This window comes from Hetaerina americana, unplaced genomic scaffold, assembly GCF_022747635.1.
Source record: "Hetaerina americana unplaced genomic scaffold, ioHetAmer1.1.p SCAF_2, whole genome shotgun sequence".
NCBI classification, from domain to species: Eukaryota; Metazoa; Arthropoda; class Insecta; order Odonata; family Calopterygidae; genus Hetaerina; species Hetaerina americana.
The window spans coordinates 66,708,559-66,780,647 of NW_027286763.1; the positions used below are offsets into that span (position 1 = coordinate 66,708,559).

At 38.3% G+C, this 72,089-nt stretch overlaps 2 protein-coding genes across 2 annotated transcripts; one reads left to right on the top strand and one right to left on the bottom strand.

Annotated features, from left to right (window-relative positions):
• The first annotated feature begins 14,401 nt into the window (after positions 1 to 14,401).
• On the top strand, positions 14,402 to 18,231 carry LOC139688127 (uncharacterized). Its single transcript, XM_071585555.1, has 2 exons — positions 14,402 to 14,479; positions 16,858 to 18,231. Exons 1-2 carry the CDS (start codon positions 14,402 to 14,404, stop codon positions 18,229 to 18,231), a joined length of 1,452 nt encoding a protein of 483 aa, XP_071441656.1.
• Positions 18,232 to 22,734: 4,503 nt separating this feature from the next.
• Positions 22,735 to 37,778, bottom strand: LOC139688129 (uncharacterized). The gene is made up of 4 exons (XM_071585556.1): positions 37,737 to 37,778; positions 33,860 to 34,280; positions 33,155 to 33,277; positions 22,735 to 23,627 (listed from the first exon to the last, which is right to left on the bottom strand). The coding sequence occupies exons 1-4, from the start codon at positions 37,776 to 37,778 to the stop codon at positions 22,735 to 22,737; spliced, it is 1,479 nt and encodes a 492-aa protein (XP_071441657.1).
• Between the last annotated feature and the right edge of the window lie 34,311 nt (positions 37,779 to 72,089).

Here is a 72,089-nt window from a genome sequence, read left to right on the forward strand (position 1 = left end):
AATATGTAGTTGAAATTTTATATGACTACTAAATTAAAGAGATTTTTTTGAACATCTGTATGATATTGCTTTCTTAGTGGAAATGCGTGGATATTAGCGACAGCACAATTGGTATGCAAGGCAAGAATACGGAGCTGAATTGCAGTTTGTAATGGTTCATTTCCAAGAAGATTATGACGAATTATTATGCTCCAATAAGGCAAAACGTTACTTCGGCTGCCACTCACGCCGTAAATACGTTAGAATGAACACGATAAAAATTCATATTTGTGCATCTTTATTTTTTGTTTCTAGTCTCCGTGTGCTACGAGGACCAATATAGTTGAAGTGATCTAAAGAGGTCCGTTAAGGAAAGTGGCCTCCAGTCTCTCATTATATTTGCCAAAAATGATCTGGGAGAAGGATATCCCAGACAATTTCTCTCCGTTAACGCAAGGTAACGCTTGAGAAGATTTTGGAACTTCAGAATGCTGACGTGTAAGAAAAGATTCAGGTGAAGAAGTCTGCTTTCCTCTTAAAGGAACAAAGCTTGCCGTTTAATAAGTTTCCTAACAAGTTCGGCAGGGTTGATTGTATGAATTCATTTTGAATTTGCACGTGCCAAATGTAATGGATGCTTATTCTGGATGATCACTGCATTTAAGGAGTATCTATTTGATTTTTGAAGTATACCATTCCAATCAATTTATTAAAATTGGATAGGATCGATGGTAATGATTAATGGTTTAACGCAGTGAATCGAGCCTCATAAATATTTTTTTCCCCACAAATCATAGTTAATAATTAAAATTTCTTGGAAAGGATTTAGATTTCTTTTGAATGCCTTAGAAAAATAATGTTGTATGGAACCAACGAGAAACCAACAAATTATGTCCGTCACGTTATAGTTTGACGCTTAATTATTGTATGGTGTTGTTCACATTGTTTGATATCTTTTAAATTCTCTAACTTCGCCAAATGTTGGTGAGGAACTATTCTCTGTCTCTTATGTCTTTGATAGATGTTAATGTTGTAGCGCAGTGCCATACTGCATGTTGAGTAAAACGATGCATATAGGAAAAAAATTGAATTTGTATGAGAAAAAAATTAAAAAATCGAGGTAAAGGTTGAAAGACGTGACCTGAGGAAGCTTGTGGAAATGAAGAGGTTTGAAGGTACAAGAATCAAATTAAGAGCCTATAATAACCAATTGTACGATTTATAAATAATAAAGATATGCCTGTGTTAAAAAGAAGTGACCATTTAGAGGTATGTGAATGGGCAATTATGGCAACATATGCGAGCTGAAAATAAAAGCTGTTGATTGGTGTAATAAAGTGTCAAACAAGTTTGAAAGAGTGTTGAACTGGATTTTTTAAAAATTAGATAAGGCTCAGGTTAGCGGATTCGATTTGATTTCCACCATGTTTCAGATTTTGATGGTACCGAATTTTTCAAAGTTAACAGTTCCTTTACTAATTTTCAAAAGTTGTGCCCGGTGATTTCAGCCACGAGTGGAAAAAGAGGTTATGCGTAAAGTCTTTCCGTCAAGGAAACCTATTTTAGTCTCAGATGATGCAATTTGAGAACATTATAGAATCTAATAAATTAGGAGACGAAAAAGAGGGTGAAAAAAGCAAAACAGGTTAAGCTATGATTTAAGTGCAGCGTCATATGCGTTATTTTTCCTTCAGGTGAATCAGAGCGGCAATTGCCTCGAAAATAAATGGAGAAAAAAATCGTATTTGATAATTTGCCAAAGGAAATGTGCAATCGTCACCGAGTAATTTCTCCCGAGAGATTTTTTTTAAACCACGTCGGATGCGGAACCAGATGTTATTTTTCTCAGGCGAGAGAAAGTATGGAAGAGCCGGAGTTAACTCTTCCCCTTGGTCCTACGACGAATATTTGGAAATGAATGGACGGAAACTTGTCACCCTAACTCACACTTTCGAATCCGCCATGTGAAATACTGATCGTCAGTTTTCTTTTGACACTAATTTGGATGAATAAGAACTTTAAAAGAATATCCGTGCTTAGGAATACTCGTGTCAAATGTCAAACGTTGGGTATGATAAAATATTTCGATCAGTATAGCCAACCAAGATGTTATGTTTTTCAACGGAGCATAATGAATGCCTGAGCACGTTATAATGCGCCACAAGCCATTGTGTGGATAATTTGAATTTGTGAAATAATCCTACGAAAGGTCGGTATTTTAAATCGCTTTCGCCATCACTTAAAATTTAAGTACCACACTTTTTTTTAATCTCAAAGGCCAGCTGTTATTATATGAATATAATATTTGATTGAAATATAGCGGCAGGCAAACTTTCAAAAAAGTAAATGAAGTAAAAATATCAGGAATGATCGTGCTAAAATTTCATGTGCAAACGTAAAATTACTTTTTAATTATCATAATATAATTTAAGTAGATCAATTTTCCGAGGAAATAAGCGTGTCAACTAAATTAAGAATGCGCGGCTCAAGTTGTGGATGTACGCTTGTCACCATTTAAATTGATAAGTCATGCGTTTATAGCACGTTTGTGGTTATGTTGTAACGATTAGGGATATTACTGCCACTTAAGAATGTTGCTATTATCTATCACTTAGAATACAAAATTTGCCTAAAATTCGTGTTCCTAAGTGCGATGTAGTTTAGCTATGATTAATTAAAATGTTATGCAATAATTTTAGTATCTGAATCTACTTCCCGGAGGCACTCTTCCAACGGTTTCCTGGATCGCATCTCACTGAACTCGTTCTCGTTTTAATTGGTCATACAAGCTCTGCACGAGATCTCGGAAGCCACGAATTTCCTAACCAACTGCCATCTTTTCTCATTTCACGGCACCTTATCGAACAAAAGCTTCCTGGCCAAACCTGGCACGTCAAACCTAATTGGAAGTGAGTCTGCTTTTCGAGGAAGGTATTAATTCTTTCCCTCCCCATTCCGACCCTAATTCCCCTCCCATTCACTCCTCGCTGAACATGCGGTGTCCAACTGTTCGGACAAAAGGACTCGGGACAAATCAAGATGGGACCTGTTTTTAAAATTCCCTCCCGTTTTCGCGCCCGTAACTCTTGTCCGTCGTGTCGTGCTGCCGGGAGATAAGCGGCGGTTGGCGCTCTATTGGCGGTATAAATTCCCTCGTCACGCCCGCGCGACCCCTCGTCATTTCGCATTATCCCTTGTTATTTCCGCCTGGGCGACACCGACACTGCTCTCTCCTCTTTGTATCTCTCTACCCCCTCTCCGTTGCCCACCCACTCACCCACGTCTGCTGCTTTGATTTCTCCCACAAATCGTCTATTCGCCCGACCCGGGGTTGTGGTTCATCGGATGGGAGGGGATTCTCTGCCGGGCCACCTCCCCGTGCTACTTTCACCTTCGCCCAAATGTATCACCTTTGTCACGCCTCTTCCCATCCTACTTTTCACGAAACTCTTTTGTTTCTCCCAAGTGCCAATTATGAACGCGCGTCGCACAACGAGGAGATATCCGCGCGTTATGCTCTCTTCATTTTTGCCACATATTTATTGAGGTGTCGGCTTTATTGCGGCCGGGGAGACTTCCTACGACCAAAAAAAAATTCACGTCGGTTTTTATGGGTTGTAAAGGTTTTGTTATTTTTTCGCATCCATAGCTTTCCTATCGTTTGGTTCATTTTACCTTTGGCTGAAATGAAACTTTCGCTGCATCATTTTATATTTTTCATTTGAAAATACAAGCAAAAACTCTAAGTGGCTCTATGATGGGGTTGTATGTGAATGTACGTGTACGATAAAAATATTATAAAATAATTTCTTCTTTGTGGCTTATTGTGTAGTGTATTTTTATGGATGGAATACCTTAACACGATTGTGTGTGAACATGACCGTCATACTCTGACTGGTAGGGAGGTTACTGTCGCTCAATATAATATTTGAGGGTCTATTATTTGCCTGCTAAATCGGTTCAGTTACGTGAAAACAATGAAATCCTCACACATTTCTTAGGTCTCTACCGTGAAGCTAATGCTTATTTTCACTAAATTTAAGGTGCAATATGGATTTTGTTGTAGTTTAATCCAATTTCTATGATTATCTGCAATTCTTCTGTGTAAATATGTAGTCAATCGGCTATGAAATTGCGACATTTAATCGCTAGGCTCTTGGAGTCAAGCGATTAGATGCCACAATGCACCTTTCGCGGCATTGTTGGTTATCCTTTTTGTTATTTTCCCCTCATTTTGATCATCTCAGATGCCTATTTTTAATTGTTATCTACCTTGAAAAAATAATCGTAATTATTGTGACTGAATTTCTGACGTTACCCATAGGCAGAGGATTTTTGTGCAATTAAAATTCTAGTTTTCTAATTTTATCAATGGCCTCCGGATTTTACCACTTTGAAATCAAAATACAGCCTATATTTGTTCCGGTAGTACATTTTCACACAGTGTATAAGTTTTAGAGCTCCTTTTTGTAATATTTTCGTAATTGGAATTATCTGAATTCACCATTTCTCATCACTGCCAATAATTTATTTTCAGTTATTATGAGTGCGCTTATTCATGGGTTTGTGATCATACGAGTCACATCTCGTTTTAGACACCGCTTTAATTTGGATCGCTAGAAATGAAAATTGCAGAGAATAACCCCGTTAAAGATCTCCATCATTCTTATTGTAATCGAGTGATGATAGGGTATTTTCCCAGAAGGCTACAATTATAGGAAATCAGTGTTAAATACATTTTTTTAAATGTATTCGTTCCCAAGCTGAATTTGAATAGCTCTCTCCTCTCCTTAATCCGAAACTTTCACAAAATTTCGAAATCGGGTGGTCCGGAAATTCATGATCTGGAATTCCACGCTCTTGGACCAGGTTTGTATCCCGAAGTGGGCAGGTTAAGAACCGCGTTACGTTGCCCTCTTAACGCCTCGTTCCCTTTAGGCTAGCCGTGTAAATCATGTCCGTTCATCTCGCTCGGGCCGCCCGCTGATGAGGAAGATCACCCACCCTTCACGGTGCCCTCTCCCCCACCGCAGCTCTCTTTCCTCCCCTGCATCCTAAAGCTATCAAAAGTTATTCGAGTTGGGAAACGACAAAACGGAACATTTAAGCCATAAAGGTGGCTATAAACCGTTCACTACCGATCGCTGGGAGAGTCGACATGCGAGACCATCAGTTGCACTTCTTCAGAGTGAGCTATAAATAAAATTTTAGCACTTAGAAGACTGATGAAAAGAATCTTGCCATTGCCTCTATATGTAACATGCCATGATGGTGCTCCACATGAGTACTCCAGAGTGAAGCTACATGTATAAGTAAGAATGAAGGAAAATGTGCGGCATTGAGGAATGGAATACAAAAAGTGGTAGAATAATGTAGTATTGCATGTACCTAAAAAGTGTATCCATAGTTTTTCCGACCGAGTTTTCGACTAAAGAGCTATTTTCAGCATTTGAGAATATTAGCAGTAGGGGAAAGAGTACTTACTCAGTCCGGACGATTCTCCAATGTTTAACATACTTAATACTAAGTATTTAATGTTTAAAAAAAAGGAGCCGAGTATTTTCAATGAGCATTGCTATTTTCATGGCCGGCATACCCTTCCGAGGAGTTGGTTCAGCAGTTATTGTTATATAAAAAAACCAAAGAAATCTTACTCTATATATGTATATATATATATATGTATATATTTATATATATAATTATATACATGTACAAAAACCATAAGCACAGTAATCAACACAGTTCCGTTTAGTAGGTGATGATAGAGTTCACCCAGTACTAAGTCCAACTGCGTGTGAAATTCTCACATGAGGGTACGCGCCCAGTTCCTTTTCCTGTGCCGGTATTGATTTCCCAGGAAGATCTGGTACCCGAAAAACCACATAGCTTGGGTGGAGCTGTAGGTAGCCAGGGAGGCTTGCCTGGGAATCAAACCCATATGTATGTAAATATATATATATATATATATATATATATATATATATATATATACATATATATATTTTTTAACGTAATCTACCGGTTAAGGTAGGTTTTTGGATGGACACAACTACCAAACAAACATTTTATTACTCCTAACAAAACACAAAATCCACCATCCTACTCTATATCAGGTCCCTCTTCATCTCTGAGAACTTTCTTCCTCCCTTCATCCCGTCCAACATCCCTGTCCTGTTTCTTCCCTTTCCTCTTTTGCCCAACATTCTCCCCTCTATCACAGTCTTCAACATCCCACTGCCGGTCAACACCCCCTTCATCCACTTTTCCTGCCTCCATAGGATTGCTCCCAACAAACCCCTCTCTTCGCCCACCATACCAAGTACTTCCTCATTTGTTTTCTTCTCTGTCCATTTCACCTTCTCCATTCTTCTCCACACCCACATTTCAAAAGCCTCCAATCTACGTCTATCCTCCTGCTTCAATGACCACGTTTCCGCTCCGTACATAGCTACGCTCCATATCAAAGTTTTTACGAGTCTTTTCTTAACATCCTTACTCAAAGTCCCTGTCATCAACTCCCTCCTCCTTGTGGAAGCCTCTTTGCCTAGCGCAATTCTTCTCCTTACGTCCCTACTACTTTGACCGTGTTGGTCCAAAACACTACCGAGATACGTAAACTGTTCTACCTGCTCTAGTTTTTGCCCTCCTACTCAAATGTTTAGCTTAGCCTTTTTCTTTCTAGAAATCGCATAACCTTTGTTTTATTAATATTGATTCTCATCCCATACCTGTCGAACTGAATTCCCAATTCACTCAGCATTGCTTGCAACCCCTTGGCTGACTGACAAACTAAAGCTTGGCCATCAGCAAACCTAACTGTTTTTATGAATTCCCCGCCCACTTTCATTCCTACCTCCAGTTCTTCCAATGCCTCTTTAATCATTTCCTCTGCATACAGGTTGAACAGCAACGGTGACAATGGGCAACCCTGCCTTACACCCCTTCCTAACACTGCCCATCCGGACTCCCCGTTTCCCACCCACACCTGAGCACTCTGAGACATCTACAGGTTGCGGATTAGCCTCCTTTCCCTCCAATCTATTCCTATTTTCTGCAATATACTCATTAGTTTTTCCCAATTCACTCTATCAAACGCTTTTTCGATATCTACGAAACAGGCAAATACCTACTGGTTGTGTTCTATATTCCTCTCGATTAATAATCTCATTACTGCAATGGCATTACGCGTACCTCCCCCTTCCTAAACCCAAACTGGTCATCCCCTAAGTAATCATTTTCCCTACTCTCTATACTTATTTTTATGATCCTGAGGACAACTTTGGCTGCGTGGGATAACAGACTTATCGTTCTGTAGTCCTCACATGATGTAGCCTTTACCTTTTTCGGAATAGGAACTAATACTGATCTCACAAAGTCTTCCGGCCAGATTCCCTCCTCATAAATACTACGTATCAGCCCATATAGCCTCTTCCTCCAACATTTTCCTAAACATTTCAATAGTTCCGCGGGAATGTTATCCATCCCCACGGCCATATTTAGTTTCATCTCCCTTAATGCCCTTTCTATCTCATCGTCTAGTATGCCTGGACCTAAGCTGTCTTCCTCTACGTCATATTCTTTTTCAAAGTCTAACTTTGTTGGTCTAAGTTCTTTACTATACAGTTCTTCTATGTTGTTGTGGTGTACAACATCATACAGTTCCTGTATGATGTTGTATGAATTCTAACCCACTGTCCTTTCCTTTCCTTGTGTATTGTCTATTTCTCCTTTGGTGGGTGAAACAGCCCCCTGACGCCATCTCTTGGCTGAAAGAATCGGGGCGCTTGGCGACATATTAGACCCACGGATCTCAGGGTAAATTGACTATCCTCGATAGCTCAAGTGGTTAAGAGCATCCGCCCGGCAAGTGGAAAGATCCGGTGTTCGAGTCCCGGTTGAGGAAATATTTTTACTCTTGTGATCCGTTCGATTCCGCCTTCCCCACCTCTATTGTGTTCGTCCTTTATATGTGTTCCTATCCCCTTTCCCTTATATCTGTTTCTGTATATATGAGTATATATATATATATGTATATATATATATATATATATATATATATATATATATATATATATATATGTATATAACACTTACGAAAAATATGAATAATAATGTATTTGAAGTTGGCACTAGTGGATGAACACAAAAACACAGATAAACACAAAGAAGAGAAGGAAGTCACTATGTTTAGATTTTTCGGTGGTCCACGCCACCTTTCTCAAGAAAGAGAAGGACTGAGTTCCGTCCTTATCTTTCTTGAGAAAGGTGCAGTGGACCGCCACGAACAAATATTCATTCACATGGAAATAGATATAAGGAAAAAGGACAGGAACGCATATAAAAAACAAATACGAAAGAGGTGTGGAAAGCGGAATCGAGCAGATGACATCAAGTGGCTACAGCATCGGTTGTTCAAATCCCAGTCAAGGAAATATTTTTGCACTTGTTATCTGCTCGAATCCGCCTTCCCCTTTTCTCTTATGTTTTTCCTTTACATGCATCTATTTCCATTTGAATGAAAATGTGGGTATATATATTTAAATAAATAAATAAATATAATCTATGTATATATATACATATATATACACACACACACACACACACACACACACACACACACACACACACACATATATATATATATATATATATATATATATATATATATATATATATATATATATATATATATATATATATATATATATATATAGATGGTTTCGTCGACGTAACACGGAAGTGCCGAATAATAAATTGGACAGCAACAAAAAAACAATATAGGAACACATAAAAAGAACACTCACACGTTATTTCTTGATAATTTCGACAGAATTCTGCTCCGTCTTCATCGCAAGATAGAGAAGTAATTATATATATATATTTATATATAATTATAAATTATATATTATAATATATATATATATATATATTTTATATTATAATATATATATATATATATATATATATATTTTATATTATAATATATATATATATATATATATATACATATATATATAGGGAAACGAACTGGCCCCCCTACACTGATGTGTGAATTTCACACGCCGTCTGGCTTAGTACTGGGTGATCTATACCATCACCTACTAAACCGACCTTCGGGTTGATTATTGTGTTTATAGTTTTTTATATATTTATATAGATATACACGTGTATGCTACACGTATATATGCTGTAAGGGACGATATATGCATGTGTAAGTTATTTGATATATATGTTGTAGTATGTAACTTATATATTTTTATATCATAAATTATGATTACATTTTATTAAAAAAAAAGAAACGAGGAAATACTATTACTAGTATATGGTATTAATCACTAATAAATTGGAGTTTGAAAAATGAATATTTCGGAAAGAGAAAATAGTCATTATATACTTGCTCTCAAAGACGAAAGTAAATGTTGAAAGAGAATTTTTCGACAGCCATAATTAGACTGCAATGTCTCTTAGGCAGGTCATTTATATTGTCAACCTATGATACCTTTTCTTTTACCAGCCGTCAACCATTTATCAGGACCAAATACCTTTGGGTCATGAATTGTACTGATTTATGGACAGAATGAAGGTACGGTTAAATCAAATTTGATTAGAAAATATTAAAAAAACGTTGGCTATAAGTACCCGTCGTTGTAAGATTGTTTGTATGTGTATGGCATCATTCTACTCAATGGAAAATAGTGAATTTTTGAGAAAGTATGATGCGGTACCTATTGTACGTATAGGATACTATTCAGCTCGATCCGAAATCTTCTTACGCCAATTCGATCACCAAGTCCCTTGTACGCCCTTGCAGCCCCTCGCGTGATAAGCCGCTTGACTGCACCACACGGCAGTCATTGGAGGTCATCCGCAATGGCGACCTGCCGAACGGGGCAAAGGAGATGTGGCGGAACGGCCGGCGACCGTACTAAAGGTTACACATCACCCAGGGAAGTGATCGTAATCTCACTCGGAATGAGGGAAGGCACTAGGTACTTTCTATCCGCCAATTTCCAATCTACATTTTCAAATCTATTACCCCCAGTCATATTTCTTAGGCTCGGACGAGAGTGAGATGGATACGTGGGGCCCTGAGCGATCGGGCGGTGGTGGGGAAAGTGGCGATTTCCGCGGGCAATGTGGCCAGATGGGTCCGAACTCGGTTTGGACTGGGAACGAAGGAGAAGGGTTAGAGGAGAGTGGAAAGAGGGGTTGGAAAGAAGCGGCATGAAAGTATGCAGGTATTCAGTCCTACACTGTTAAGGTAGGCTCACATTGAATCCAAGAACATAACCTAGGAATTATATTTTATAATAGCAGAGGGAAGCATGTATATGGATTTCGTGAGAAATGGCTGCACGCTGTGACCGATATATCTTAAACAAAGTAAAACTTGCTAATCCTTTTAGATGAGTACTTTAGTTACCCAACCTTGAAGGAGAGTTTGACACTAATTTAACCAGTCTGAGGAACGATATTACATAGGTAAAGTAGTTTTAGACTTCTGAATGCTCAACTTAATGAAAGAGGGTTGGCTTTCTGATTTAAGGAGCTTAGTAAGCACCCGGCATCGTCGTTAAGGGTAGAGACCTTTCGAGTTAAGTGTAATTACAATCCCCGTGAAATGGATTTTAATGTATAGCTAATTACATCGTAGTATTTTTTCCCATGGGTGAATAGAAAAATTATATACGAATCAACGTGACCGGACAGCCCAAAACTCGAGGGCTTAACTCATGCTACTTGAAATCCGAGTGTGGTGGAAGGAGGAGACGAGAAGGATGGCTATACGCAAAAGAGGGTCGGCCGTAAGCGGGTGAAGGACCCGGGCCAAGTCGCGCATGAATGACGAAGTGGGTGAGATGGTCGAGGGGCGTGGTTATCGAATGGTAACGGAAAGCGGGGAACATTTTCGTGCGCGTAAAAGCGAGGGGTGTAATTGAAAGCGCGGCGATGACAGCGCGAACCTTGGTTTGCCCCTACACGGAAATTGAATTAGCCATGTCATGAAGAAGAGATTCCGTGGTGTCAACTGCGGAGGCTTAGGCTGCGGATTATGGGTGTTTTTTGCTCCAAAAAACTATGTTGTCCTCAGAAACATTATTCTTAATTAAATCAAGGTTGTAAAGATGTAATTCAAATTTAAGGAGCAGCGTCATATTTCGTTTGAATCATGTGTTTTTGCAGCTGCCTTCACGGAATCTTAATTTGGTTATTTTTGGATGTCACAGCTGCCACTGAGACTTAAGAAATTTAATATGACCCATATGATGACGAGCAAAAATTAGTAACGGTAACCTCATTCCTCCTTAGCATCAATGGGATAACTTGCCAGTCAAACATTGAATGGTTAAAATCTAAGATCTTGAGCTCTACGGCCTGGTAAATAAATAAAATTAAAATTAAAACACCCATAGCCGTAATATATTTATGATCTGCTTTTCACAAGATTTACGAAGATATTCTTTGGTGGTATCGTAAAGAGACGGATATAGGAGTGTTTATTTTATTAATTAAATGGTTTACATTAAACCTTAGAAAACGATAAGGTCACAAAAATCAATTGTTTTTGTGGTCATTTACGGGAAATCTAAAATTAAAAACATCCCTCCGTATTAAAAACTTTTTTATTTTGATGAATGTTTAATTAATTTAGTAAGCTGAATTAATGTTGAGCCTTTTGGAAAGAAAGCATCGTAGTTTCCTCTCCCATCATGTTTGATTCCACGTTTTTTCTCATGCCGGTATCCAATTAACGTCATGTGTGAGGAGGATGTGGCATAGTGCTTTGGAAATACATAGTTTGAGGAGGTTTAAAAAAATGAGAGTGGATACTATTTGACTATATATTTGTCTCGTATAAATGATAGAATTGTAAAAAAAACAACAGTGGAAACCCCAATATCTTTTAAGATGGAAGTTTTAATTTTTTAACTTTTAATGTGAGATAAAATCTTTAGAAGGCGAAATAAATTTATGCCGCATTGCAGACGAGGGATGGCCGCAAGCAAAACTGAAAGAAAGTCGTAAACTCAGATGAAAGGTCGCCTATCGTCTAAATCTTCGACTTGGGCTTGATTTTTAATGCCTTTCCAACCAAACCTGAAGAACTTTGCAGTTGGTGCTTGAAACATGAATGCCTAATGTCTGCTGAACTCAGTGGTATATTTTATTTAACACCATAAAATATGAATGTAAACTTTAAATTGTGGCATTTTCATCCATCGCGACATTATTTTTGAAAATATAGTCGTATCCAAAGTGGGTAACATGGAGATCATGTGAACGTTTAGCAATGGCGTTTCGGAGAGTAAATGATGATTATAACCTTAGAGTACTAGTTGGGATTATATTCGTTGAATACTTAAGTGTGGGCGATGGAACCGGTCCTCCAATCCGAAGTTTTCCCTCCATCTAATCGAATGTAAGATCCCTTGTGGGATCGACTTTTCGTCTTCCCGTCCCGTCCGCGGCTATCAACCTTACGGGATGAGTGCATCCATCCTTCGTGTGCCGTCGAGGGGGTATAGAGTCCCGTTTACTCCGTCGCGCGTAATAGAGAGATGCACTCCGACGGCCTAGAAAACTACGGAAGTCATCACCCCACACATAAAAAAGAGTAAATTTACGATGATGTGGACCCTTTACCTGAAAGATTCACCCGAGGGTGCGTTTCTCGTGGGAAGCGCTAATTAATATCGTTCTTTGAAAGGGAGTTCGGGGCGCGCGTCGAGAAGGCGGAGGAGAAGGTGGAAGATGACCTTTGGAAAAAATATCAGACGGTGAATCGAGAAAAGGGTGAGTTCTCCCACGTGTATCCAGCGGGGTGCGCCCGTTAACATACGTCTTTGTTATCGGCTAGGGGGCGGGACCGGAAGTCATCGATGGAAAGTGTGCGAAGGAATGTGTTTTGTGATTGGGTTGACTGGAGTGAGTAGTGACCTCTGGTCTGTAAAGAAGTTTGTTCTGGAAACAAGGAAGCAAGAATGAAAACATTGCATGCTTTCTTTGATATTATTTGAGTCGGAGACAAGAAATCCTTTGAAAGTGAAGTCTCCATAATCTTTCGAAATATATTGGCGGAGAGGATAATTCATGAACAGCAGGGTATAGAAGAAAAGAAGAGACGTTGAGGAGAACATTGTGCAGAAATTAATAGATGGATTGGAAGGAGACACCTTGAGAAATAATTATTCCTAAGGAATATAACTGAAAGAAATCAAATACAAGCTGAGATGGATAAGCGGTGGACTGATAATGAGAGTAAATTAATTTTAGAGATGGTTGAGGCCGAAACTTTTCTGAAATTCATTTTTAACGCACAGGAAAAGGATCAAACACTTTGCTTTGCCTTTCTGTGGAGACGCAGTCTTTGATTCTTTCTACGTGCGTTAGAGTAAATCAACCTATAGCACCGTAGATTAGGGCGCCTAAATGGCGGACAAAAATATCAGCATTGGTTTTGTTTATTATTATTATGGAAAATAAAATTTTGTAGTAACTAAATTATGAAAAACTCTTTCTTGCACAATAAATATCCCTCGGAGTAGCTTCTTGCAGCAGCTAACCCTTCTTGCACCTTAATATAAATGTGATATGCTTGTCGAACTACTAATTATGCACCTGTACTCAGCGCCGTACAAGGGGAGACATTTTTTAATGCTTGTTTTAATTTTTATTTTAACTTTCCTTGCTAGTAGCAGTTATGGGAAAGCAAAGTAAATATCGCGGTAAATAGAGTTTAAGGTGGAGAAACATATGTGAATCGTAATATCCAAACTGCAGACACTACAGAAAAAGAGATAAGTTTTATTGAGTACGAAATGCGTACACGATACTTACCAACTGAGTCTCATAATGCAGATACCGAATTGACAAAATTGTCATTCCACTATACCCCTTATATATTTGTTAACCATTCCAATCGGTTAGTTTGAAGGTTAGCGCAGGAGAAAAAATACTCGTCTCGTAAAATGAGTCATCCCATCTTCCAATGAGGGATTCTCAGGGTGTAAATAAATTATAACGGAATTGGGAAGAATTTAGGAAAGCTTATCACCTGACCATCTAGCTGTAGGGAAGAATGCTCAAAGAAGATAGGGATACGATAGCCAGTCTTCGAACGGGAAAACTGAAAGTACGGTGTACGATGAGGTACACAGCCATGGAGTTTTGTTGTGTGTTAAAGGGAAGTGCCAGATGGGTGTGTACGACAAGCGAAGACGGCTAAGAGGATGGGCGTCACACGTGAAGATATCTCTCCCTCTCTCTCTTATTCCCGGGGCGGGATAGTTGGTCGGAAGCAAGTGGACATGACGGGGTGTCGGAGGAGGAGTACAAACCTCCCGCACCAATTTTTTTCCTTCCGTCTTCCCTTCACCATCTCACCACCGCCCACTTTTCTTCCGTCCGGGAGGGGACAAAAATGGCAAAGGGCAACCCACCGGCCAGCCTCCAGCCTGGACGGAAAGAAAGCGAATGCCGTTCCCACAACATCACCCCGGTATTATTTATTTGACTTTTTTTCCGCTCATCCATCCACGATGCTTTAACTTTACCGGTAATGGAGCTAGCACACTCCCCATCCACCTACCTTCGGCTGGATGAAATAAAACTCAGCCGCCGTCCATGTCCATGGGTGAGAAAAAATAAAAAGAACACAACTTCGCGGCAGCGAAGTGGAAATATCGAGGAGAAACTTTCTTTGGTGCGTTGGATGTACGGAGCTCAATTGTTTCATGGATGACATTTAGGGGGAGAAAGGGTAATGAAATATTGGCTCAACGATTTGTTTGCCCTCGAGTGACTTGGGCGATATTAATATTTGTCGCGAAAATAGCTGTCCCAAGGGGCTACGATTTCTACTTGAAGAGCAATTTAACAGGTGGGCTGATTATTAAAAGAGCACATGATAACACCTATATAATATTGTCAATATGAAGAGATAATTATCCATTTTGATATTTTTGTCCGAGTATTAATGGCGTAATTTGAAAAAAAAGAAATCTGGTATCTTTTTATATTTTGGGCCGTAGAATCTCAAAATATTAGATGGAAGGATACATAGATATTCGTCTTTATTTTGGGGGGCGAAATTGAAAATATGGATTATCTTCTACCGCCCAATACCTCGTCACACATTTACAATGTTAAACTTAAAGATAAATTACACAATTTGTACATAAACAGCAATAAAATTAATGCATATAATATCCTTGGATTAACATACAGCAACATTTTAGGGATACATTAGTTGCCTAGTTAATTAATAACGGTTAGGATAGAAAACAAGTGATAATATTTCCTTTATGTGATGAGGACACTTAACAAGTACTATGCAATAACGCATCATAAAACATGAATACTCCCAAAGCATTATTTTACTTGATTAAGTCACTCTTTTATGCCTTCATTGAATAGAACAAGTTGCATTTTTTTATATCCAAAGAAATTACTAAAAAGGAAAAAATAAACATTTGATTAATATAGTGTTGCGATTTAAGTGTAAAATCAAACTTAAAATTCATTTAATTATGACTCTTAGATGTCTCAAATAACAATTATGTGCTACAATTGAAATGCTAGAAACGATTCTACTCAAAAATTAAACTTCATTTAATCATTGCATATTACACATAGGGATCAAATGATTAGCCTTAGCTTAGCCAAAAACTCAGCCAAAATATTACTTAAACACAACAGTAATAACTTACTAATTTGGTCTTTATAGAATCATTAGATGCTAATATTATTTTTGAGTTGAATTTGCTTAAATATTATGCGAAAGGTGAACGGAAAGGATGATGTGATTTCCGCATCCCCCAAAACTGATTAAATATGAAATATAAACCATTTCTTAAGTAAAACAAGTTTGTTACAAAACGGCACCGACGACTGAATAAAATTCCGATATTAAAATGATTGATACCAACATGCACTAATTACGGAGATATAGTTTAACCTTTCGAACGAGTTATGATGACCCTAAACGCAAAATGTGGTCATTTAAGATACGGAATAGAAAGTTACAACTGAGCAAAAATGAAATGACTACAGCTCAAGTCAATTTCAAGTTTCACTAAGATGTGCCGAAGATTCTTGTGGGCGGGGTCAGAGAGAAGGTTGGGTTACGGATAACGGCCGAACTTCCGAAGATGTTACCCCGCTCCTCCGGATACTGAGTGGGGTGAGAAGTGGAAGGGTAGCCACAAGGAAAGTGCAAGCGAGATACTTCTCGGGGCATTATTCCTTCGAAAGGGTTTTCGGATCATATAAAAGGAGAAGGCATCGTCCTCCAAAATCACACTCACTCCTCGAGCCTTCGAACAGTGTACACCTCCTCCGGATCAAGCAAGGATACGATGAAGGCCTTCGTAAGTACTACCTACGGCTCTCCTCCCTTTGAAAATTTTAGAACCCATTAGTTACATTGAAGAGGGCATTAGAACTCTCACGGCCCATTATCAGTGGTGCCAACGAATAGTCCATTGACTAAAAACATGAGTCTTGTAAACTTTTCAAGTAATTGAAAGCAACATTTCCATTTAAAATGAAAAGGAGAGGTAATTGGGCGAAGGTAAAATTTTCATCCGGAAGTTGATGTCCGGTGAACGAGATAAACGTTCTCCGTAAATGTCTTTGAAACCTGTAGGATACATCAATATTGATTCGCTCGCTCCAAAGGACTACTAAATCTCTCTCTCTCTCTCTCTCCAAAATTCAAGAGCTCAATATCGTTCACCTTTCGAGTGTGACTCGTCTTCATAATAGCCTTCCCGATGGACGACTTGTCCTCTGAATAGAATGGCATATTGGCTCGGCGCCGATTTCGGGTCGGGGCGCAATTGCGGAAACTAATACGCACCGTCATTTCGTCCACAGATTTTAGTTGTCCTCTTGGCGGCAGTGGCCGTGGCGAAGGATGTCGCAAACGAGCAGTCGCAGAGGAAGGACAAGAGAGGCATCATTGGAAGCGGAGGGATCGGTGGCCTGGGTGGGATCGGCGGGGACATCGGGGGCATTGGCATAGGACACGGCGGAGGTGGACTGCTCAACGGGATCGGGGGTGGTTACGGCGGCGGCAGTTACGGTGGAGGCTATGGATACGGTGTGGGAAGTGGCATCGGGGGCGGGATCGGGAATGGCATCGGAATCGGGGGTGGTGGTTTCGGTATCGGCGGCGGGAAAGGATTCGGGAGTGGCATTGGAATCGGGGGTGGTGGATTCGGTATCGGCGGCGGGAAAGGATTCGGGAGTGGCATTGGAATCGGGGGTGGTGGAATCGGGAGTGGAATCGGAATCGGGAGTGGAATCGGAAATGGCTTTGGAATCGGAAGCGGCATCGGCGGTGGTGCGTTCGGAGGTGGGTTCGGAGGTGGATTTGGCGGAGGAGCCGCTGCACCCGCCGTCCAAACGGTGACCGTCAGCCGTCCCGTCCCAGTTCCTCACCCTGTCCCAGTCCCAGTTAGCCGACCCGTCCCCGTTCCCGTTCCTCAGCCGTACGCCGTCTCCGTGCCTAGGCCCTACCCCGTGTCCGTCCCGCATCCAGTCCCCGTTCAAGTCGATAGACCCGTCCCAGTTGCTGTTCCCAGGCCTTACCCGGTTTCCGTTCCGCACCCAGTTCCGGTGGCCGTCCCCAGGCCGTATCCCGTCTCCGTTCCCCACCCCGTCCCCGTCTCAGTTCCTAGGCCAGTGCCCGTCCCCGTCCCTCAGCCAGTACCCGTGCCCACACCCGTCCTCGTCAACGGTGGCGTATCAGGTGGAATTTCTTCCGGAGGGTTCGGAGGCTCATCCTTGATTGGCGCTGGAAGCATCGGTTCCATCGGATACGGAGGAGGATTCGCCTCTGGAGGTGGACTCGGGTATGGAAGCGGAATCGGTTACGGAGGCGGAGCCGGTTATGGCAGCGGAATCGGTTATGGCAGCGGAATCGGTTATGGAAGCGGAATCGGTTATGGAAGCGGAATCGGTTATGGAAGCGGAATCGGTTATGGAAGCGGAAGTGGTTATGGAAGCGGAAGCGGTTATGGAGGCGGAATCGGTTATGGAAGCGGAGTCAGTTATGGAAGCGGAAGCAGCTTCGGAAGCGGAATCGGGATTGGAGGCGGATATGGGGGCAAACTCGGAGCGGGCAGCATCGGAGCTGGATCCATAGGAGGAGGCGCCATTGGAGGATCTTTCGCGGGCGGTGCCATCAAGGACTACGGAGTCGGCGGAATCTCTGGCTCTTACAAGCAAGGCGGTGGCAAGTGGTAACCAGTACTCGCCAACAAGCCCTGCAAACCTGCCCTACCGTCGTCTTTCTGGTTCATCAGTATTTACAAGACTGCACTGATGCGATCGTTTTAGCACTTTTGTTCACATACAGCTTTCCTAACAAGTGCCGTGCCAAAATGTCGCTCACCACAAACCATTGTATACATTTTTTAGAAATTAAATAAAAATATAAAACCTATTATCACTTTTCTTATACATTTCCTTAAATGAATCCTTTGCCTGCCTTCCTCCATCCAAATAATATTGGACTCGAACCCTTTTTCTCCTATAATAGGATATTTTCGTTCCCTACTCATAACGTATCCTGATACAATTCATGGTATTGTGTGGTTTTCGAGCATCTATAACCACACATCAGCTAAATACTCACTAAAGCCTACGAACTTTTCCTCACCAAAATCAAAATCGAAGATTCCCTCGATTGGATTCATTTGGGAGATAAGAAAAATTAACCATGCATACCCTACTGGTAAAACTATATATTCCGTGCTCTCAAAAATGGAGGTTTTTATTCGGATTCTTCTTTTTGTAAAGTACTACGAATCAGTGGATGATTCTGAAAACAATTCTTTCTGATTATAGACGTACCGTCACCATACAAAGTAAACGCGGATATTATACGTAGATACGCTATAATTACTTAAATAATACACGTAATATTAAGTTTATATTTCTTAGATGCTAATTCATTACAACCCATGTCTAGGAAAGGGGTGTAACTTTGAAATCATTTAGCAACCGCTCCGTGGTTTTCATAACTTTTAATGAAGTAGGATTTCTATTCGTCGCTCTGCAATGACAAAATCGATCAATTCCCTTAGCATACACAACATATATGAGTTTTCTGTAAAATTAGCATCCTAAAAAATTCGCTGGCGGTTAATCAAAAACAAAGTTTGGGAAATTTCGCCTTGAAAGCTTAAAAAATGAAATAATACTATTTTTGAATGGGAAATATGGCATGTAGTGCTACTCCAAAAATAGGATCTTAAGTATGTTCAAAATATGCGATGTCAAGGATGCAACTAAAATCATATTCGTTAAAATTATTTTGCATTGAAATGAAATATATTCATGGCGAACGAATTTGTAAAGTAAAATTATCGTTGATATATGTATCAAATCCCAGAAGTCCGCTTGCATTGATGCGGAACTTATATCCTGGGCATGAAGTGTAATTTGAATTAATTACCGAGAGAGCCCAGGTTTAAATCCTGGAGGCCAGAAATTCACTGGCATCCCGATCCCTAATTGGCGTGTTTTTTTGAGAGCACTTTGAGTGAGTATGACGTCCGTCGGTTGGGACGTTAAACTGCGGACCCCTTGGGACCTTTCGAAACGAGTAGGCTAATAACGACGCCGGGTTTTTTTTCACAAATATTAATTTCCCCTTCATCCGTAATGGCGGAAATAACCTTAGCTGTTGCCTGCCTCCCATAATAACTCCTACTTACTACTTGAACTAATGACCTCGAAGATAGATGTTTAGTACATATAAAAGAATTTAAACGCTTGCGTGCATTCATTGTTGAAAAAACCGTGAGATGCTGAGGATTGAAAACACTGATTTTATCATTATGCATTATGGATCATGTCTTTCGCTTATTCTTCGTTATAATTAACAATAGAGATACCTATGGACTGGCAAATATCAACTAAAACGTCTATTCACCATGTCTTCGCTGAAATTGCGGTGGAAAATTAATTATTAATCGACTTGAAAATTATTTGAAAAAATGGGAAATATCGCTAAACACATTTTTGCCAAATAAAATTTTTTATTAGCTTGTATATATGTTTTTGGGGTGGTTATGCTTGCAACTCCGAAATTATACCATTTGGCCTGTTTATATTTAGTTGGTAGGGGTAGATATTTCTTTCGTTACTGGCAGGAAATTTACGGTATCAAAACACAGTAACAGCAATTCCATTTAAGACTGGCAGAATTTTCAATGAATTGGACATCAGAGGATATGAATATGATTGCTTGTATTATATTTGAATGAAATTATCAAATTATTGCTTGGTTTCACCATTTCCAATTTTCATAAAATTTCTCTCAATCTTTTTCCTGCCTTAAAGTATCTTTCACTCCAACTCTGAAAAAATAACTCTAAAAAAATATGAATCCCAATTTTTCCCTGCAAACTACTGAAACTTTTGCTCAAGAATTGGAGGAAATGTGACTGCGCGTCGATGTCAACTGCCACTGTGACGAAAGAATTGACCAACCTTCAAATAATGTAATTAATTATATGCTGCATGAGTAACTCGTTTCCTGAGCACGTCTACAATTCCTTCACTTTGAATTAGGGGCAACTGAATATTTGACGCTCTCCACAGGCATATATAATAGCTGAGTAACTGGTCCACAAGGTGAGACTGAAGAAAAATGATTGAAATATATGGCAAAATTTTCGGATACGATACGAAACTTAGCCGACTTGTAACTGTAACTCAATCAGCAGCTGACAGCATTCGGCCTTTTGCCTAATGCCGGTGTGCTGATATTATTTTATTCCAATTAAAGTATGGTAAATTTATACAAAATCATTTTTTGCATAATTTTGCTTCGTTAAAAACCGGTGTCGGTAGTTATCAGACTCTTTCTTATAAAATTTTGGTAGACAATTGTATAGTTGGGTAAAGCTGTAATTCATCAGTTAAATATCACATTTTGGCATAATAACGAGTTTTTTAGTAACTTGTTTCTCGGTAATTTACCTTGATAAGTTTTCTTCTTGTTATGCTATTTTATTTGAAAAATACAAAACCATTTGAGATTGATGGGATTCCTTACTTCAACCTACCGTGTTTCCTCTTTCGATATAACTTGCCTGTGAATCAACCAATCCTTGTTCATTCTACTTACAACTCCGTTTGGTAGCCGCTACTCTTAGATTTTAACAAAACCTAAACCTCTCCAATTTACATTGTTTTTATGAAAACACAATGCCATTTTTCCAATGATTTTGTAAAAACAATTCTATTTAAAATCTAATAAGACGCTAAAAAATTATAATATACGCTGTATACATTTTACATAATAAAATATCGATAATTAGGTTTTAATCGCAATATATTCATTGCTAGAAGACGGCAACAATTCATCTGCAATACTTTCGGGGTTATATAAATTAAGCGATGTTTTTCACATAATGCCTTTCTTTTTCCATGCAAGATAACCGAAAAGGACGATATTACATTTGCAACTGAATAATAAAGGTGAATTTCCCATTCAGCTTCAGTTTAAAAAATCACGGCTTTATTCTATCAGTGCCAAGTTGGCTAGGTTTCGTATACTGTCAATTCAAAGTTGTGAAAGCCACGGAGCAGTAGCTAAATGATTTCAAAGTTACACCCCTTTCCTAGACATGGGTTATTTATACATATATTTCATTTCAATGCAAAATAATTTTAACGAATATGATTTTAGTTGCATCCTTGACATCGCATATTTTGAACATACTTAAGATCCTATTTTTGGAGTAGCACTACATGCCATATTTCCCATTCAAAAATAGTATTATTTCATTTTTTAAGCTTTCAAGGCGAAATTTCCCAAACTTTGTTTTTGATTAACCGCCAGCGAATTTTTTAGGATGCTAATTTTACAGAAAACTCATATATGTTGTGTATGCTAAGGGAATTGATCGATTTTGTCATTGCAGAGCGACGAATAGAAATCCTACTTCATTAAAAGTTATGAAAACCACGGAGCGGTTGCTAAATGATTTCAAAGTTACACCCCTTTCCTAGACATGGGTTGTAATGAATTAGCATCTAAGAAATATAAACTTAATATTACGTGTATTATTTAAGTAATTATAGCGTATCTACGTATAATATCCGCGTTTACTTTGTATGGTGACGGTACGTCTATAATCAGAAAGAATTGTTTTCAGAATCATCCACTGATTCGTAGTACTTTACAAAAAGAAGAATCCGAATAAAAACCTCCATTTTTGAGAGCACGGAATATATAGTTTTACCAGTAGGGTATGCATGGTTAATTTTTCTTATCTCCCAAATGAATCCAATCGAGGGAATCTTCGATTTTGATTTTGGTGAGGAAAAGTTCGTAGGCTTTAGTGAGTATTTAGCTGATGTGTGGTTATAGATGCTCGAAAACCACACAATACCATGAATTGTATCAGGATACGTTATGAGTAGGGAACGAAAATATCCTATTATAGGAGAAAAAGGGTTCGAGTCCAATATTATTTGGATGGAGGAAGGCAGGCAAAGGATTCATTTAAGGAAATGTATAAGAAAAGTGATAATAGGTTTTATATTTTTATTTAATTTCTAAAAAATGTATACAATGGTTTGTGGTGAGCGACATTTTGGCACGGCACTTGTTAGGAAAGCTGTATGTGAACAAAAGTGCTAAAACGATCGCATCAGTGCAGTCTTGTAAATACTGATGAACCAGAAAGACGACGGTAGGGCAGGTTTGCAGGGCTTGTTGGCGAGTACTGGTTACCACTTGCCACCGCCTTGCTTGTAAGAGCCAGAGATTCCGCCGACTCCGTAGTCCTTGATGGCACCGCCCGCGAAAGATCCTCCAATGGCGCCTCCTCCTATGGATCCAGCTCCGATGCTGCCCGCTCCGAGTTTGCCCCCATATCCGCCTCCAATCCCGATTCCGCTTCCGAAGCTGCTTCCGCTTCCATAACTGACTCCGCTTCCATAACCGATTCCGCCTCCATAACCGCTTCCGCTTCCATAACCACTTCCGCTTCCATAACCGATTCCGCTTCCATAACCGATTCCGCTTCCATAACCGATTCCGCTTCCATAACCGATTCCGCTGCCATAACCGATTCCGCTGCCATAACCGGCTCCGCCTCCGTAACCGATTCCGCTTCCATACCCGAGTCCACCTCCAGAGGCGAATCCTCCTCCGTATCCGATGGAACCGATGCTTCCAGCGCCAATCAAGGATGAGCCTCCGAACCCTCCGGAAGAAATTCCACCTGATACGCCACCGTTGACGAGGACGGGTGTGGGCACGGGTACTGGCTGAGGGACGGGGACGGGCACTGGCCTAGGAACTGAGACGGGGACGGGGTGGGGAACGGAGACGGGATACGGCCTGGGGACGGCCACCGGAACTGGGTGCGGAACGGAAACCGGGTAAGGCCTGGGAACAGCAACTGGGACGGGTCTATCGACTTGAACGGGGACTGGATGCGGGACGGACACGGGGTAGGGCCTAGGCACGGAGACGGCGTACGGCTGAGGAACGGGAACGGGGACGGGTCGGCTAACTGGGACTGGGACAGGGTGAGGAACTGGGACGGGACGGCTGACGGTCACCGTTTGGACGGCGGGTGCAGCGGCTCCTCCGCCAAATCCACCTCCGAACCCACCTCCGAACGCACCACCGCCGATGCCGCTTCCGATTCCAAAGCCATTTCCGATTCCACTCCCGATTCCGATTCCACTCCCGATTCCACCACCCCCGATTCCAATGCCACTCCCGAATCCTTTCCCGCCGCCGATACCGAATCCACCACCCCCGATTCCAATGCCACTCCCGAATCCTTTCCCGCCGCCGATACCGAAACCACCACCCCCGATTCCGATGCCATTCCCGATCCCGCCCCCGATGCCACTTCCCACACCGTATCCATAGCCTCCACCGTAACTGCCGCCGCCGTAACCACCCCCGATCCCGTTGAGCAGTCCACCTCCGCCGTGTCCTATGCCAATGCCCCCGATGTCCCCGCCGATCCCACCCAGGCCACCGATCCCTCCGCTTCCAATGATGCCTCTCTTGTCCTTCCTCTGCGACTGCTCGTTTGCGACATCCTTCGCCACGGCCACTGCCGCCAAGAGGACAACTAAAATCTGTGGACGAAATGACGGTGCGTATTAGTTTCCGCAATTGCGCCCCGACCCGAAATCGGCGCCGAGCCAATATGCCATTCTATTCAGAGGACAAGTCGTCCATCGGGAAGGCTATTATGAAGACGAGTCACACTCGAAAGGTGAACGATATTGAGCTCTTGAATTTTGGAGAGAGAGAGAGAGAGAGATTTAGTAGTCCTTTGGAGCGAGCGAATCAATATTGATGTATCCTACAGGTTTCAAAGACATTTACGGAGAACGTTTATCTCGTTCACCGGACATCAACTTCCGGATGAAAATTTTACCTTCGCCCAATTACCTCTCCTTTTCATTTTAAATGGAAATGTTGCTTTCAATTACTTGAAAAGTTTACAAGACTCATGTTTTTAGTCAATGGACTATTCGTTGGCACCACTGATAATGGGCCGTGAGAGTTCTAATGCCCTCTTCAATGTAACTAATGGGTTCTAAAATTTTCAAAGGGAGGAGAGCCGTAGGTAGTACTTACGAAGGCCTTCATCGTATCCTTGCTTGATCCGGAGGAGGTGTACACTGTTCGAAGGCTCGAGGAGTGAGTGTGATTTTGGAGGACGATGCCTTCTCCTTTTATATGATCCGAAAACCCTTTCGAAGGAATATTGCTCCGAGGAGTATCTCGCTTGCACTTTCTTTTCGTTAACCTTTCCACTTCTCATCCCACTCATTTTTTGAAGGAGCGGGGTAACATCTTCGGAAGTTCACTTTCTTCCCCTATCCGTAACTCGTTCCTCTCTTTGTCCCGCCCTATAAGTTTCAGCTCTACATTTTGAAAGTCGTGCTTACTTTTTATTACACTATTTTTTATTAATTTTTGGTAGGTCGATTTAATTTTTTGATCTGTTTCTTCCATTTGCAGATTTGTAGCAAGATAATTTTTTTATGCCGTAGTCCGTGTCGTGTAAGTTTTTTTTTCGATTCATTTCGCATTTAGGTGCCATGGCCGTAATCCTTTTAGTTATTTTTCGTATAAATATGTTTTACATGTATATATAAATATATATATGTATATATATATAATGTATAAGAAGTTAGCATCAATTACCAAAAACAAAAACACAGAAACACAAATAAAGAACAGGAACTCACTAGGTATCGAATTCTCCAGGAAGAGCAGGCTGAACTTAATCTGACAGAACCTGTTTTGTCCTGTTCTTCCTTGAGAAAAGTGGCATGGACCACCGAAAATTTGAAACCTAGTGATTTTCTTTTCTTTTTTAGTGTGTTTCTTTGTTTTTGTCTTTTTCCGCTTGATAACTTCATTTACATTGATATTAACGTTGGTGAGACTTGCACAAAAGTGTTTATATATAGATAAATATATGTATTATGAGTTAACATATGTAAAAATTAAATGCCATAAGATGACGAAAAATTCCCTAGAATGGTGTTTGATTTTCCATAGTAAAATAACATGAGATTATTAAAAATACCTATTATTTCAATATTTATTATCAAAATCATACCGAAACCCATCCAGCAACGTACATAAATATGGGTGTATAGAGTTGCATATTATAATTTTTGCGTAAATGGTTTTTTTTCGGATAGTGGGAATGGATACTTTTTCTGTGACTATTCCGTGTGCTTTGGTTGGCGTTTCATTGTTAAATAAAAGAAACTAAGCTGAAATGTTGGTCTTGTAGAATTAGCCAGAAATATGGAGATGTGCATAAAAAGCTATACATGGCTTTGAATAATGAAATAAACGTTTTTAAGTTGTTCGATTTGATTGTATAAAATGGCTTGACCCATTTTTACTCAATATTTGTAGTTATACTTCAATCATTTGTATATGGATCGATTAGTTGAATTGTCTCTTTGTTGTGCTGGAAGGAGCTATTTTTGCACTACTGTTGTGAGAGAATTTTGTTTGTATTTATCCAACCGAGATACGAGGTGCAGAAACATGTCTTATAACTGACTGTGTCGTTCAACTGTATGTGGTGCAGAATCATTCATTTTTACTGACGTTGTCCATATTTCCCCTTTCCAATCTCAATTGCAAAGAATTTTTTTGTTTACATTGAAGAAAATTTATTCTCATAGCGGTTATATTTGGCTTACTTGCCGTGGCTGTTTGGTATGTTAAAGGCGGATATCAATAGTTATATATTATTTTGGCAACTAGAAGAAATTGTAAAATCAACGGACCACATTTCCCAGGAGAGACTGTCCTCTTTTTTGAAATGTGTGCAAGGTTCGCATGGGAGGAAATTTACATCCCAGTTTGTTGGATTTATCAGTTTTTTCGTTAATATTTATTCCAAATATCTTGTGCTGTATCCGTCGTGATGCAACGTCTGTATAAAAAGTATCGGGAAAAATTTCGAAAAAGTAGTTTTACTTCAGATTGCTTTAATTCCTCAAAATTCTTCAAAGTACATCCCTTGAGCGTCAACAAACTTTCGCCTGCGGCTTTTTCATGAAGGCTTCCTGGTAAGCAGATTCTAGAAGATCCATGGTGGTGTTATTTGAGGGAGGATTTCACTTTTGGGAATAGGAAATAGTCTGCTAGTGCCCAGTCGGGCTCTAAGGAGGTTGGAAAATCGTGGTGATGTCATTGCAGGTCTTCGCAGGTAGATAATCAACTCTTCGTCGTCCGTCAAGACTTTCGAGACGAGTTGAGCGCAGATATTTCGCAATGCCAAATTTTCAGTGATAATGGTGCGCACTATCATTCTATCAATGCCAATACGATCTGCTATGATGCGAGTTATTAACTGACGGTATGAATTCAGCACTTCACGCACAAGTTGCATGTTGTAGTCGATTCTTGACGCCGATGGTCGTCCAGCGCGGGGCTCGTCCTCCACACCCTCTCGACCATCTTTAAAGAGCTTGTGTCACTTAAAAACGGCAGATTGTAACAAGCTTTCATCCATGAACACTTGGCAAATATTGCCGAACGTCTCCGTACCCGATTTTTCCACTCCCACACAAAATTTGATAGCGTACCGCTTTTCAATCGTTCGCTGCAGTTTGCGATTGCACAAGTCACTCGACAGGGGTTCACTGAAAAAAACGATCTAGGCTGAGCTAACGCTCGAGAGCGATTGGCACTTGGCGCGTGTCGATAGTCGGACCCCTCGCCACCGATCCTGCTCACTGCGACATACAGTCACATAGGGAAAAAAATATTTCTGATACTCTTTGTCCGTACCATGTACATATCATATAGTCAAATTATTCATTAAACTTTGATATTTAGTTTCGGTATGTCCTGCTAGTTGTGAATTGTCCAAACTTACTCCTCATTTCAGGTATAATCATCAGGAAAAGTCATCGTTTCAAATGGTGGGAGTTATGATTGAAAAATTAAAAAAGCAGCTTATATTTTCCAATGTACTGAAGTAAAACTTTCATATAATGGAGATAAATTTGGTGACGCACCTCCAGCTAAGTATAATTAAGCTATCAATCTTTTACAAGGTCTGTCCCAAAGGTAGTGGGATTTATTTTTTCCCGGATAGATGGACGGTCGGCGGTTTTTCCAGCCTGGATAGGGAGGGGAAAGTCTCAGGAAAGGCTGGATACCGGTGGTAGTTGGCTCCCAGCCTTTGCGGATTGCGGATCGTTTGCGAAACCTCTCCAAAGTGACCTCGTCACGCTCCGTCGCGAATCGGTTATTAGAACAGCCCTACGCTATCAAATTTTGTTTGAATCCGGGCAAAAAGACACTTGACATACTCAAGGGTCCTTATGTTAATAATGTAATGGGTAGATCATGTGTTTTTCAGTGGCACAAGTTTTTTCGGGAGGGTAGAGAAAGTGTTGAAGACGCTCTATGTTCACAACGCCCTTCGACCTCAAAAAGAGAATTAAATCTTGAATTTGTGAAGGCATTGTTGAACAGGGATCGTAGATTAAGTGCTCGCATTCTTTCTGATGTACTTGGCATCCCTAAAAGTGATTTGGTACTTGTGACCGAAAAAATGGGCTTGAGAAAGGTGAGTGCGAAGTTGGTACTGCGAGTGCTCTCGGACGAAAAAAAGGAGACTCGTACTCGAATCTGTTAAGAGCTTCTCGAGCTTTTTAGTGAGGGACCAATTTTTTTAAATTATGCCCCACTTGAATTTTTTCTCTTCCTCCGCCTCAAATCAGTGCTGGAAGGACGTCACCGTGTCTCGGTGGAAGCGTTACAACATATCGTGACGATGAAGCTAGCAGTATTCCAGGCACCTTCTTCCTGAAGTCGTACGAGGCGACAAAAACCAAATGACAGTGGTGTATGGACGCACAAGGCTGCTGCTTCGAAGAATTTTGAGTGAATATATCAATCCTGGCAAAGCATTTTTTTAACCGACTCAGTCCTACTACTTTTGGGGCAGACCTTGTAAACTATAAACAATTACATGACTAAAAATAGTAACCAGTATAGATTGTAAAAAGTCTTTCACTTTTTATTTTTAGGGAATTTTCTGAATGTCTTTGCAAATATTGATCAAGTAGTTCATTTGAAGCCCATAGGCGGGAATTATAAAAGAATGTTGTGACCATTTTTACCTCCAGCGACTTTGTAAATTGAAACGGCTTTGTAAACTCCTCCGTCGTAGTGGAGAAATTCAAGAAATGTTTGTAATATTTCAAAAATGTTTGTTTTGTGACGTTGTGTAGTTATGTTGAAATTACATGGCTTATCCTTGGGTGTCTATGAGTCAATGGGATATAATACTCACAGTTCGTGCAGCAGAGCTTACAGAAAAGTCTTTTCGTCGCTCAGTTTTCAAATTCCTTTCCTAAAATAAGCAAACTCAAAACACTTGTCTTGGTTTGCTATTTTCTTTAATTACTCACATTAAAAACGACTTCGATGTGTAGTCAATAAATATATTTTTGGCCAACAAGCTGTGAAGAATTCGAATAACCCAAAGTAATAACTCTTCCAGTTTTCCTCGATTCTAGATAATTTTAAAAGTAAGCTAAATAATGCATTCTGACCTCACGCCTAGGCTTGAAAGCTAAAAGTTTAGCATAATTAAGCTTGGGCCCACTTTCGCGAGAGAAACTGTTCGGGTATAAGATTCTGAGTGCATAGGATTGAATTACTCAATTATTGGAAAGTTCTCTTTCAAAGAAATTGTCATGTAAATGTATGTGCAGCTCCTGTCCTGTGACGTAGAACGGTCGTTATTTGTTATGAGACATTAATTACTGACCTCCCAACAACCCTAATGAAAAAGAATTTCAGATTTCCCTTTTGACGAACTGTAATGTCAACAGAGGTATAACTGAACTGATAAAGAGTGACGGGATGACAGTGTAGCTTCTTGGTGAAAACGAATGTATATCATTGTATTTATTTCCAAGAGTTATAATCCCATTATTATCTTTCTGGAACTTACTTGTAAATAAAATAAGCTTCGAAATATCTTTGAGTTGTCATAAATAATCACATATTGGATTTCAAACGTACACACTGATTTTCAAGTGCTCCCAAAAATCTTATTCTTTAGCTTGTGAAAGCAACTATTAAAAATAGGAATAGAGAAAGTGATAAAATCAAATTTCTTTTTTGCTAAAGTAAATTATTTTTTTGAGACTGTTGCTACTTTTTAGCGACATTTTTTTGATATATTTTTGTTATTATTTTAGGAAAAAACAGGAGACTTTTTTTGTTCTTTCAAGTCATCTCAGTCTCATGGAGTTTCATTTTGGAAAGTTTTCGCGGAAAAAATATCTCCACACAAAAGACCCTTAACCTTATTTTGATTTATGAGATAACATTAATGACAAAATCAAAAGGTATAATATTCAAAATTTATAAAACACGTTACTTCTTTGAATGCGATCAAGTCCAAATATGAACTACTTTAGGGTGTAAAAAAATAATGGATATACGAGGGTCATCCGGAAAGTAGTACCCGTTCGTGCCGCATGAAGTGCTGACGACGCGAGTAGCCGCTGGACGAGGTCAGATAGCTTCAGTGGCTTGTCTGCCTTCTCTGAGCCAAGTTGCGTGACGCTAGCATTGCCTGTGTTGTTTCTGTGATTGTTTACAATGTTTAAAAAAATTGAGAACGCCGCCAGTTGTGAAGTGAGGGCAGTGATTAAATTCCTCAATGCAAGAAACGTTCGCCCATGTGATATTCATCGCCAATTAAAGGAGGTGTATGGAGACAATGTAATGGACGAGTCGTCTGTTCGGCGGTGGTGTCGCAACTTCAACATGGGGAGGGGGAACACACACGACGATGAGCGTTCGGGGAGACCGTCTGTCATTACAGACCAACTGGTGAGCTCAGTTGACGAATTCGTGAGGAACGATCGGCGCGTCACAATTGATGACATCTGTGAGCATTTTCCCAATGTTTCTCGAACAATTGTTCATGAAATTGTTAAACACCATCTGCATTATGCAAAAATTTGTGCAAGATGGGTCCCTCGCGTATCTCAATGAGCTGGCGGCGAAGGACTATGCAGCAGGAATACAGAAACTTGTCACACGTTATGACAAATGCCTTAATTTGCTTGGAGATTATGTTGAGAAGTAGTTTAAAGTATCCTCTTTCAGATAAAATTTTTTATGTTTGTTAATATTTACTTTTGTGTCTTTATTTCACGAACGGGTACTACTTTCCGGATGACCCTCGTAGTATATGCAATAGTAAGTGATAGCCTCATAATTTACTTGCCTATTGTGTCTGATAAAAATTAAGTGCTCTTTTTCTGAGTAAGAGATTACAATATTTTGGTTTAAATATTAGTTGGAGGAGAGAAATGGATTTTACGAGAAATACAAAGAATGGTCGGGCAAGTGAATGCATCAAATACCAAGAGACAATGGATTGCTGAAAGCGTTAATAATGGAAGAAAAATTGGAAGGCGAAGCAAAGGGAGGGAAAGACATTTAGGATGTACTTAAGGGAGGTAGTAAGTATGCAGAGCTACAGAATTTGTCACTGTTGTACATTTGTATGTATAAAGGGGCCTTAGGGCTTTTTGTGAAAGTTAGAGGGGGATTACAACTATAGTAGTGTGCAGTGTCAGAGCCCGTCAAAAACCTATCGCAAGCAGATAGACTACTGTTAGTAATAGCAGTCACGGTGTGCTAAATGACTTAAGCGGAGGGATGGCGACTTCGCACGGAATATTGTATCCAACGATGGCGTCACCGCACGCTAGATTATGCCTATCCCAAATTCGTATTTTAAATATCGATTGCCTTTAAACTGTGTTTTAAATTGAACACAATTATTATCATTCAGTTTTGGTACTATTGGCAAATGAAAGGGGAATGTATGAAACAATAAAGAGGTCTAATGAACTGAATAATATCAAATAAACATTATCGACCTATACTCCTCAGAATTAAGGATTTTATTTGTAAAAATCATGCAAACTTTTCTCAGACAATCTGGCCCACATCAAATACATTTTTGCCACTAAATCGGTTACAAAACGCTAAATTTAATATAACCAATCTCTTATTAAATAAAGTATAAGTTAAGAGAGCATCATGTCCAAAAAGGCTAATAGTAATAACCACATCAATTATTTAATAATTTAGCATGGACCAAAGAAGTCTATAGATAGAAAAATATTGAACAGTTTAAGTCCCTGTATAGCTGTTGTTTTAATACGTTCAACAAATCTTGTACACTATTTTTTGATTTGATTTTGTGGAAAGTGTTATCTTTGGATATTACGAGTATGTTGTATACTTCCGTAATTGGAAAGATCTTACTTACCGTAGCACATACTCAATGTTTTTTCTGTGTAAAAATAGAATTCAATTCAATTCCTAATTGCTAAAGGAGTTGATACACATATTTTGACATGCAGCTTCCTCTGTTACAATCTGATAGATTTGAATAACACCGTGCTAGAAGACATAATCAAAACACAATCCCAGCAGAATAACAGATAACACTGTGTAGCATATAAGTAAATAACTTACGTGTAGGTTTGTAAGAAAATGTGAATGGGCAGAAATGTTGAAATGAGTTCTCATTACAGCATTGCAATTATATTCATATTATTAATAACGAAATTGGCGTGATGACAAGCTGGTGCCCAGAATACGATGACCTAGTAAAAAACTCGAAAAGTCGGCAGCAATGGAGACGCTAACCCGGTGGAATACCTGAGAGGATTTCACTCAACAGTCGATTATCATTCTAAAGGAGCTTCGCGAATGAAAAGCACAACTCATACATCCAAAAACGTTTCAAATTAGTCGTAAATCTTCTTCAGAACTATATTTTCAACACATTCACATCCAAAAAATATTAAGGTCACTAAATGGAAACGATAAATGCGTGATACATTAAAAAGTACGAAAAACTGCAACTGCGATATCATTTTAGTACATAATATGGAAATGTGTGTATCGATCCATTACCTCATATTTTATACTTTGCTAAAAGTATAAAATTGGTTGAAGTTTATGTATTATATTGATTAAGTGTAATTCATTGTATGTGGCTGGAATTATGAGGTATGTAAAGCTCTAAAGAAGATTTACAATTTGTGTTTTATATTGCCCAAATCCATCAAAAACTAACTCATAGTTGGCAGAATTAAAGTAGTATTCACGTACTCTAACCCAAGTAAGTGCTGTTCTTGAAAATGTGGTGGACATCAACTGGTAGACATTTTCTTAATGCGTAAGATGAACTTAGTAGGTAGTGGAGCTTACCTTTCTTTGCTTTTTTATTTGAAAAACTAAAGTTGATTCTAATTATTATTAATCATTAGTCGGAGGGGATAGCGATAGATGAAAAACAATTTAATTGTTTGTACATTTTTATTGAATAAAAAGTTGACATTGGATTTGCGCTTAGGACATATGACCACACAAATTCTATGTATTCTATAAACCTTCAAGAAAACAGAACAAGTATTTTTAGGCCATGATTATAATAACGTCTTTGTTATAACGACTATCATAAAAACAACGGGATGAATATTTTTTTCAATTCTGATCACCACTTTCCACTGCCGTACTTATAGGCACCGGTAATTCCTCCCACGTTGTGATCCTTGATAATGGCCCCTGTCGTCCCACCAATAGCCCCGCCGTACCCGCTACCGTATCCGCCACCGTATCCGCCGCCGAATCCACTGCCGAATCCTCCGCCGTATCCGCCTCCATATCCACCGCCGTATCCGTAACTTCCAGCGTACCCAGCTGAGCCCAGGCTGCCGCCACCAATGAGGGATGATCCACCGATAAGGCCATTAGTTCCTCCAATGCCACCCAAACCAAAACCACCAATCGACCCAGATGAGATTCCGAAGGAGGAACCAGAAGCGTAACCAGAGGAAATTCCACCGGAAACTCCGGAGATGCCACCGTTAACAACGACGGGAGTAGGGACTGGAACTGGGTGAGGGACTGGGACTGCGACGGGCCTTGGGACGGAAACGGGAACTGGATGAGGGACGGAAACGGGGTAAGGTCTTGGGACCGACACTGGGACTGGGTGTGGAACGGAAACCGGGTAAGGCCTGGGAACGGAAACGGGGACAGGTCTATCGACTTGAACGGGGACTGGGTGCGGGACGGACACGGGGTAGGGCCTAGGCACGGACACAGCGTATGGTTGAGGAACAGGTACGGGCACAGGCCGGTTGACCGTAACGGGCACAGGAATAGGTTGTGGTACAGGAACGGGGCGGTTTACAGTTACCGTCTGTACCGATGGAGCGACTGCCGCAGCGCCACCTACGAATCCACCGTTGTACAGTCCGCCGCCGACGCCGATACCGCTTCCAACTCCAATACCGCTTCCGACTCCGATACCGCTTCCGAGTGAATAACCACTTCCGATACCGAATCCATTTCCAACTCCGAAACCGCTTCCGACTCCAATACCGCTGCCGAGTCCATAACCGCTTCCGAGTCCATAACCGCTTCCGAGTCCATAACCGCCTCCGATGCTTCCCAGTTGAAGCCCGCTGCCCAATCCATAGCCTCCCGCGTAACCTCCACCGTACCCGTATGATCCTCCGTACGATCCTCCCAAGCCACCGTGTCCGATGCCAATACCGCCGGCAACACCACCTATGCTACCTATTCCATTAATTCCCCCTATACCTCCGGATCCAATGATTCCTCTCTTTTCCTTCTTTTGCGATTCGTTCGCGACATCCTTCGCGACAACCACCGCCGCCAGGAAGGCTAAAAAGATCTGCAAAGAAGAAAATCAAATATTTTATTTGCTGGGCTCTCTTATTTGATATTCCATGGTTCAACAAAAATTGAACGTAAAAAAGTCAATGGACTGCATTGTCATAATTTCAGTACCGCGTAAATAGGAGCAAAGAGGGGAAAAGAATAATAACCTATGATGATCGCTGGAGTGATGACACACCAAAACATTATATACATATATATATATATATATATATATATATGTATATATATATATATATATATAATATTTTTTTATGTGTGTGTGTATACTCGTATATGACAGATAATGTGAGGAAAGACAAGGTATACAGAAGAGCAGAAGAAGATAGGACCATATGGAGAACTCTACGGCAAAGAAGAAATAGATGGAATGGGCACATATTGAGACACAATGGATTAAATACGAATATCTATAGAAGGAAAGATTCCACGAGGAAGACCAAGAGATATGTACATAGGACAGACAAATGAAGAAGGACGTAAAACAGAGAAGGTATCAGGGATTGAGGGAATTGACATTGAATAGAGTAGATTGGAGGGCTGCAGTAAACCACTCCTAGGGGTGGTTTACTGCTGCCCACTCCTTGAAATACTGATTAATTAATATATATATATATATATATATATATATAAATTATATATATATATATATATATATATATATATATATATATATAAAATTCCAAAAAAGTTTACAATTAAGATTTTATATATGAAAATATTGTTGGTAGTAGATTCTTAATCAAATCTCTAAATTTCAGGAACATGGAGTAACCAAAGAACCATAAAGGTTTTCCCTGTGCAGGGGTGGAAAAATGAAATTGAGCAGCACTTTCCACCCATCATGAAGTCTCTGAAATAGATATCGTAGACTTAAGTGACGTAATTGTTAGGTACTCACAAAGGCTTTCATCGTATCCTTGCTTGTACAGGAGTAGATGTGAACTGGTCGTTGACTGAAGGAGTGAGTGTGATGTTGTGGGAAGATACTCCTCCCTTTTATATCGGTCGAAAACCCCTAGCAAGGCAGTATTGTCATATAGAGAATCTTAATTCCACTTTCCACATCGTCCTGGGCCATCCCCCTGCCCCTCACAGGTTCCGTGGGGTTGAGGCAGAAGGGGGGGGGGCAAACACATCTTCGCAAATTCTCTTTCGACCACACGGCGGCCTGCCTCGCCCGTGATCTTAGCCCCCGCCCATCCTACGCTACAAAGTTCCCGTCATAAGTTTTACTCCCCAAGAGAAAGAGAGAGTCTGGTAAATGCCTCTTGAATGTGTAACATTGGATGTGCCCTCGTTGGTATCCTTTCTCTCTGGTGCGTCACCGTTTTACGTGGCCCCATGAACGCTCTTGAATGTGGCTGGTTAGAAAAAATGTTATCAATTTTAGTGCAAGCACAGATAAACATGAGTTTTATTTTATTTACACTGAGATGCTAGGGAAACATCTCTTCTTTCACTTTTAATCTTTTTCACTTTCCATTTTACATAAGATAATATATCTTAGAAGAAAATACTTCGTCATGAGCTGCGTATAATGACTGCCACTTTTATAATTAATAGTTAAACTTGAGATATATCTTGTGAGAGACTATGTCGACATTAAAATACCACAGAAACGTGCTTTATTACTATGAAAAATATATTTTGAACCTCTACTGGATGTTTGACATCGACTTTATTACAGCATGATAATTGCCGGGGATCGGATGGTACGGTGGCTAACGTACTGACTTCCCACCGAGAGGGCCCGGGCTCCAATCCTGGAGGTGACAGATATGTTTCTGTGTTATCTTGATCCCTACTTGAGGTGCTCTGTGGAGAGCACTTTGAGTGAGTACGACGTCCGTCGGATGGGACGTTTAACTGCGGACCCCTTAGAGAGCCTTTCGATAAGAGTAGGCTAATGCCGGCGCCGGGTTTCTCTCCAATATTACTTTCCCATCCATCTATAATGGAGCAAATGGCCTTAGACGTCGGTCGTCTCCCCTAAAACTACGACTACTATAGTTGCCTGATCTTTTCTCGGTTCGGTGCCACTTAAGAAATTTACCTCTTCTTACTTGTCTTCGATATGTATATATTAATGATAGAATGCATTATTATATAACAATGGTTCAGTAGTGTTCGTTTAATATAAAACAAGGAATAAATACACGATATTCGTGAACTACTGGTCGTAAGGAATACAATGAAGTGAGAATATGAAGCTAAAGACTCGTATACTTGTTGCACGGAATCAAGTTTCTCTTGCCTAATGAACAATCAGATGAAAATTTCCGTCGTACTGGAAATAGATATTCTTGGAAAAAATGCTTTCCATTATTGGCAGATATTGTTTAAATACTCTGAAACTATAATAAAACTTAACATGTTTTAGAAATGCTAACTTTAATGGTTTTAAAACGGTGAGAAACATTTATACAAATTTTCATTACAATAACACTTTCAACTCTGTTGAGGTAAAAGAGTAAAGTTTTATTCAATCAAGTTTCATGTATATGAGTAAATATACTTATCAAGGTAATGACCTCTTAATACCTAGATAGAGCATAACATTTCGATGTTGTAGAAAATTTCTATAGTTTAATTCTTATTTTGACTGTTTAGAAATATAATTCTGTGCATCATTAATTCAGATTAATATTATAAAAATCTTTTTGACTCCATTACTAATTTTGAGCTCATGTTTTTAGAAGTGTTCAGTTTTGTTAGAGGATTAAACAAAAGTCATTGCGGAGGTATGAATTAAATCATTTAAAATTAATTACTCTAATGATTGAAACTTGCCAGGCATTAGTTCTATACCGATGCTGCTAAACCCTTGTGGTTCATTGCTAGCTGTTATGTTTTCGATTTCTTTCGACTAAATTAATTGCAAGATAAATTAATGTATCAAGAATGATTTCAGATCCGACCCATGTAAGTATTTAAGGTTGATAAATGGGAAAGTAAAATCTGTGCCAGGTAAACTGACTGAAAAAACTGGTGGAACGGATTTTTAAGGACTAATTTAGAGATTTGCCTCTCTTGGCATTTAAGGACACTTAACGAATTCAAGTGTATTCCTTGATATGAATTGACGATTTCCATTAATACGCTTCTAGGGAGGGGATGAGGTAGAGTGAAGCGGGAAGGCGGGCTAGGTTCCGTTTCTCGTTTTCCATTCCCCTCGGCCAGAGACGCCCTTTGGTCCGTCCGACCTCTACGAGAGGCTCGACCCCTCGCTCTCCCTTTCATTTCTTGTTCCCGTTGAGCAGAGCATCTCTTTAAGCACTCCATTCACTAACCCTTCCCTCCCTTCCCCGATATCATCCACTGTTCCGAGAGTCGCGAGAGAGCCATCTAACTCCACCTCTTCCACCAATTGGGTACTTGAGTAAAGTTTTTATTCGAGTCCCATCTCATCGTCATTCTTCAATGAGGATGTACTAAGTGTCATTCTTACTTTTCGTTCTACTTTGGTGAAGGCGTCATCCGAGCTCACCATTCCGGAAATCCCTCCTGCTAACCTCGATTTACCCGCATTTTTATGACCCTCTGCTCTTTAGCAAAGAAAGAGAAGGCGTATGTATTTTTAAGTGTGGTATATCTAGGATGGTTTTATTGCAGAGTTTTAGTAGATTCCATTGATTGAAGTTCCCCGAATGATGTAGGAACCGAATTTCTCCACATTTGCTTAAAGGTTCCTATCAGTAAGTCTTGACATTTAAAAGAGGAAAACTACGTAATTTAGTGATATTTGAGCTTTTAAGTGTATGTGCATCAGGAAATGCAAGGAAACACGTCATAATTTCTGCCGCCAAGTTCTATAACTGATGGAAGAATGTAAAAACATCAAGAGGCGAAGTTAATATTATCCAACGATGATTTTGCTGAGAGTAAAAATTATGGATTTTTGCTTGAAATTTTCCATTTTCTTTAAGTTCACAATTTTTTAAACCACTTATTTGGGTTTTAGGGATTTTTGAAATCATTCATTTATGGGATATTTCATTTTAATACAGGTTTTTCAATTGTTTCTCATGATATTTGAATTATGTTACTGGTTTGCTTTCACAATCATTTCACCATTTTTTATTATTTTGTAGCAATTAGCTTACTCATAATTATTGATTATTGATAGAAATTTTATTAGGTGGAAATCAATTCTTGTCATTCTGCCATTTACTTCGTTATTTCAAAAATGTGAGCAGGGTTGTTATTTATGTGTTTGTTTGATTACTACTAACTACTGAGTTTAACTACTAATTCAGTTCAAGTTTGAATAATAAAGTATGGGAAGCAGAATAGGTGAAAAAATATAATAATAATAATGATATTTAATTCTTGCATTAGTCTGATAACATAGAACGCACCATTAGTAGACCATGGCACGAAAAAGGAAATAAAAACAAAGGAATCACAGCATATACAGAAACACAAAAGACTATCTTTTTACACATTGTCATCAAAAACTCATTACCATTGTAATTTATCTTCATTTTTACCAGTTTACAGAATTTTATTTAAAATTTAGTGGGGATTCAATTTATTTGATTTTTGGACGTATATTGTAAATTTGGGAAGCAGAATTATTAGGGGCTGACATTTAACAGGTCAGATATAGGTCATATAGATAAATATTATCGCTGCCGCGGGCCACGTAGTTATAGAGAGTAGAATTTATCGGCAGCAGAGAAGAATTTTTTATTGCGAAAACAGGTAGATAAAAGAAGAGGAAATCCGGAGATCCTATGGATACCCTAAAAATGACTTTAACAGACTTTTTTTTAAATAAAAATACTTCAGATCCACCCTTGAATTCCGCTAGAAAGATAAAGAAGAAAATTATGTGAGGTAAAGTGGAAATGTTTTATGGACCTCTGAAAAAACCTACCAAAAACGTTGATACAAATACCTAATAATGCTATGGAGGAATTAAAATCAGATATGAAGTTTCGGTTACATTTGTACTGGCGTCCAACTCTCCGTCAAATTATATCCAATTTTATTTTATTTCGTGTTAGTTACTGTTATTAGGTGAATTTCACTGCAAAATAGACTGAATAAAACAATGAAAGAAGAAAACTCTTCCGGAGAAAAACGTTGATAATAAAATGAGTTTGAAAGTCAAAGTTTACCTGAAATGGACTTGCTTAGAAGAGAACGGAATGGAGAGGATCAAGAGGATCGGTTTTCTAACTATTAATATTTTTTGTTTACGTATCGTTTCTCTTATTGCATCACTTTCATACTCTTTCGTTCAATATTTCCTATGTTGCTTTAAGAATTTAGCAAAATTGCTTTCCGGTCATTTTCCACTGAAGAGGTTTTTATCACTATCTAAAAGTGTGTTTAAATGATGGGTGCATCTTGCATATTATGCAGTATCCGTTAGAAATAACGCTATCGCAAGCACTGCAGTAGCATCGATGTGACGAGAAAAAGTTATAATGGATAACGCACATTGTAACACTATACATTATACACCATGTGCTTCTTGCAAGTTGGGTGGGATTTTCACTGCGCAGTTCACAACGTATTCACGGTGTCTTTGAGTAGGCTAGTTGCGTTGGTGACGAATCTAAGGAATCCTTGGAGAAAATTAAACAGTAGTGAAAGTTGTAATGACGAAAGATGGGAGATATCGGAATCTCATTGCTTGGGGCTTCAAAGTGCGTTGATCTTATATTCACTTTCAATATTCGGTATATGGTCTTAATATTTTTGCTTCAGGCATCCTTGAGAAATGTATTTCTTTAGTTTTCACTGCTGTCTCTATCGCTGTATTATTGAAGTATTCCTCGAACGATTTATTCTGGGAAGCTCAACTTCTCCAGTCTGTCCACAATTATTTTCTAAATGGATTCTCTTTCGTACCCACACTCTGCCTTAGCCAAAATACGACCTCCCCGTTCATCTCGATTCCTTATCGTATTAGGCCCCACATTTTGTCTTCCATTATATCACACAATTATGGTTTTTTCGGATGTGAATATTCCTACTGCTTCGTGCATAATAATCTCATCCCCTTTTTAAAATCATACAAAATATACTGCCACCTTAAAACTTCCATAGAACTGAGACTTCCATAAAACAGAGACTTCCATAGAACAGATATCCAGGTATATTTAACAATGACATATTGTAGCTTAAAGTATATCAGTTGCTGTATTTGATGGCCAGTTTCATTTAGAGGAAATGTTTCCTGCTTCAAATACCGATGGTTTTCCAAGTAAGCAAATTATTTCACAAACTTACCGGATTTTCCTTATGAGAAACTTTCTAGTCTATCATTATCTAATTTATTCGCCTACTATTTTACTTTTTCTTTTTTCCTTGAGTCATTCCCTCTTTTCGTAATGATGGTAATGATTTAATAAATTTTCGATGCTAATAGAAAGGAAAGTTTTTCATAATTTAAATATCATAATTTAAATTGAGTGCAAATTGGAGATATGTTCCAATTATGTTGCAATTACAGCAGCAATTGTGAATTATTAAAGGAAATAATATTGCTGTTTTGATGAAAAAAATAATTTTTACAAACTGCTTTGTTTCAATTTATTGCAGAAAATTTCAGAAATTCATCACAATCAGTCTAATAATAAATATAAATTTCGGTTAATGGATCAATGATAACTTTAGGTTGTGCAATTTTCTAAATTTTCGGTCAAGATTTATTTTCGTGACTCCGCTTTTAATTTGATGACCAGTTTTGGATATTAATGAAAAAGGTTCAATTCCAACTTATCCATAGTTCTGTATATTAATAGTATCTATATCTCTGTATCTATAGCATTCTATAAGTTAAAAATATGAGCAATAAAAGATTCTACAAATCATTGGTATTTTTAAATGACAAGATATTATTTCCTATAGCTTCCAGTTGTCCCTTGAAGATAAAAAAATCCGTAGTATATATGCAGCAGATATCAAGAACGAAGTAAGCGATGACTGCCGGAGGTGCCATTAGTCGTTAGGGGTGATTATTTTGCAATTGAAGAGCGAGACACGACAACCTGCCTTTTCCGACCTGTGAAATTTAATTGATGGTATTGATAACTTTGGCTTTGCCAGCACCTACTGGATCCCTATGTTCTCTATATAGCCCGGACTATTGTCGCAAAAAATTATTTTTTTCTGCAATGCTGAGCTCTTAGGCTACTTAATATGTGATTCGGCGATTAATGCAAACGTTGGGAATTCCTGGAATACGTCCAGACTTCTGAAATTTTTTTACCCGATTATTGATCTTTTTGAATGTTTCATTATCTTGGATTACAGTTGACGTCTATTTTTCAAATAACCCATTCCTTGCATTGCAGAATCGGAGAAACTATGCTGCCTTGCAGGAGAAGTTCTTATCATACCTTAATTTATGATCGTTTGAGGTTAAACCGCTAGGTGCATCATTAGAAGGTTCTCTTTCCTCGTCCGTCATGTAGTGCAGCGAACTCCTTGCACTAATGAAATTAACCCTTTCTCAGCAATCAAGTCTTTTTCTTCCATGCTTGAAAAAATTAGCCTTTTCTCGCCGGTATTCAATCCCTGGTCAAGTTTTTGGCATCGTAACGCATATTTCTTACCTATTTTCTAAGCGAATCTACACTACGTATGCGGCAACGCTGAATCATTCACCGATCTCACAAGTTTCGCATCTTCGTCCACTCTCTCTCTCTCTCACTCTCCCTCTTCTTTCTCCTCCCTTGAGGGATTCAGCGCCTCAAAAATTTCCCTGGCTCACCCCGACAAATTACAGGCTCCAAATCTGTAAAAAAAATTTTTTCCATCCTCCCCACCCCACTCGTAATGTGTATAATTCATTTCCTCCCCCGTCTCCCTCTCTTTCCCTCCCGTCCATCCTTCCCACCCTCCAAAGCGTCATTAGTTCCCCTTTTCTCCTCATCCTCATCCCTTAGACTTCATTCTTTCCCCCTCCTACCTCCCCTGCTTGTTTCACCAAAAACGTGTCCTGTATCGCTTCCATGGACTCACCCACTGCTCTCTCTCTCCATTTCACCCTCAGCCGCCACCGGGTTGGTCGGATCTCGTCTTATTCGTCGTCGCCTCGCGGTTGGTCTATGGTTAAAGGTCAATCGGTGAAAACGGAACAGCCTTCCTCGACGCCGCCCAGCGCCCCTCCTTCCCCCGCCGTCCCTACCCCGCCCACACAACTCGCGGCCTGCGTATAAAAACGGATGATTTTTGTGTGCTTAGGTTTTCAGACGTCGACTCATCTCTCGTTAGTTCTCTCCCTGTTAGCACGACAGCTTCCGATGGTACGGAATGAGTCGGCGGCTCTGGCTATCCATTCGAACTGTCGGAGCCCAAGAACTAGAGTATGGCTAACGAGATATAAAGGTAGCATTATTTAAATTGAGAATAAAACGCGTTCTCAAGGAGCATAAAATGAAATGTTTGAGGCCGTAAGGAATGTCGCTTTGCCTCAAGGCATGCTAAATGGTGTTCCTTGAGATCCGATTACGGTTATTATTTTTATAATCGTTTTCTTATCCGCAATTCTCTTCAGAAATGAACATGCATTGACCAGATAGATACCTAAATACGGTACCTCGTATACCCTTAGAAGTTTTTTAATTGCGTACATTCTCATGTAAGGGTCAAAAAAGATATGAACGATCCAGGAGCATGTTGATTTATACATATTTCTGAAAATCATTTAATTTCTCTGCTGCGTCTTCTAGGTGATAAAAGGCATTAAATAACATATCTTGGTTTATTATTCTTTGTAACTCTTGAAATCCTATTATACCTGAGCAATGGCAATATAACTGTAAGTTATTGATTGTTTATAATAACACCCAAATGTTACATTAGCTTGTTCCTGAGCAGTCCTAATTGAACGAAACTCGCCTGATATCATTTCGTAGTAGAGTGAAAAATACAGTAAGCAATGTCCTATTATATTTATTAAAACGAAGTGTTCAAAAATAGAAATTATTGATAGAAATGTTTCTCCTGGCTCGGTTTTATTTTGAGCTTCAAATTAGGTTAACGTTCATTGAAATAAAAACCCTCTTTTAGCAAAGTTACATACATTTCAGGGTATTCTCTTCCTAAATGTCCTTTTACTTTGGATTAGTGACAATTAAGAAACTTAAAAATGTTTAAGTTAATTGATTTTCCTTCTGGTAGGCCCCTTTTTCTTACGCCTTAATTGTTATAGTCTTCATCAATAGGGGAAATGATCGGAGAGCACATGATACTATCATTAGGAAGCTTTGTAGCAATAAGGTAACGATCTAAATGACTCACGTTAGATAACAGTCATCATTGTACTCTTTCACTCCCCCTAACAACTCCCTTTTCGTCTCAAAGATTTCCTTCATACCAACATCTTCCGATGTTCGTGATTTTATTCGTGTGCTTCTCGAACGAATATCCATGGCTTCATTGACCAAATTTTCAAAGTGGTAAGTATTCGTTAATATCATGATTGAAAATAAATTTCCATGATGAAATGTACAAGACTATTAGTAAATCATGTAGTTACTTGATCAATTTAGCTTTAAATTTTATACACATTGGTATGCGCTAAATCCACCCATATTCACGTGGCAATTTAAGTGATTTTGAGTTGAGAAGTCTCTGTAATGTTAACTTCTCTGGGAAGTACGACATATTTAAACCATTTAAATTACAATTTAAATGGTGTAATTACATCTTAAAACATCAAAATAAAAATTTCCTCATGCCATTTAATTAGCCCTGGGTGCGTCTCATTGGCAGTTGTGCTTGGAGAGAGGAAACGGCCAGAAGTGTTAGAGAAATTTATAATGAGTTTTTAATGTAGAGTCTTGGTAAATTTCTTTTTTCTTAAAAGCCACTAAGTTGTGTATTCCCTCATCTGCTCTCTTCAAAATGAAAATTTTAGAGATCCATTAATGGTTATTAATGTGTGATTGAATAAATTAAAAACACATACGAATACTTCTTATGGTAATTTATTATTTTTGTAGGTTGTGTTGTTTTATTACTAGGGATATACATTGATAACAAATTCATGACTTTGTCATAGTTATTTAACCATGCATTTTAGGCTACAGAGCGTTTTAACTCACGATTAAAAAGCATTGCCTAGATATTTTCAAGTCTGCCGTTTTGAGAGCGAAAGATGTTTATATTCGGCCTGCAGATTTAGATGATTGAAAACATCCTGCAAATGGAAAAGCACTCCGTTATCGAATGGATACTAGGCTTGACTGTTGGCTAGAGTGAAGAATATTAGCATCTCTCAATTACTTAAAGAATCTCCCTAGAATTGAGCGTATAGCGTCTAGTTTTTCGCCCAGAAAATATTTTAATTATCACCTCATTAGAAAATTTTCATAGTAGTATGACCTAGTCTCTCATCACTCAATGGGCCGTCAATCCGAGGATTTATTTGTACTCGTAGTAGCTCTCCGATGCAACGTAATGCTGACTGCTAATCTTTTACTTTCGTCGTACTTTTTTCCATTGACCTATGCTTAAACCTGCAACTCATATTTATTCAATCTTCCCGTATATTCTTCCTTCATTCACGGTTTTTGGCAAATTGACGGCATGTGCCGGATTCTTTGTCTTCCATAGGCTTTCTTCACCCACTCTTTGGAGTTATTTTTCATCTGTTACTATTAATCTAAAATTTATTTTCATTATTATTCGATTGCACTGCATTTTCATTGCTTTTAATCTCATTTTCTCGATATCGAAAGTCGATCTCACCGTGACCGCCAAAGTCAAAGTCGATGGAACTCTGCTTCCTTGTATCGCTACGTAAATTATTAATCTTTTTAACCAATTTCTGACGTAAAGATGCATTTATCCACATGCAAAATGAAATCAAAATTATGTCAAATCAAGTATAGCTGGACAAAAACTTACTTACTCCACTACTAGACGTTCCCTTGTTACTTAATAAGCACTTCTATTGAAAATCTATTTTAATGCTTTCTGGTTTTCAATGATCAAACGACCGAGCTTAACTTGAAGTTCATTAACTCCAAAATACTCAACTAATCGCCCATGCGTTCGCTAAATTTACAGCCTCCGGAAAGTTTAACAGTTTTCTCCGTTTGTTAAAGCATTGTGCTGACTAAAAGCTTCTTTGCGTCGATAATAATTATTTTGGATGCTTCTTTCGGCTATTTTCAACCGAGGAGGACCATTCCAATCAATTGAAATCATTCTTTAGAAAATAAATTGTCGGATGATCAGTAGAAGAGATCTTGGTACTTGCATGTTCTCGTTTGTTGGCAACTTGAGGAAATTTATCGACAACTTACCCAACCACTTGACTTTGTTCTATTTGCTCATAATTAAAAAATATCAATCAAAAACTTTTTACTCTAATTTATTAACCTTTTAATTGCATATTCATCTATGTCCTTATTATTGATTTAATTTTTCTGTGCCACGGTTATGACGTTATAATATCGACATCCATCTTACCTTGTGAATTTTTAATTTATTTTTCTTAAGAATTTGGTGTTATTTCCATTTATAAAATATGAATATTAGTTAAAACTTTCTTTTGAATGTTTGTTTTTTTGCCTCTCTGTTTCCCATTTCAATTTTGTATGGCTGTATTTGTTTTTTTTGGCTCGAAAAAACGTGTTCTGTACCACAATTATATTTTTTCTTTTTCTAATTTTTCTGCTGCTCCTTTTGGCTTTTCCCTTCATCCGCATGAATGTTATCTCCATGTAGCATTATAATAATTACAATGCTATCTCGTCCACATGTGTGGCTTTTAAAAGAGCGTAACTCTTGAGCTAATATAGTAATTGGCATAGTTTAGGCAATTGGGTATAAATTTTATGGGGTCTTATCCTAAACAGAAGTCTTAAGGTGAAATCGAGTTAAACTAGTTATAGTGTTTTAGCATTCGTATCAGTTTTTTCTTGTGGAATTTTTTCTTTGCCAGTGTTTATCTGTATCTGCATCTTCAATCACTTTTGATCTTCCTGCCTAAATTACAAAACTCGACGTTTGTTCCATTATGTCTTTTCCGGTCTGATTTAAAATTTGGCTACCTTAATTTGACTGCAGACCTCCACAGTGATTTTATTCCTATTTATCTTGAGTTTGAACATTACACTGCCCTCCTCTATCATCGTTATTAGGTTTTCACTAGATATATACATATACGGCCCGTAAATAATTGGATGCTTCTTTTTTCTCAGTATATTTGCCTGCCACCTTTAACTTATATTTTCTTTGATCTCATCAATTGTCTTCTGACGTACACGCCAAATACGGGGGTTTAAAGCGAGCCATTCTGCCTCGCTATTTGCATTAATTAATCTCCTTTCCCCTTTCACCACATCTAATCATTTCCGCTTGTTCTATACGTAGAACGCGTTCCAGTATTCTGCTGTTGCAGTCCTTCCCATTGTCTTTGAAAATTCGTATCATTATGTCCTAATCTACGCTTTGAAAGGCTTTTTCTACATCTGCATGCAGTTACGTTCGTATTTTCTTTCTCCATATACTATGGGCAGTCTAATCAAAACCGAATACCCGCCACGATACACAGGCCGCTATAAGCTAGAAGCTAGCTTTTTACGTATCGATACTGCCATCGCATAGGTAGGAGAACTGTATGGCGGCAACCCACAGCGCACGCAGTTGTTGGGCCATGTCCATGTTGGTGCGCGGACTGTTGTTGTAGCGGGTGTTCGGTTTTCATTTGACTGCTCCTCATATTTAAATTCCATAAGCCTGAGAGCAAAAATATCCCCTTTTGTTCTTTTGCATTTCAAAATCAATATCCCCTCTCTTAATTACTATTTTGCTTACCTCTCATTCTCAAGAGGTAATTTAAATTATAATGTACTATGCATGGACCGATAGGCTTATTTTTTTGAAAGTTTTCACATTGGTTTAAATTTTCCTTCTTACCTTCCTACCGATTACACTCTTCTTGCTGTCCAATGGTAATTCTCTTTTGGTTAGGTTTTGTCACTAAAATTAGCTAGAACTCCTGATCCCTATCTATTGATTTCCCCTGATCCCTCTCTATTGAAACTTATTTTCTGTTCAATAGACTCTTCTATTACTCTTTCATTATTTACGCTGCGACTCCATCTTCAATTGCAATGTCACCGTCATTATCATAGATGCCAATGATATTTGATCTGCATTCATTGAAGTTACTTGCCACGCTATGAAATTTTCATAAATTTCCCATTGGTCACGATTGTGCTGCACGTTTTCAAACAGGTTCTTCATTCATTCTTCTTTTCATTTTTTTCTCTTCGGTTGTTTTTTCTTTGAACTTGTGTAGGATCTTTCCTCAGTTTATGGGTAGTCTTTCTTTTATTGAGATCAGTAATTTTTCTATGAATTGTAGTTTCTTTTAGATAAGCTTCTTCCCGCGGACAGATACTTTCGTGGTTTCCATAATCTACACTTTTTATAGTTCCATTTTGCTTTGAACGATGCGATTTTCAATTTATTTATCTGTAGCCCTTGAAAATGCTTTGAGTAACCCAGTTTTCTTCGATATTTTTATATTGCAGTGGTTTTTCATTTATTTATTAAGCGTTTTGAAGTTAAGAATACGCTTTGTTAGCGATTAACTGTGATCACAGTTGATTAATACCAGTGTATGGATTTCTCGGCCCTATCTTTGATTCATAATTATCTGCCTCTCAAGTTAGTCCATTTGCTGTCTTTTTATATACCTAGTATCGTCCACGTATATTTTCTTTTTACAATTATTATTTTTAAACCCCATATTTTTTCATCGCAGGACTCAGAAATATATTCAGTTTCTTTTCCTTTATTTGTATATTTTGTAAGCTTAACTTCTTATCCGCCTATTCGCTTAACCACTAAAGTTGCTTGAACTCTTTCCAGATGGGTTCCCCAGAGGTCTGTTTCTGGGCCTCTACTGTTATTTATTGATAAAAGTGTTATCCTTAGCTCAGTTAATCACAATAAATACATGACATATGGTCATCAAATATATATGTATACATACACAGTCGTATATATATATTATATATATATATATATATATATATATATATATATATATATATATATATATATATATAATATATATATACGATCATCAAATTTAGATTTACTCCCCGATCGATAACATCGCTGATTGCATCGCAGCTTTTAACGGATACCTGAAAGAAACTAACAATTGGATCGAGAGAAACACAAATGGACTAATAACACTCTCGCTCCAAACATTCAAAGACGAAGATATTCTCATCGGGAACACAAGAATTCATAGAAAAATGTAAAAGATATCTTCCTCACATTTTATTAGGTGATACCTGCAAACCTTATTTTCATTCAGTTCGAAATGTATGCATAGCAATTTATAGCCTTCTCATTTGGAACCATGGCTATGATACATCGTATTTACAACAAATTCAGTGTATCTCTCAGTCAGGAAAAACTACAAAAAGCATACATACCCTATTACGGCGCAAAAATGTAATTTCATCTCTAAAATTTCCTTTTTTAAGAATGCTCATAATTTGGAAATAATTGCAAATATTTTTGCCAAAGAGAATGAAGCTATCAAAGCTATGATGACTTAAAGCAACGCGTCAGAGAGTTACGGTAATGAAGGCGTATTTGAAGAATGAAGATTGAGGATTCTTAAGGGTTCAATTCAAATTATATGATATATTTGGTGCAGGGGCTATGGAAAATGATCTACATGTTTATGGTAGCTGATTGACAATTGCCAATCTACTGCTTTATTATAAACTGTTAGACATATCTGTTAATAATTATTTTCCATGTGACTCTCGTGGAGAAACAATGGGTTTATTTATGAAAAAGCATTAATCTGTGTGAGCTGTATTCTGTTGGCTTTGGCCGATTGAAAAATACTTTGAATTAAAGAACGTGTTCTTGTGGTTATCCAACGGGTAGAGCGCTGGGTTACTGGCTGGAGGGTCTAAGTTCAATTCCGGGTAACGCCTTTGGCCACCCTAAGCTTCAACCAAGCTGTGTGATTTTTAGGGAACCAGATCTTCTTGGGCAGCCATAGGCGTCACAAGGAAAGGGATTAGCACCCTTTCCCTGACGAGTGAACTTCACACGCCGTTAGGCTTATTATTTAGAGATGCTTTACTCTCACCTATCAAACCCACCTTCGGGTTGATAACTGTGGTTGGTGGATGAGTGGTTGAAAGAGCATCGTGTGATGAAGTATGATAAATTGTGTGCAGATATATTCATGTTGGCACGCAGTATAAAACGACCTCTACTTGCAATTCCAATTGGATTGAGCGGGTTCCTCAATGGGAGCGCATGAGTAGACATAGGTTTAGCAATTGGTTTGTTTGATAGACCCTCCAAGATTGCGGTTTTGACACAATCGGTTGGGAGACTTCACCCATTATTTGCTACCTACGTGCGACTTTAATGAGCCAAATCATTATCAGATGTATTTTAATGCGGTTTGCGGATTTGAATTATATAAATAAAATAATTTTAACCCCTTGTTTATATTGTCAGTTTGACTTTACATTAAAATGAATTTACCTAAAATCACAATAGCAGCATAAGTTCCCATGCTTCTCAGCTGTCTTACCTTTGATTGCCTTTTGACAATATACGAATTGTTTATGTGCTAGTCTTTTAATGACCCGACCAGTGGAAATGGCAATATTCGTTTTAATTTTTGAAGGAATAAATATTTATGCTCAAAATATAGGCGAAGTAAGACAAAATATGAATAAAATATACTGTGTAGCAACGTAGGTATCATTACACTCTTTTGTTAATAAAAAATGAATTGAATATTTGAATTTTTATTACAGTATAAATATTTTCATTTGGCTATTAATACAGTGTTATAATGAAAATCACCCATGGAAACACTCGGTGTATCGTAATACAGCAATAAAGGCTTTTAGCTCAAATATTTCGGCTAAAAGGATAATTGATACGTCAAATTTACCTAATGTTGCACTTTATTTCTCACTTAATCTATGAAGATTTTGTTTTATCCACTGTATCAGTCTTCTGTGATTTAGGCTGCGGTTCACTGACTTTGACCTCTACGTTCTGATTTTCAGACGTAGATCTATGGACTTTAATGGGAACGCCAATCGGATTACTACCTATTGCTGTCATGTCCAATCCGTCTATTCCAGAGGTTTGAAATGGGAGAGCAGAATCAAAGTGGGTAAGAGGTTGATCATCAAAGGTGTGAACATCGGTTGTTTTAAATCCCGTCCAACCTTTTGTCTCCCAAGGGCCGTCGAAAACAACGTCGTGATGGACGTCAAAATCTGGGACGGTATCCACTGGGTAAGGTTGAGGAACGATAACCTTCTTATTCAGTGGAACTGGGATAACCTTTTCCACGTGGTAGGGCACAGGATGTGGAACGGGAACTGCTACTTTACTTACGATTGGGACGGGAACGGGTTTGTGGACATGGTAAGGAATTACTCTCTCAACCGGAACGGGTACGGGATGGGGGACTTGGACCGGGTAAGGTCGTACCACTGGAACAGGGACCGAATGAGGAACGGCCACCCTAACCTTAACAGGAACGGGTATGTGGACGGGCCGTTCCACGGCATAACGTACCGTCTTCTCTTGGTACTCAGGGTATGCTTTTGGAACAGCTACAGTGTAAGGCTTTTCGACCGGGATATGAACTGGATAGTATACCCTCTTCTCAACTGGGTAAGGCACTATCTTCTCCACTGGATACGGTACCGGCTTCACCACTTTATATGGTACTTCTCTTTGCACTGGAACGGGCACTGGTTTCACAAATTCGACAGGATAAGGCTTATCGACCTTCACTGGGTACAATTTTGGAATGGTGACAGGTACCTGCACTGGTACATCAACTTTAATCGGGACCGCGTGGGGCACTGCAACGGGTTTATCGACAGTTACTGTCCGTGTAATAACCTCAGGTACGGGCACAGAGTGGTATGGTTTAAAGTGATGGGAATGGACATAGTCGAATGAATGGGAGTGATCGAAGGCATAATCTTTCCCGAAAGTCACACCTTCCACGGGAAGATGTGAATGTTCTGGGATTTTAGGACCAAGGACAACATTAGGTTTCAAAGGTACTCCATGAAATGCAGGGAAGAGGTCATGATGGACAGTAGGTAGATCCGAATGGACGTAACCCCTTTTTGCAACGTCAGATTTCACAGCCTTGGAATCTGCAGCCTTAGATTTTTCCTCCTCCTTGCCCATGACGCAAAGCGCCAGTAAGGCAACACAAATCTGAAGATATAAAAAAAAAATTGAGAATCAATACTTAAATTTTGTCGTTGATTTTAGGTATTTTTTTCAAATAAATAAATGAATGATGTGTAAAAAAGTTTTCTGACACTGAAGTCCGTATACACATTATATGTGTTCATTATTTTATATTTCAGGCAAATTGACATATTTAAATATAAAGCGCATAATTAATCTATAAGAACAAAGTAATTCATAAAAAAATTCTTTCGTAATTTTTTTGGAAATGACCATCACCAGTTCATGGTGTGGTGAACACTACTCGAAATCTAACAAAATATAGTAGGCGTGGCGATACGTTTCCAATGTCAAAATGTACTTAAATGATAAATTTCAGCTAAATTTATCAGTCAATGACCAACAATTTAACACCAAAATCGATTGAACTCTGTTGATTGGTACACATTTTGAAACTTTGGTATCTATCCCGTATGAACGTGCTTAGTTGCTCATATACCGGTAATTTTGCATCAAAGGTGGCATAACTTGAACAATTTCAAAAACTAAGAAAAGGAATAAAGGACTGTCTCAAAGGTGGATTCCACGAATATTATGTCTAGAAGTTTACCAGTGTCTCAAACATATTGCTGCTTAAGTAAATGAACTTGCGGTCTTGAGAAATGCTCACTCGGTTACCAGTTATCCTGCAATATACAAAATATTTCAGCCATTAAAACTGTGCTTGTCTAAATACTTATCATTTCTTGGGAGTCTTATTTCTGCGTCCTTTTGAAATTTAATTTCCTTACTTTTCTCCTTATTTGGTTTATCATTTCCATAAGAAAAAGGTATAAAAATGTTAGCGTTCAAATTCAAACTCCTTCATAAGTAGTTGACTGTCAATCTTCTTGGTCTTATAGTATTCGGCCGCGTATGCATTTTGATGTGTCAGTAATTTTATCCAAGTACATACATTTTAGAATACAAATCCAATTGTTTATATTTAGTTAGTTCAATCAAAGCAGTGGGAGCCTCACGATGCTTTAATAAAATACTAGGGTAGTTTGAACGATTCTGGAAATCATAACCAGATGTTAGCGGTAGCGCAACAAGTTTCCCGCGAAGTAATTGGTAATCCTTTATGAGTAAACACGCAACGCGTCAGTGCTCTGGGAAGAGATCTGTGTTTTCTCTCTTTTGTTGTTTTCTTGTATACATTTGTGAAGATGGAAAAAATTGAGATTCGAGCATGATTAAATATTTCGTAAAGAAATGTATGAAAGTAAAGGAAATTTTTGCCAACTTTCAGAAAACTCCAAGGGACTCTTCTCCTTCATATTCATCTGTAACCAAGTGCACTAATGAGTTTGAGTGTGGTCGGGACAACTTAGATGATGATCCGCGTAGTAATCGGCCAAAATGTGCCACTAATCCAAAAATTATTGCAAAAGTACATAAAATGGTCGTGGGGGATCGATCGCCGACTGAAACGCGAGAAATCGCTGAAGCTGAACGGATGTCATCTGAACGGCCATATCATATTTTAACAGTGAAATTGGATATGAGAAAATTGCCTGCGAGATGGGTGCCGCGACTCTAGACACAGGATCACAAAGAAGCAGAAAATGCAATGAAACATGGTACTATCTATTTAATGGATTTAATGAGGCTCATGTCTCATCAGCAAAAATGTTGAAGAATTTTTTAAGGTTAATAAAAGTAAAAAGGTGCTAGAAATCATTTTATATATATAGCTGAATACATGGGGGGTCTGAAAATTTTCCGACCTAACAAAGATACAAGACATTTTCTTTGAAAATTTCTGAAATTTTTGAGGTCGGAAACTTTTCAGACCACCCTCGTATAGAGTTATATTGCATCTAAAAGGAGAGGTGATCATTGAAGTTGGGAGGTGAAGGTATTTTTCAAGCTCGTTAACTAAGGTATAATAAGAACATACAGAATATATGATATAATTGATGATTACTCTACGAAAGATTGTAACTACTTCAATTATTATAACTATTGCTTTTGGTGTAGATAAAAATCAAAACCGAATCAAAGACAAATATCTATCCATATCAAATATATCAAGGGTAAGTGTCAATAAAATCACTTCCTAAATTTAAGAAATTGAAACAATGAGGATATATGTAAACTTGAAAATTGAAATGAAATCCGGCTGAGGTTGGTGGAAGAAATAAGAAGAGTGTTTATTGCATTAGCGCAGTTGAGGAAATACTACGTAAAGTTAAATATTGACTAAGAAAAATCCTTCTAAAAAGCTGCCGGTAAATCGAGGCCTTGAAAAAGTTTTGTAACCCCAAAGAATGAAGGCCACGGAATGGAGAGAGGTAATACGAGAATGGTGTAATTGAAGGAGGAAAGTGATAAAATAAAGAAATAATTTATAAAATTAGTCGAAAGATAAAAATACCTTTGGAGTGGCATGGTAATTTTAAATTATTTTAATATTTAGGTAATCATTATCTGATGACAAAGTGATTTTTATTTTATTCAAAACCGTGGATTCTCATTGCATCTGTTCCAAAAGGAACGGTGGTGGAGATAAATGCCCTACTTTCCTATAAAGCCATATTTATTTAAAATGAAAAATATTCGGGAAAGCTAAGATGTTCACTTAAGAAGATCACTGATGACGTTTTGAGTAAGTAGGGGGAGAGACAATTTGCTGAATGAAATACAGAAAATGTGGTAGGAGAAAAAAATCCTCAGTAATTTCTGGTACGCGGATTGTGGAATGAAGGAAATAGTTTTCTTTGGACGGCATTTGAGGAAATAGGCAGTACAAGGAAACAAAGAAGGATATGGTACAGGGTAAAAAGAGGTAAACCCAATGCATAATGGTTGTAAGATAGCGTTCAAAACATAACTCGTATAGGTATATTACCAATTAGGATGAATCCATTCAATTTATTCATTAAGCATTGTTAATCCACAATTATTCGTATTATCCAATTAATTAATGCCCATTTCCTTTCTCGTATGCGATTCCAAACTGTATCTTTTTATTTATTTTATCTGTAAGATGAAATTGAGAGTGCAGCTTCATAATGGTTGAGTGACAAGATAGGCAGTTTGGAAGCCCTCAAAGCAAGTTAACAATAATTCACGGAGTATTAAAAGTATTTTAGCGTATTGAAGACCCAGAATATGCATACAAACCCCTAGCCTACACTCATCATTAGACATTAAAAAATTATGCTACAGCAAAGTTCCGAGTGCTAAAATTCTTCTTCAAAAAATAAGAAATAAATAAATCCATAATTGATCCTAAAAATACACTCATTTACCTTTGAAAAATACAACAATATTTAAAGGATAAGAAGGTTTTGAACATTTTGGATACTCACGATTAACCTCATTGTTCACAAATCGTGTCCTTCTCTGGATGATGGCAGCCCTCAAAGAGATGGGCAGGAATGTATTCTTATTCTTGCTCCATGATCCTTTTATACGCTCCTTTTGAACAAGCTCTTGAATACCCTCTTTACCAACCTGCCCACACCCCTACTGTTAAGTCCTCTGTCGCTAGCCTCCGCTGAACTTCCATTGCGGGGCGTTCTCATCCCTTGACCTATTACGAAATTATGCGATTTTTCCTCCCGGTTGTTTGACATTTTGGATTTTCGACGAAATAAGAATACACAGGTCTTCTTCATTGGAAGCAAGGCTAAAATTTCCTAATCAGAAGGGTGCGAAATTTTTCTCCGGTTAAATTTAAATATTTATTAGGTGAAAATCGCTATTAATGCCTACCTTGCAATCCTTATAACATTCTGGGAAACCTTTTCATTACTTTTATTGCATTTTTGAGCATTACACCAATGTTATCAAGTGGCATTATGAAAGCCGTACGTGCACCACTCACGTGTGCCCTTTCTGAGGTGATAAAATACTGTAAGGAACCCGTTATTATTATATAAATCCGTCAAGTGTATTAACGATTCTTTCTAGAACATATGATATTACGAGAGCCTAAAGCACTTTTTATTTTGTCAAGCAGTGCTGTTGTGGCCGATTCGATACTCGTAACAGATATATAAATATTTAGTCCAAATTGAAATTTTTGATACTTCTGAATAAAACATTAGAATATTTTATGAATTCTCCATTGATAACTAAGAAATCTCATTCTATAATGTACAGTGCAAAGATACTCGATTGAGAGTTTTCTACTTATAAATCAAAGAAGTATTATGAAAAAGAATAATCAATTTAGTCATTAGAAAATTAGTTTTTTTTCTACCTTGAAAGCAACTCTTCTATTTCCATCCACATCAGATTTTTTAACATACTAAAGAATTTTTTCTATTTCTCTTCTCTAATTCTTCATCGCGTACCAAAACGGACTACAAGAATAAGCCTTGGTCTAAAGGCTATATTTGAAACTATATTTTTTAGAAGTTTTTTCCTGGATAACGGTTTTTTTTAGTATTTATAGATGTAATACTCATGTTACTTTTGTCTGCATATTTGTACTCAAGTTTGGAATGGAATTTCTTGATATAACGTATAGAAAATAGTAGTTACGCCTATGTGAATGTGAGTGCATGAATGAACCTGCATTGTTTGCTTGGGTATGTGTTCGAGCGTGTGTACGCATGCGTGTGGGTGGGCTCGTGTGCGTGTATGTGTGCACATACAGTGTTGTGCATATACATGTGTATATTATACACGTATGTGTAGGTTACCTGTATAATTAAGGTACGTGTGCCTCACCGGTCCGCTCGCTGATTCTGGATGATATTATAAAAGAACGACACCCTTGAAAAATTCTTTGGATGTATACTATACATTCATTGGAACCAGGATAAGTTGACAATCCTTGGTAAAATACCCAAATTAGAGTTGATCATTGATTTTTTCAATGATAAACCCAGGTAAGAAAAGTTATTTTCGTTGTGATCACTCAATTATTTTAAATTGTCAATACATGATTGCTTGAAATGAGGAAAGGTCGGTTTAATTTTTATAATTCTATCTCAACCACTACTTTTAAACCTGCAACATTGTTTTTAAATTACAATTTTAGACATTTTTAACGTTTTTATTCTAGGCAATGCCCAAATAAACAATTGTTATGCCCAGGGATGTCGCCGTTATCGCATGTATGATCTGAAAGACGTAATTTGATAGCCAATGGCCAATTGCATTATTTTACAGGCTTATAATAAGACTTTAAATACCTTACAGACCTTCAACTTGATTGAAACTAGAAATAAATAATTTTTTTTGAATATAATAAGTAAAATATTAAGTTCATATGTGCCATTTTTTCAGAAAGCTATCTCTCATAAAATGTTATTGTAAAATATTTAATTCCAATCAAGTTGTCGGAAGGAGGATTTTCTACTCGTATATTTAACTTTTGTTTCCCCATACAAATAAAAAGGCCATACTTTTGTTTAGCTATTTTGTTTCTTTTTTCACATGGTTAACAGGATTTTTTATTTTAAAGTTTGCCTTGGCAACTCTCATCGTGCAAGGAATTTTCTTGAGACATAGGGCTCGTTTTTCGAAGCCATAAGTCAGTTTACAAGTCTTTGTTACGTGTAAATAATCTTACGTGTAAATAACCTTAGAAATCAGCTTGTAGTTTTTTGAAACGGGCTCCTAATTGTTAAGCTGAACTACGTCATTTCATATCATTAGAGGTTTTCTGCTTTCGAGTCCGATGACATATTTTATTCAAATTTCACTAATGTATTTTCAAAGAACTTTTATTTTCTATTTGTGATCTCCTCCTTTTCATTATTGAATCTTAATCAGGGAACGTGCTCAGTGCATATGTGCAAACATGTTTGGTAAAACATTTCAAATCAAAAACAACACTAGTTTTTGTAACTAATATTTTCCATACCACGCTCTCTTAGGCAAACTTCGTGGAAATACTTCATGGTTGGAGTAAATGAACTATGTAACATTGCAGTTTCATGATGAATTTTGATTCTTCACGTCAATGATTCCATGGTAAGACTATACCTTCAGCTTATGGTTCAGGTTCATCTTGACCCTCTGAATATGTAGCATTAGCTACGAAACGATGGTCATGAAGATTTTACAAACTAATTTACTATTTTCGTTCATGTGAAAAAAATACTTTCCTTGCCTTGCTTTCTTGGTGCTGAGAGTCACAATATTCGGTTGGTCATACCCCACAACGAATTAACGTAAGAGAATAAAATATTGTTATAAACATAAATTGAATGAAAAGAGGGTGAGAAAAGGAATGTGAAACTACAGAGACAGGAAGTAGCTCGAGGCTACCCCTTTCTCAATATTACTGAACATTATATCCTTAAGATTCGCTTTCCGCAATCGACCTCCTATTTCTTTAAACAATTCATAATGGTGATGTATGCTTTGTTGCTGTTTTTCTCGTAATATTTCTTCTCTAATGCTATGTCATTCATATAAATATATGCTGTTGTCATTCGCTCTAATTAATTTCCTCCGGGGGAATTTTAAGTACATATTTGTTTTAAAATATACAATAACTAAAAGTAAACATGTGTGTTATATTATATTATTGTGCTCGAGCCCTGAATAATGAAAAATTAAACGTTTTCATTAAACTTAAACGATTCCGTATCTTGCGCAGTTCGCTTCATGTAATTCATGCTACCAACTGTTGCTTTTCTACATTCACTTCGGTAAATGCAAAATTATATTGAATGGTCGTGTTTTGGAAGGTTAACATTCACCCGCAGTAAAAAATTGAGTAAATTTGTTTGCTTCGCAGATATATCGTACTAGTGTATTAATGGCAATGATGTTATTTGTAAAGGACAGGTGTAAGAGACAAAAAGGTAATGTCTCCAAAAATAAAATCGTCCTTTTTTGAATAACAGAATACATATATTGAAGGTGCTCGGTGAATGCTGATAGTACCAGTAGATTTCAAATAATGAGGGTGAAGGGAAACGCGTGTATCTCATGAGCAACTAAAATTAACGAAATCGGGTTTACTCACGGCTGTAATGTGACACAACATCAAGTTTCGTCTCCTTTATTGTCGTAGTTGGAGAATAGATTTGAGTTATCGTTACATTTATGATAGCATTTCAGAGAAAAATATTTTACTTGTGGAGGGAAAACCATGTGAAGGCTACTGCTTAAACTGCTACTATTTGGTGTCTTACGTATTAATAATATTAAAAAATAAGTTGCGTAATTTAATTACACAATTTCTATTTACCTAATATTAAAAACTACGAATTCCGTCAACGCCTTGATTTATAACATATTGTAAAACTTGGTCACGGAATCAATAGTGAACAAAATATACTTTATGGCATTTCTGTTCAGTGGGATACTGGATTCCTAGTTACCTTGCCTACTAAATATACATATTTAATAGATATCTAAATTAGTATACATGTATCACCTAATATGCGTACTTATCTCTTTTCTTTATAATTTTTCAATATGTTATAGAGCTAATTTAATTATGCATCTTAAAGAAGTAGGAAATGCCTCAGGTTATTGGGGTAACCTTGCATGGCTAGATCTGACAAATCCTGACAAAGGCCACTTTGAACAGTAATACTTTGACTTCGCGACCTGACTAACACTATTTGCTTTCCATTTTTTCAAAATTTGTAATTTTAAAATATGATTTAACAAACTTAAATAATTCTTACATTACTTGACAATAACATAGTATTAACATTTTTTTTGGTTACAGTTGATGAATAGAATATTCAGTCTGTTAGCTTATGTGTATAGCATTTCCGTTTTTCCGTGAGACTACATAACCTGTCAATGGTTTGTTTACTGGGTATTTTTCTCATAGTTAATATCCACTTATTGCTTAAGCTCTGTTTATATGCATATAATAAAAGAAAAATAGTAGGGCAATGATAAAGTAAAACAATATTTGGAGGGTGCTATCGTAATTTTGACAAGAAGAATGGAAAGGTTTTCTATTATCCATAAACGGTTGTAATAGAGTCATGGATATATAACTTGTATAAAATTTGTTAAAATAAGAATCAATTTCTGATTATCTGTGAGAGAATATTGTGGATGCTTAAGTGAGCATGTTTCCGCGCCGTACATAACTTCGCTCCAAATCAAAGTTTTGCCGAGTCTTTTCTTAACTTTGCTCGACGTCCCTGTCACCAATTCCCTCCTCGTAAAAGTCTCTTTGCCCAGTGCAATTCTTATCCTTACCTCCCAAGTACTCTGATCATATTGGTCTATTCTGTTTCACCTATTCTAGTTTTTGTCCTTCTATTTTAATATTAAGCTTAGCCTTTCTCTTTCTGGAAAATCTCATAATCTTTGTTTTATTAGTATCAATTCTCATTCCATACCTATCGCACTGAGTTTCCAATTCACTCAGCAATGCTTGCAACCCTTTGGCCGACTAACAAAATAGAGCTTGGTCATCAGCAAACCTAGCTGATTTTACGAATTCCCCTCCTAATTTCATTCCTACCTCCAGTTCTTCCCATGCCTCTTTGATCATTTCCTCTGCATACAGGTTGAACAGCAACGGTGACAATGGGCAACCCTGCCTTACACCTCTTCCTAACACTGCCCATCCGGGCTCCCCGTTTCCCACCCGCACCTGAGCAGTCTGAGACATGTACAGACGAGACGAGACGAAATATTTACAAGTATATTTCCTCATTCCATCTATCGCTTTATATTCTCTAATTTACTTATCCTCAACGTTGTCCTAATATTTCAAGTTCATATTCTAACTGATTCGGTCTTCTTCTTCTGCGTGTTCTGGCCGGCTTCTCTTTTCCTTTGCAAGGTTTTCGTGAGATGACGCCCGCGAGCCGCGGTACATATATAATTATGTATTTTCACGTGTAATATACATGTATACGTATGTATACGTATATATGTACACTTGTATTTATGATGCAAACCTTTTGGGCAAAACGAGTGATCAACACAGTGCCACATTTTACTGTGATAGGTAATTTGTTACTTATGTACAATGTTTTCAATACGCTTTGTGTTCCGAAAAAAACAAAAATCTTTATATAGAGTGATTTTGCCATTTTTAATACTATTTAAATTTGGTACTACAGTTACGCCATTTTTTCTGGTCTTTTATATCGTTTTTAAACTTTAGTTCATGTGGCTTCTTTCTAAATATTTTGGTTGGAAATAAAAGAGACTAAACCAAATAATTTTCTATTTAAAGTATTTATTATGGCATATATGGAAGGCAACAAAATGGAATTCATGCTAATAAAATATACAAATTTTCACTCTCACAATAATCATTACATTTAGAAGGATGATACATCTTTTATTTCAATGTTTTCTTCTTTAAATATGGTTGAGCTGTCATAACCTCAAATTCTTTAAGTTTTAATTTTTTTGGAATCTTTCGTTGACTGTTGGAGAATTTCAGATTTTCCTTTGTTTTCCTCTGATGACCTGGACACCTTCAATGATGCAGGAATGTCTAATCCTTCGAGAACGCTTGATGTCTGACTGTTCAAGTCAATGACTACATCGGGTTTTAAAGTGGATGAGGGGATAAAATAATTTGTATCTCTGGGCGTCAGGTCAAATGAGCCATGGGTACCTGCATTGAATTTCGTTCCGAAAGAGAAACTATTTCCAGAGTATTTTACCCCGTTGGCACTAATCACATCGGGAATTCTTATTGTTGTACCTCCTACTGGGAAGAAGGGTGTTGGTGTCGTCACAAAAGGCGGTAGTGCAGTAGGTACTGCTTTGGTCAGAACTCCCGTCTGTCCGATTGAGTGTAATCCTACAAGGGTGGAGTCGAATCCAGTTTTATGAATATAGTCACTATGAGTGATAGGAAAGTCCACATGCACATCTTTATGGACTGGAATGTCTACATGAAGGCTCTTATGGACTGGAATAGGCACATGTACGGCCTCTTCAAATGGAACAGGCAAATGCTTTATGATAGGAACTGGAACGGGATGTGGTACCGGAACTGGTACACGCTGTGTAACATGAACTGGAACAGGCTTGGGCACGTGAACTGCAACTGGTCGGTCCACATGTACAGGAACTGGATGAGGAACACTGACGGCATACGGTTTAGGAACGTCATATGGTACGTGATGTGGTACAGAAACTTCCTCCTTTACTTGAACGGGATGTGGCACATACTTGTCCACTAAATAAGGTACTCGTCTTGTCAAGACTACAGGGAAAGCCTTTGGGACAGTAACATGAACAGGTTTGTGAACGGGTACATGAACTAGGTATGGTATTCGCCTCACCACAGGGTAGGGAACCAACTTCTTCACAGTGTATGGAACTCTCTCTTCCACCTCCACAGGGACGTGCTTGATGACCTCGTACTCAACTTTCTTATCGACTGGAACTGCATACGGCCTCGGAACATGTACCTTGAACGGTTCAGGAACGGTACTAACCACTGGAACTGGGTGCTCCACTGATACTTTGAAGTGCTCAGGAACGGGTACGGCCACTGGTCTTTCAATCTTCAAGGTCTGCACCACTGGTGTCGCCGGTACGTAATGATGGTGAAAATACTTGCTCAAGTCAGAGTGATGAAAATCACGATGTATCACCCCATGATCGCAGAGACCAGGGGCACCGATTGCTCCGACATCATAGATACCATGGGGAACTTTGGCGTCGCCAATTAAGATGCCGTCATTGGTACCGTGTGGTTTAACGACGTCACCGATAGTTCCGACATTGATACCAGTACCTATTGTGTGTGAGCCAATAAGACCCCTTTTTGGTACACTTTTCTCTTTGGATATATCCTCTACTTTGGGCGTTGCTTTATCATCTCCTCTGACCAGCGCGCATATCGCCAAAAATATCACAAATGCCTGTGAATAATAACATTTTGCATTAAAATTATCGTTTGCTCCATAAAAGTGGGGAATTTGGGATGGTAAAGAGATTGGAGTTGTAATTAAGGGCAATAAGCATTTCAACGGAGATTCCGCAGCTCGTTTATAACAATGAGATATAATAATCTCACAATTTTAATCCTGCAATTAATTAATAAGATATCATACAATTTTTTTACTCCTAGCTCTTGGAATTTTCGTGCAACTTAATGGCTCTCCGGAATGTTAGAAACAATTTAATAATACAGTAAATTTCAATAAGGCATGGTTATTTAGTCACAATATTCCGAAAATTAATCTTATTACAAAATTTCTGCGTAGCCTAAAGAAATAAATTTAGTTATGGTTATTCACAAGAGCTTATTACCGCCTTCATGTTGTTTGGCCCTCGCCCCCTCAGTGTGTGTCGAAGGAAGAGTTTCCAAAAAGTCTGTGTCGTTGGAAGGTTATCACAGGGTCTTTTATACTTTTCACTGAACTGAGAAGAGGCTGCGAATTGACCGGTACACCAAACCCAGTTTTATTTGCCCTCACCCTTTGCAAGGAAACTCTCCTCTCGTGACCTATAGCAACCTATACTCTTGCATCACGCGCTGGATTATTTTCACGACGCTGCTCATCTCTGTTTTTTCCGATTACCCAGTCATAAACAATCAGGACATTTCCTGGGTTGATCTTTCCGAAGTTTGAAGCGACCTGCCTTCTTATATACGTGAATTTGGTCACTCTGTTTCAAAGATCCCTATGTGAGTTATCATTATTCATTTAAAATGATCATGCATTCTCAATTCAAATAATGCTGAATAAATACTTATCTACTTTCTAAAATAGTTATTGACTCGATTAAGCTGGTAGTTAGTAAATTTTATTTCAGTTTTTACATAATTAGATTTATTTTTTCTCTAAAGTGAGCCGTTAACCGCTGTTAGTCTACCTTGTCCTTGGAGGACATCTTTCCAGCTTCGCTCTTGAAGACCGTCCGCTCTCATCCTTCTGCCATCCAACGCCTCAATGTAAATGTTACGATCAGAATTTATATAGAACTGCCTCCATAAACTATACTCGTTGAAGTGAGGGTTATTCTTCATTATGATTAATGCATTATCAGAAGTTATTATTCACGCTACTATGGTTTCTTTAAAAACTGATATTCTCAGAGGTGGACAATTATTTTCAATTGCCCATTTTCGAATGCACTAATAACGTATTACTATAGTGTATTTGCTTAATTCGTCTTCTGTAGGAATAATGCAGGCACATTGGTGTCCATTATTCTGTCTTCCTTCCCTCTCTACGTCATTATATCGTTGATTAAATGCATTTTCGCTTAAAAAACTTTTTTTCCCGTAGTAATATTTGTATTCTCTTTTCATGTATCCCATTTTCAATATGTGAGACAGAAATTTAAGTTTTGATTTATATTTTATGTTGAAACGGTATTCATTTTCACCCTTGCATTTTACAACCATTTTGGATTCGTAATGAAAGTACGTCGAAAAGTCTAAAATCTTATCCACCTCTCATATTACAAAACTCAGCAGTTAAATATTAGTATACATACATTTTAATGCAGTTCATATTTCCATGTTCATCAGTTAATAAATGGATTAAGCTGCTATAGGAAACATTTTTCTATCTATTTTCGTTCATTGGTGAAGTTAGTTGGGTAAAATTTATGCTTCTAATGAAGCATAATTTGTTCATTTCAGTATTACCTGTACTAATTACCTATGCATTGGTTTCGTTAGTCTTATCAGAACCGTTATTTTCAGCTGCACTTAGTTGGGGATGTACGCAACACTCCATATGTAATTTGGGATACATTAATATTCGTTAATTAATTAAATGTTAGTTTTCAAGGATAATTGCAGTATACGACAAGTAAATTTGGAATAAAATTCGAATGCATTCCGCAACTAAATCACAATTGAGTAAGGAAAAATCGGGTTGAGGATTTAAAAAAACATTTTTTCACTACTTAATCGCTATCACGAAACTGTATAAGTAATACGTTCCCCGTCGCCTTGAATTTAAGTTATATAATTTTGAGCGATATCTATAATCGCCACTTAGTAGAATATATAGCTTAAAACTCAAAGGATTTAATTAAGCTTCGCCCTTATTTCTAAAATAACATTTTCCTCTTATAGCGAAAAAATCTGAATTAATACAGTTGATTTGCGAAAATATGAATTAGAGCAGTTGAAATTGTAATCGTTCCAGTCTAATTTAAGGTTACTCTTTGCTATATATTCTTCTATCTTTTTTTTATAGCAGCATATAATTTAACGAGAATTAAAGCACAGGTTAACCTTATGATAAAGGAATGTTGCTTATGATGCTGGACCCTTTTTAAGATTTCCTTTATGACCAAAGGTGAAATGTCAAGTCTCTTACAATTTTACGAGTGCACTTTCGAAAAAATAGGGAAGTGTTGGTCTCCAAGGGTTTTAAAAAGAATGCGTTTGCTGAAAGGGACTTAAATAGGGGCGTGATAAAAATAAATTTGACCTTCTTGGTCAATCTTCTTGAAATTGATTGTGCAGCTGAGCTTTGACTAAACTCGAAAGGAAAAATGAACTTAATATTTCTATAGAGTAAGTAAGGTTTCTTCGTTTTTAAATATGTTTAAAACATGCAAACAGTATTGCTTTATCACGCCCTTTTATATACTTACTTTTTATTTTTAATATGCCTGAATATACACCATCCTTCTTCGTATATGGTATGTTCTGTATGTAACGTGTGCCATAGCTCACCTTAAGGAGACGGCTAAGGGAAGGATGTTTTTTACACATGCAATTGGATATGCGTAAGTGGATAAATCGAGAACAGCTTTGGTAAAAATGTCAACCTACTTTTTCCGAACGCCAAGAAAACTTTGATTCCTATTTCTCATATATTTTAGGGTACATATCGCTGATTACTCACTAAGAATCCTAAACATTAGTGCGTTACGTGGTGTTTTATCCATATCGGTCTTATCGGATACTCTGGTGTTCCTGACATTTTCTTTGCAATGGAATTTAAAATTTTACACATATTTTTCAAAATCAAATTAATTTGACCTTAAAAACTAGATTAGATTTAATCAAACCTGTTAAGGCTCGTTTAATCAAATTAATCGGAAGAAAAGGGCAATTTGCGTACTGATTTATCATTCTCTTGTCTGGAAAGTCATGTCGTTCAAATATTTCATCTTCACGCCAAGTGAAATATCATGAGTAGTCATTCATAAAGAGTGATGTAATACTGAGTGTTCGACTAGGTTACTTTCTGGACAGACCTCGCTGACAACTTGCGGGGTTTTCTATCGGAGCGCTCATTTTAACAGCTCATATAGTGGTATAGCCACGGCCTCCATAGTCTGTAAATTAGACAGCAGGATGCGCACTGAGTGTAGGGACGTTTTGACAACAATGTGGTGGCTCCAGCCCTAGCCACCGTCACGCTAGGCCGAAACGTTAGTTACTTCCTGGTCAGCCCTCGCAGCTGGCTGGGGATTTAAAAGCGGATATTGTGCCGATTTATTAGGCAAATGAATGTTATCAGCATATGATAGAAATTATTGCTTCCAATAATAACATAAATGTGCCATAAATACCGATAATATCCTCCCCTTCAATAAATCCCCTGAGTTTGCCTCAGCATGATAAGCATACCATTGACATCCAGCGGTGAATTACTGAAATAAAGAGATTTGTTGTGGTTTGAAGTGTCTCTCAGTGTCACACGAGAAAATACTCCCTTTTTATTTTGATTTATAATATTCATTCCTTGAGTTAGAATATGGGTGTTTCAACTTCTCAGGTGTCTAATTCACATTGATGTACACTGTTGTTGCGCGAGATTTTACCAGTCGGACCGTGCATAAAATGCGAGAAATTGCCCAAAGGAAAAATCACCGTTCTGGTGATTGCAAAGAAGAATAATGACTATATAACTGGCGTTACCAAAGTAATCTGAATTATAATAAAACCGTTTTATTAAGAATTTAATGCCAGTATCATATTGATTTTAGCTTGGTAAATAAGAATAAACAGTCAATAGGTCACTGGCAAAATTCGAGTACTAGTAGTTTTTAGGGGAGGCGACCGACAGCTGAAGTCATTTGCGCCATGAGGGATGAATGGAAAAGGAGGAAGGGTGGAGAGAAACCAGGCGTCAGCATTAGCCTACTCTTGCCGGAAGGTGCCCAGGGGATCGCAGCTTAACGTCCTATCTAACGTACGGTGTGCTCACTCAAAGTGCTTTCCACAGAAAACCTCAAGTAGGGTTCGGGAAACCAGTGAAAAATATCTGCTACTGCCGGGATTCGAGCACTCCGTCCCTCTGGAAGAGAAGTGAGTACGTTAGCTACCGCACCATCTCTATCCCCGGCAGAATTCGAATCTTGACCGGTGAACCATTACGCATTCTTAAAAAAGTCAATTTTTATTACTTGACACAAGAAATAATGAAAAATAATAGCCCGCAATGACATTAAGTCATGCTTATGGTAAATGAAGAAGACAAAATATCTCCAAAGGGCAAATACCAGCACAGAAAACCTTGGTGATATTTCTTGGACGAACGCCTCCGTCCGTTTGGGGTCAAGTTTTAGGAGGGAGTGAGTGAGTAAGAGGAAAAGGGTCTCCATTAGAACTCCTTCAATCAGGATGCGCCCAGTAGCTAAAATGCGTTTACGGAAAAGGTCACTCGGTACCTGGCAGCGCATTTGTTTCCAGGGAGAGACATGCATGGCCTTTAGCGGTTTTCCTCTTACCACTTATTTTACATAATTCCCGAATGTTACGTCAAAGTTACAAAACATTACACTTGCTTAAAGCATATGCTCATAAGTTCATCCAATAACTGTTTACGTAATGAAAATATGTGATTATGGTCAATTTCATTTGATTTTTTGCGTATTATTATTTTCACTAAAATATTGAAATGTAATTTTCGTAAAATATCTGTTTTTTAAGGTATAATTAAATGAATTGAAAATTAAAGTAATTTCAAACTTTAGTTAAAATAAGAACTTTGTTTTTATTGAAAAATGTTAAAATTTCATACAATAATGAACAGTGTAACATAAAGTTTCAAGTTTAGATTTATTTTTATCGTCCTTAATTCAGATACCTCTTTCTGAAGATTTAATGTTCTCGTGAAATTAAATAAGAAAATTTAAGTATTCGTTCATTGTTCTTTTCATCGTTCAAATAGAAAGAGATGTTCACCTTTCAAATCATCGAGAAACGAGACGAAAATTTTATGACGAATATCCGTCAGTTTTTATATGAGGAAACTTCATTTCTCACTGCACTTTCAATAAAATGTTAACCAAAATATGTTTCTCTATTTTGTGCTATGCATTCCCAAGCGATTCTGCCCATCGCTGGATGATATATTTGACACATATTTGTTGTCAAATGAATACCTGGCTATCGTCTTTTATTTAATTTTTTATTACTTTTAATGTATGAAATGAACAGATGACGTGGTATTAATCGACTTGGTGAATGCGTTAGGCAATTTTAAGTAAGCAGAGGTGTGTAATTTGATCAAAACAGTTGAAATGGTAACGATAGCAGTAAAATCTAACCGCGTCTCCAAAACCAAATCATCGCTATGCGAATTAAAGATGGAATTAAAGTGGAAGCGAAAATATATAAACGAGATAGAGTAGGGTAGTTGATGGAGTTAATCCTGGATAACCTCCAATCTGCAGTATTTACCCCCACTTGGAAGAGGCAGTAATGAAAAGGAAATTTTAAGAAAGAAATTAGAATCAGGAAAAAGTATACCCCTCGCTTCGCAGATGACGTCGTAGAATAGGTAGAAAGTTAAGAAAGGTATCCCGGTGCATCATTGAACAGAATAAACCCTGGCTTCAGTATTGTGGAAATCATGGGCAATCATCGTAATTATGACTTCACGATGCAGCATGAGTGTGATATAACCTTATAATATATAGCGTAGCAAATATCAACAGGGAAAAAGACAACAAAGATAACAAATACAGCTACCTATTTTACAGCTACTTATTTTTCAGAGACCTGGGTTCGATTCGGGTTGAGTTTGACCTCCACCGGCTTAACTTCAAGTTTTGTGATATTTCTCCTAACAAACACTCATGGAAACCGAAACCAGCATAGGATGAGACTATCCTACACTAATAGATGAATTTCATAGCTCTTAAGGCTCACTTTCTACGAGGTGTCTCACGGAAACCTCTGGACTTAGATGAGAATCATAGGAGAAGGGACTGGGGGAAAAAGAACCTACGTTTTCCAATTAATTGCCCATGAGTTACCCTTGGTATTCAAGTTGTTGCAAAATTGTTGTTATAAAATTCCAACAGTTTAGAAAACTGAAATCTGTCCATCCAGCACGGTGTATTGGAAGAACAGCGAAAGGCTAAACCATGAGGATGGATTAATTAAAAAAAATTTCGAGATGGGTGATCAGAAGTCCGCGTTTTTAGAGAAGGAACACCAGAGCAACTTCATGTCGTCAATTCCATATCTTGGCTCCAAAGAATGACGGCATGAAGGTGGAGTGTTTTTGATGCCCGCGAGATAGGACATTAGTCCCTTGAGAATGCATCGCTGGTCACATACCCCTCGCCAGATTTCTCTCCTTCCCTTCTCACTCTCGCATCCCCCGCCGGACTTCCGTAACTAATGGTCGCAAAGAAGAATTCCGACGGTATACTCCACCCTCCCGCTGCCCGCCCTCTCTCAACCATCCCCCATCCCCTAATTCTAATAACTAATTCCCATTGGTCGGCAACGTACTTACCTCGCAAACTCACTGCACCCACACCACTTGTAATAGTTTATATTTTAATATTTACTTACTGGGTATTTTCTGGACTTCCTCCTTGATTCAGGTACTCTGGGCTAGGAGGACTTTCCAGAAGATAAGAATTGGTGTAAGGGCATGATGCCCTTTAGTTAAAGTATTTTTAGGACGTTATGAAATGAAACTTCACGTGTTAATCGTTTTCATGCCAAATATATTTCATTGGAAAATGAAAGAAATTTACTTCCTTCCTGATTTTTGATCGGAAAACGTTAAAAAAAATATCGTCTGTCCCTTCCCATTCCGAACCACAACATTTCAATCTCGGTTATACATAATAATTTGATGACCATTGGTCATCAAATTATTATGCATAATCGGGAATACATGCGTAGTAAGTTAATTTTAATTAAAGAGAGTTACTCTTTATCTTAGAAAATTATCCAATTTCTAATTTGGGAAGTATGTATTATATTTCAGAGCACTGGAGATGATCCATCATTTACACGATTGAGTAATATTTGGCAAAGACTTAGAGCAACACTATTCATTGAACAAAGATATATTTACGTTGTGTTAATATCCTATGGTCTGAGAAGTAATAGTTTGCGTAGTCTTGGATTTTTTTTCTTTAAAAGTGTGTTGAACACGAATTCTAATTTCCATTTGCGCCGTAAGAACAAAATTTACCTCCCGGTTAACCATGACATCAAATCGTGTCTATCTGGAGGATTCATAGTCACTTTGAATATAACCATTTTTGTCGTACGGTATAACAGTGGTTTTTAAATAGGAACCTGTATTGACTCGTATCATTGCTACTTTTAAATGTTGATCCGACCTTTTCCTGTCCATCTCAATGTCTCATTTTTCGTCGAATATGGATTAACTTCAAATTTGAGCTTCTTTATTATAAAATCCTGTCAAGACGTAATCTCGATAGAGGCATCAAGTATGTTTCCGGACACATATAATTTATCGATAGAGCTACTATATTTTTTACATGCTTATCAGTTACATTCTATCTATTGTATTCTAGCATGAGCTATCATCCATGAATATGTCAATCTAAAAGATACGTATTATATTGCGTGTGAATATTATGGTTGGAGTAGTGCGTAAGACGTTAGTATGTGCTTTCTGAGATATCTTAAAAGATAACTTTTAAGACCACCCAGTGAGAAAACGGCGTAGAGGGTATAAATGCTTGCATTCTTATCGTTGGCATAATTTTCCATACATTAGGAGCAGGATGCGCGATTTACACAGAATTTCCTTTTTTTGGCAAAAGTAAAATTTTTGGGATTGGCCGAATATCATTTTTAAAAAGTTTAGCTTGCTTACTTGCTGCAAAAATGATTCATTTATTTGAGAAGGCAATTCAAAATTACATTTGCATACAGACATTAAGAATATTTATAGCTGTTTTTCCTTATGGAAATGCTCACTTAAAATCGTGAAAATGAGTCACAGACGTTCGTAAACGCCTAGCAGTGAGGTCCCTGGGCTCGAACTATTCAGCGCACTTTACGCTTTCCTCTTGTAGTTGTAAGAATCCACTGGCTTTGCTCCAGTCACCGATTTGGTGACAAAGGACGTGGAAGCACTGGATGAAGACTTCACTGCAGTGACTGGTATTTCGATACTTTTTGCAATGGAAACCGTGGTTTCCTTGTTGCTGTTATCCGAGGTGGTCCCCGAAGACTTTCCTGTTTGGAAAAATGTATCTATTCCTGATGAATTCCCGTCAAATGATATCTGGGATCCAGTTTTGTCCAGACTACCCCCATTGGTGCCATAGAACGATCCACTGGTGTCGAAAGCGCCACTGTTGTCGTAGACACCACTGGTGCCGAATGTGCCACTGGTGCCTAATGTGCCGCTGGTGCCGAATTTGCCATTGCTAGTTGCAAACGACGAGTCGCCCGCGGTGTAGACTGCTCCACTGCCACCTAGAGATGCTCCGTTCACGCTGTAAGAACCTCCATCGTCAACATAATACGACCCTCCATTGGCACCATCGTAGGACCCTCCATTGGCAGTGTAGTAAGTGTTCCCGTAGGTAGGTGATATGGTACCGTAACTGGCATCTGTGCTATAGGTAGCACCACCGTTAGAGAAGATGGCACCATTGTATCCGTTGCTCACTATTGCTGGAGAGAACGCCACCGGTGTCTGGACGTGGACTGGAACATGCTTCTCGACAGTGACTGGAACTGGATGTGGAACTGGATAGGGAACCGCGCGGTCAACCGGCACCGGAACTGGCTTGGGTACATGAACAGGGTAAGGCCTATCGACTGGAACGGGTACTGGATGAGGAACATTTACAGCGTATGGCTTGGGGACCTCCACTCGAACAGGATGAGGTACAGGAACTTTGACTGTTACTGGGACGGGATATGGAACCTTTCTCTCAACCGGGTATGGTACATGCTTTTCGACGGTGACGGGGTATGGCTTGGGAATGTGAACGGGGTAAGGCCTGTCGACGGGGATGTGCACGGGATAAGGAACTTTCTTCTCCACGGTGACGGGAACTAGTTTCTCGACCGGGTACGGGACGGGCTTCTCCACGGGGTATGGGACCCTCTTTTCAACGGGATAAGGGACTGGTTTCTCCACAGTCACCGGATATGGTCTCGGAACGCTCACAGCATACGGCTGAGGAACTCGGACTGGAACAGGAACGGGGCGATCGACATGAATCGGAACAGCGTGAGGAACGGGTACATGAACCGGCTTCTCTACTGTGACAGTCTTCTGATAAACAGCTCCACCACCAATCAGTGCTCCGCTTGATATGATAGGGGTGGAAACTACTGGGGTAGAGACAACAGGAGTTGAAACTACACGAGTAGAAACTACAGGAGTGGAAACAAGACTGCCGTATCCGTTCCTGTACAGGCCGTAGTCTCCCAGATTCCCGTAGTTTCCGTTATTGCTGTAGTATCCGGTTCCGT

What these genes read in the sequence shown, in the direction of transcription:
- LOC139688129 (XM_071585556.1), bottom strand. Translation starts at nt 37,778, where the DNA reads ATGGTGAGCTCGGATGACGCCTTCACCAAAGTAGAACGAAAA. An exon ending in AAGCGGTATTGGAGTTGGAA is followed by an intron (nt 33,278 to 33,859) that starts GCGGTATCGGCG and finishes GCCTGGGCTCAG; the next exon opens with CTGGGTACGCTGGAAGTTAC. An exon ending in CGGGTACGGCGGGGCTATTG is followed by an intron (nt 23,628 to 33,154) that starts GTGGGACGACAG and finishes GTGCGTTCGGAG; the next exon opens with GTGGGTTCGGAGGTGGATTT.
- LOC139688127 (XM_071585555.1), top strand. Translation starts at nt 14,402, where the DNA reads ATGGCAAAGGGCAACCCACCGGCCAGCCTCCAGCCTGGACGGAAAGAA. An exon ending in GTTCCCACAACATCACCCCG is followed by an intron (nt 14,480 to 16,857) that starts GTATTATTTATT and finishes TTTCGTCCACAG; the next exon opens with ATTTTAGTTGTCCTCTTGGC.